This window comes from Oryzias latipes, chromosome 13, assembly GCF_053564925.1.
Source record: "Oryzias latipes strain Hd-rR chromosome 13, Olatipes_Hd-rR_3.1".
Taxonomy (NCBI): Eukaryota; Metazoa; Chordata; class Actinopteri; order Beloniformes; family Adrianichthyidae; genus Oryzias; species Oryzias latipes.
In genome coordinates this window covers 37,168,685-37,240,773 of record NC_136249.1, presented here as the reverse complement: position 1 = coordinate 37,240,773, position 72,089 = coordinate 37,168,685, and the positions used below count along the sequence as shown (strand labels likewise).

Here is a 72,089-nt window from a genome sequence, read left to right as displayed (position 1 = left end):
CACCAACTAGGAGTGGACCCATAAAAGTCTCAGCCTTTCTTCCATCATCCTCTTCAGCAACCTCCAGTACGTTGCTTCAGTCTCCTATTAAGGGACCAACCTTGATGTCTCTACCATCAGTAATCCCCTCCTTATTGCCGACTATCACCCCAAGACCACAAAGAACCTCAGAAACTACCAGGAAAGTCTCCTCAACCCAGGAGAACCACCCTGAACAAAACTCCATGGTTCTTCCCACCACTATACCCTCTCCCTCAATTAACCAGACACCTCGACCTGGCTCCAGGGTGGCGGTCCCGCTCCTAGCACAGGTACATCCACCTCCACGTTCGCCCATCCAACTCCATATTTCACAACCTATTCTTTCTAAACCACAGTCAAATGTCTCCGTTTTCATTACTGAGGAAATTTTTCCATCTTCCCAGCAGTCTGACGAGACCGGTTCTCCGGGCTATCCAACTAGGTGGCGCCCCCCCTCCCTAAAAAACACACCCCTGCAAGGGGAGGAGTCGGCAAAAATGATGAGAGGGAATGTGGAGGTCGAACCAGACCATCAAACAACCCACTCTGAGCCCTCCTCAACCAACCAGGATGGGACAACGCTACCTAGCCTCTTTCCAGCTCAGTCTATCCTAGCTCCTCTTTCTACTTTGGAACCAACCCCATCACTGGACCTTTATAACATTGATGACTCTTCTCATCACTTTCCTTCTCAGCATCCACAGACCCCTACACCTCCGCCTCTTCAAACTTCTTCCGGTGAACAAACTCTACTTTCTCACTCTGATTCTCCACATCCCCCTGGATCAGGCACTTCACCAATACTTGAAGTCTCCTCACAGGACAATCTTTTACAACAAGGCCCCATTTCTGTTCACCACAGGTCCCCTGGCCCCTTGACCACGGAACCCAGGCCTAACTCATCCGTTTTCATTTCCCCACCTAGAATAATCACTCCAAAGGTTTATACTCCCACTTACCATCAAGCGCTTCCAAACCGCAAAATCCAATCATGGTCCTTCAAGCCACGGAAACCAGTCTTAGTTCTTGGGGATTCAAACATCAATCGAATTCCCCCACACAACTACAGCCAGATTCAACTGGACAGTTACCCTGGGGCCACAACCTATCACTTTCTAAAGGTCTGCCAGAAGACTCCCCCACACCCACAAGTTAAAATAGTGATTTTCTCGGTAGGGATCAATAATAAAGATCAGGACCCCAAACAAACCTCCATTAAACAACTGAAGGGCCTCTTCCGACAGGCTAAGTCGACCTTCCCCAATGCAGATCTTTATTTCCCCATCATGAACTTTTCGCCCCACCTAAATCCAGTCCAACGCAATAACCTCAAACTCATTAATAACACCATGACCATAACAGTGCCCTTCCTCACAGAAATCCCCCATGACACATTTTGTACAGAAAAGGACAACATACATTGGACTCCGGAAACAGCCAACCGTATTTTCCATAACTGGATTCAACAACTAAATTTACAATAAGTCTACAGGCCCAACCGGTACCTAATACACCTACACACCCAGGGCGGGATCTGGGCTGGGACTCCCAGTCCGTAATTCTTAATCTCTCCACCCTCTTCACACCTACCACACCCCAGTGCCATCTTCTGGACAGGGGGCTCACTTTTATTCCTCGACCCAACCGCTTTGACCGGGAGGAACTTCAAAGGGACCTTCATCTATACCACAGAAGAATAAAACTAATTGACTACTTCTCCAACAGCCCCATTGATTACCGGCATAAACTATTCACACACCCATCCAATTGGGAACCGCATGACTCTGGTCTTCACCCCCATACCTTAAAACTACTGCGGACTGACAGAAGGGCCCTGGCACGCTATCATTTCCCACCAGATGTCACGGACAATCTATCTGGGGATGAGCGCGGGGCCCTGTCCCAACTCATTCACAACCCCAACATAATCATCAAACCAGCAGACAAAGGTTCAAAAATCGTAATCATGGACCGTCATCAATATCTGATTGAAGCCAACCGCCAACTTCAAAATGCAAAATATTATAAACCTATAGGCGACTCACTACAACCACAAACTCAGGTCACTCTCAGGAACATAATTCAAACACTTTATATAAAAAAATTTTTAACAGCTAAACAGAGAGATTTCCTCTTCGGACCCGATATTCCAAGATCCCGTTATTTTTACCTATTACCCAAAATACACAAAGAACCTGCCACCTGGACAGTTCCCTTTGAGGTTCCTCCCGGCAGACCAATAGTCTCCGACTGTAATAGTGCTACTTACCATATTTCACAATACATTGACCATTTCTTGGGCCCCCTCTCCATGCAACACCCCAGTTACATTAAAGACACCTACCACTTTCTGGACATCCTACGGCCCATGGTCGTCCCAAAATCATCCTACCTCTTCACCATAGATGTTGACAGTCTTTATACGAACATAGACACTCATCTTGGCCTCCGCACAATTAATAACACATTTATTAAATATCCAGATCCCAAACGCCCGGACAAAGAACTAATACAACTCATTGAACTCTGCTTAAACAACAACGATTTCACATTCAATAACCAACACTATCTTCAGCTTACTGGGACGGCCATGGGCCAGAGGTTTGCCCCTTCCTATGCTAATCTATATATGAGCGAGTGGGAGCGAGAAGCCATAGATAAATGCCCAATTAAACCCACTCTCTACCTCCGATATCTGGATGACATATTTGGTATTTGGTCCCATTCCCTCACCCAATTCACTGAATTCATGAGCATTTTGAATAGCCATCACCCCTCCATTAAACTTAAACATTCTAGGTAAAATTTATCAATGAAAGCCAATCTCTACCACCTAACATGAACTCTGCCAACATTATCCTTCTTCTAAAACCAGACAAAGACCCCACGAGTCCTTCAAGCTATCGCCCCATTTCTTTAATTAATGCAGATGTAAAAATTATCTGCAAAGCACTAGCACAGAGAATAGAAAAAGTCACTCCTCACATAATTCACCTTGATCAAACTGGATTCATCAAAGGCAGACACTCGGATGACAATGTCCGCAGACTCGTTAACATAATAGACTTTGCCACCATCAAAAACCAGGAAATGACTATACTATCACTGGATGCTGAAAAAGCCTTTGATAGAGTAAATTGGAAGTTCCTCATTGCTGCCCTCCATAAGTTTGGGTTTGGAGAATCATTCATCAATTGGATCAAAATATTATATCACAACCCCAATGCATCAGTTAGAACTAATAAACAGACTTCCAACAGGTTTTTTCTTGGAAGAGGAACTAGACAGGGTTGCCCACTCTCCCCCTCTCTTTTTGCAATATTTATCGAGCCTCTAGCTGCAGCAATAAGACAGAATGAGAGTATCAAAGGAATTAAAACCAAACACAGCCATCATAAAATTAGTCTCTATGCAGATGACATATTACTGTTTTTAAGTAATATACATTCTGTAAATGAAACGGCAACAATCATTAATGAATTCTCTTCTATATCAGACTATTCCATTAATTGGAATAAATCTGTTTTATTACCACTGAACAGTAATGCGGAGCAAGGACCCACAATACCAGTTAAATCAGGCAATATAAAATATCTAGGTATTTATTTTCCCCCCAAAATATCAGAACTGGTGCAGCTAAACTACACCCCATTACTGAAAAACATACAGGACGATCTAACACGCTGGACCAACCTGCCTCTGTCCCTTATGGGCAAGGTAGCCACGGTAAAAATGAAAATCTTACCCAAAGTTAATTATCTATTCTCAATGATTCCCACACAGCCGCCATTAAAATGGTTCAAAACATTAGACTCATCCATATCAAGCTTTCTATGGAACAATAAACCTGCAAGAATTAGTCTAAAAACTTTAAAATCTGCAAAAAGCTGTGGAGGATTAGAATTACCTAATTTCCACAATTACTTTCTTGCAAATAGACTACAATACATCTTAAAATGGTTAAAAAATAATCCAGAAACCAACTCATGGTTAGACTTGGAACAGGCGTTATGTGGAAAGATCAACCTGTCAGATCTTCCATTTATCAGCCAAATAGTTAAAAGACAGGATTGTTTCAAAAGTACCAATATAAATGCCACCTTAACAGCCTGGTGGGAATTTCTCAAAATATCAAAATCATCAATTCAACCGTGCAAAATGACACCCATCTGGAACAACCCAGACATCCTCATAAACAAAAAGATTATCCACTTCCCAGCTTGGCAAGCAGGGGGCATAAAACAACTAGAGCACATAATTATTGATAGAAGATTCATAACTCCCCAGGAACTTCAAGACAAACATGGAATATATAACTTCTTGGAATATCAGCAACTTAAATCAATTATTACTAAAAAGTTTAAATACAGAGACAACGATTTAAAGCTACCAGATGTAGTTACCACTCTGATCAATTTCACAATGAATAAAACTCTCTCCAAAATATACAAACTTTTATGTAATTTAGATAATAATATTTCACTTCCGACAACAAAATGGGATGCGGATTTGAGCATCAGCACAGATGAAAGCTTTTGGTCAGAACTTTGTCTAAACACCTTTAAACTGACAAAAAGTCCAAATCTGCAGCTAATCCATTTCAAAACTCTTCACAGAATTTACTACACTGGACAGAGGATGTTCAAGATGGGTCTCAGTAACTCAGACATTTGTCAGCACTGTGACAGTAATCTACCCGACAATTACATGCATGCACTGTGGTTCTGCACGCCTGTCCAGGCCCTCTGGCAGCAGGTATGTGCCGATCTATCAGTCTGGCTTAAGGTTTCAATCACAGCTTCACCGTCACTTTGTGTGCTTGGTGACATGAGTGCCATCGATGTAGAAGGAGGATTAGGCTCTATCATTTTCATAACTCTTTGCATTGCTAAAAAAACTATTTTAATAAATTGGAAAAGCAAGAAAAATATAAATATAAGTCAACACAGAAATCTGCTGCTTGATCATATCAGCTTGGAAAAAATGTCAGCCCAAGGTTCAAGTAACTTTGAAAGAGCTCAGTCTCTCTGGTCTCCCATAGCTAACTCCGTGACTTAGGGGGTGGGGGGGGGCCTGGTCGTCGCCGCTCCTTGCCCTTCTGCCGTGGGCTGGGGTGGGGGTCGGGGCCTCCGGTGCCTGGCGGGGGGTGGTGGGGGCTCCGTTGGTCGGGGGGTCGGGTCCGGCGCCTGGGTTGGGCGGGCTGGGGCGCTGCGTGGTCCTCTGGGCTTGGGTGTGAGGGTGCGTGGTGGGGGGGTGGGGTGGTGGTCTGGCTTGGCTTGGGGGGGTGGTCCCTTTGCCTGTGCTGGGGGGGGTTTGCGGGGGGCGCTGCTCGGGGGGGGGCCCAGCGGCGCTGGATGGGCTTCCCACCTACACCTGGGGCTGGGATCGGCCCTTCCCTGGCTCTGGGGCGGGACGGGACAGCCCTCTTGGGGCCCCCGGTCGCTCTGGGTGTCATCCGCTTTGGCTGCGGGGTCTGGGGGGTGGTGGGGTGGGGGGTCTTGTCGGCCCTGCCTTGTGGGGGGGCATTCTGGGGGAGGGGGGGGGGGCACCATTGGTACGGGGCAGGGGGGGTTGACGGGTCGGGGTCTCCGCTGAGGCCATCGGCGGTTTCCCCGGCCGGTCGGCTGCCTCGGTCCCGTCGAGGCCTGACCAGAGCTCTTCCAGGGCCGGCGTTTGGGGGTGGGGGCCTGGGCTTGCTCCTGGGGGGGGCCGACGCTTTCTGGCTCCTCTCTCTCTGTATGGGGGGGGGTGGTGCTGGGCCTGGGGTGTCGGCGCCTCCGGGGGTGGGGCCCCTGGGCTGGGTGGGCCTGGCCCCCTTGCTGGGGGGGGGGGGGGGGGGGGGGGGGCAGCTGTCTGACCACCGGGGGACAGTCTACCAGCTGTCCCCAACTTACCCCCTTCCTCATATAACCTCATAATAGGGTGAGGGGGTGGGGGGCTTAGCCTGCGATGAGCCTTGGGGGGGGGGGTTTACTAGGCAGTGGCCCCCCTCCCATGGTTGCCGTATGGAGTGGGCCCCCCCTCTTTCGGTTTTATTTGCACCTTAGACATGTAGGGCCCTTGGTAGGGGGGGTGCTTGGACATCACTGCCAGCAAGCAGCGGATGTCCTCCTGGCACCCTACCCGCCAATTTTAACCACACCTTAGACATTTAGGGTCCCTTGGTGGGGAGGGTGAGGGGACGTCACTGTGAGTAATCAGGAGATGTCCCCTCAGTGCCCTACCCGCCAATTTTAACTGCACCCCCCTTAGCACACACACCCCTCCCCCCTCAATATATACATTCCAACATAAACACACACACATGCACACACACACCCTCTCAAACACACATACACGCACACACATTTTGCAAGGAAGGTGGGACCTAGGACCATCTGTCCCCTGCCTCTTCCCTGGTGGGGGGTACGGGCCCCTTTGCAACGGCGGCCGTGTCCCCGGGGTGCCGGCTTCCTGGGCCCGGCGGTGCTCTCTCCGCGCGGCGGGGGGGTTCACATTACATCTGAGCCGGGAGTGTTCGTGTCCCTGGGGGGTGGGTTCTGGTCCTTGCTCCTGGGCGCTGGGCCCCGCCATATTTCCAACTGTGGCCGAGCCTGGTCGGGCCATATTTACAACACCCCTTGTGGGCCCTCTTTTTTTCCCCGGGGTTCCCCCCCTCTTGGGCGGGGGCGGCGGGCCCCTGCCCCGCTCCTCCCTGGACCAGCCGCGGGCCGGGCGGGTGGCTGCCTGGAGCGCGGAGCGGGTCTCCCTTGGGGGGTCCTGGCTCGTACCTGGGGTTGGGGCGGGGGGATGCCCGGAACTCCTGGGTGGTGGTGGGGTGCTCGTCTGGGGCTGTGGGCGTCCGTCTCCGGTGGGGCCCTGCGTTGGGTTCTCCCGGCGCGGCGGGGGGGCTGCTCTCCTGGTTGGGCTGGGGCGGCGCTCTCTCTCCCTCCGTGCTTCCCTGCTCTCTGGCTCTGGGGGCCTTGCGGCGGTCCTGCTGGCCCTGGCCTGGGTGGCGGGCTTGGTCGCCCGGGCGGCGGTTGTTCCCTGCCGGTTCCCGTGTGGCGTTGGGGGGATTCCGGCTGCCGCTGCTGCTGCGGTGGGGGTCTGGGGGTGGGGATGGCTGGGCACTCTCCCTCCTTCTTTCCACGTTCCACCATCCATTTTAGAAGAACATAAACACTCACCTGAGCACAGGTGTTAGCTCACCTTTGCACTTACAGTTTGCATGACTGAATGACTGAAATATTTCACACTAGTTGGTTTTAAGGCATAAGTATGCGTGTGAACACTATCTGTTTTGTATATATGTCGACAGGTGGACATTTTTTGCAGCTAGCAGGTGTGTTTATAACATTTGAGTGTGTGTGTGGACAGGCTCCGCCCTTATTGTACTACATTTGAACGTTACCATAATGATTAACAACCAGTAAACTTGTTGCTTTATGCTGCTTCATGGTCTTATCCCCCTTCCCCTCCTATTATCACCCCCTACCCCCCCTCTTTCTATCGTCCCTCTCTCTTCTTCCCCTCTTTCCTTTTCCGTCCGGTCCAACACCAAAGATTTTCAGACATGATTGAAATTAATAAAGTTTGGCCTCAATTACAAAAGGGGTTTATCCAGACATACCTTTGGTTTGTCTGAAGATTAATAACCCCTCTTGTTAAAGTAAAATCTGTCCAACACAAGAGGCCCTCAGCTCTCATCTGTCTGCCCAGCTGTTGGACAGGACAAGTTAAAAAAAAAAAAAAAAAAAAAAAAAAAAAAAAAAAACTTAAACATTCTATTGATGCTCACCAAATAAATTTTCTAGACACAACTGTTTTTTTCCAACCGACCAACAGTACACATTGTAATTTACAGACCAAAGTCTACTTCAAACCCACAGACACACACTCACTACTCCATAAAAGTAGTTATCATCCAAAACACACATTTAAAGGCATCATCAAATCCCAAATCATCCGCTTTTATCGTATTTGCTCCAACCTTACCGATTTCCATAACGCCACCAGCATTCTCTTCAAAAGCCTCCGCCCTCGTGGCTATTCTAAACGATTCCTCCGCGCCATTAAATACTCCACCCTGGCCTCCCTCGCTCCCACTCGTTCTCCCTCCCTCCTTTCAGCCCAGGCCCACCCACCCCAGCCATCCAGCCCTTCCCCCTACCGTAACCAGGGTCTGTATTCTTGCACCCCTATGCTGACTGACCAGGACCCTCCATATACACAACAGGCCATAGGAAATTCAACTTCCCCTCAATTAATTCCTTTGGTCTCCACTTTATCTCATAGAACCACTCCTCTCTACAGAATCATCAAAAATAACTTCTCCAATTCACAGAACCACCACCCAGGCCTCCAAAATCATAAAATCATACTAGCTTACAGGAAACATAAGAGTCTCCAATCCATTCTAACTAGATCCAAATACACAGATAATATAAATACTCCTCAACTCCCCCATCAGCACCACTACAAACCCAGGACATTTATCACTAACCATCACACTGGTACAGGCTTTCCAACCTTGGGCTCCCATTCCATCATAACCACAAATGTAGTTTACATTATTACCTGCACACTCTGCCAAATTCATTATATTGGTGAGACAAAACACTCCATCCATACCCGTCTGACACAACACTTATATAACATTGGGGCAGGTCGACTTGGCACCCATTTAATTCAACATTTTCAATCCCACTCACCTACTCACCTCATCATTTCTGGTCTGGAAAATAACGACCGCTGGACCACTGGGCAGAGGAAAAGGGCAGAAAAGATCTGGATCCATAAACTTGGGACAACCACACCAGGGGGACTTAATGATGAGTGACCACCCTAATATATGCCCCTCTGTTGTGGACCCCCCTCTCCCCTACCAAATCCTCCCACCCCATTAACCCAAATACTATTATATGTATCTGTAGTCTTGTATCTTTTTTGACTTATTAATTTATTTGCCCCCGCTTTTTTTATTTTTTTATTTTATCTATTTATCTATTGAGGGTATTTAATTCGTTTATCCCCCACCCCCCCTTTTTTTTTTTTTTTTTTTATTTCTCTCATTCATCCCTTTCCCAGAGAGATTCTTTACAGCTAATAGCTCAACTGGTAGAAGACCGGATCACAACATTGAACTTCTAAACGTTCAGAGTTCAAATCCCCTCTGCCCCTTAGCTTAAACATACAAAAGAAGAAAAAATAAAATTTTCTTGTCCCCTTCCCACTCTCAAAAGGTTTTCCAAGATTTTATGGTTGTGTGTTTTTATACTAACCCTTTATGTATTTATGGTTTCTAGCATGTTGTACATATAATTGTTTTTAGCACTTTTTATATTCTTATAGCACTTCTAATACTAACATTTTATAGCACTTCTCTTGGAACCCCCCCCCCCTTTTCTATCTACAAACAAAAACAATTATTTCTAAAGTAAAATATAATTGCCCCACTTTAATTCCCCCCCCCCTTTTTTTGCTTTTTCATTAATAATTTTTTTATTTTTTCTATTTTATTTTTATTTTATTTTATTTTATTTTATTTTTTTTTTTATTTATTTTTTTTTTTAATTATTATTCCCCTCTATGAAGTCATGTAGTTGTAATTCTGTCTCCATAAACTCCACGGGTTTCTTGTAGCTCACCCTGGAAAGAACTGCCCTTCCACCCAGGAAACCCAGGTTCAAACCCAGTGGAAGCTATGCTTTTCTTTGTGTTCCCTCCATTATACAAACCTCAATATCAGCCAGTTGGCCAGTGCAAATAAGTATATCCCTAACCCCAACTCTAACCCAAACCCCAACCCTAACCCTAACCCCTAACCCCTAACCCTAACCCTAACCCTAACCCCTAACCCTAACCCTAACCCTAACCCACAAACCGTTCAGTGGGGACAATGACGGACATGAGACCGGACGGGTCTCCAAATTCAGTTCCTGCAGCCGCTCCTAAGGAGCAGCGTGTACCGCGAGCTGCAGCCCGCCGCAACCCCTGTGTGGTGCAGGAGGACCTTCTCCCGCAGATCGTGGAGATGGCTTCACCCTCTGCTCCCAGACCGGCGGCACAGGGGCCGCCTTTCCGATCTTCAGCACCGGACAGCTCCCAGGAGGAGGAGAGTTCCGACGGAGAGGATCGCGACGTCGGAGATGAGGAGGAGGAGGAGTACGATGATGAGGGCGACAGCGACGACGATGAGGACGGAGTGGATACGGATTACGAGCCCCCAGTTTCCGGTTCGGGGCAGGATTATATTTCGGACAGCCCGGGGGAGGCAGAATACGAGGAGGACAGTGCATCTGCCCTGGCTCCAGCTTCAGAGGAGGAGCTTGTGTTAACAGGTCCGCCAGCGACCCGTGCGGATTCACCTGCCCCTATGCAGGAGGTCTTCAAGGTAAAGCGTCACCCTAATACGAACAGAAAACTGATTGACTGGACTCTGGAAGTTGAGAAAAGGTTTCTCATTGTTGGGGACTCGAATTTATCCAGAATTCCAGACCATCTCATTCCAGATCTGCAGATTGACAGTTATCCAGGTGCGAATTTTCGCCATATGCAGGCTTTACTTAAGAAAGCCCACGTTCCAGATGATTTGGTGGTTCAAAATGTGGTAATTTCAGCCGGTATTAACGCCAAGGAACAGAACATTAAAGAAACGGCTGTTAAACAGCTCCAGGGGGCTCTGAGGGGAGCTAAAAGCAGATTTCCATCTGCTGTGATTTGGGTCCCATTGGTTAATTTTTCCAGTGACCTATCTGTAATGGAGCAGAATAACATTAAACTGCTAAATCAGTATATTGAAAAAAATGTGTCACACATCCCCCTACTGGAGGACTCTCACTTTGCAACAGAGGACGATTCTATTCACTGGACCGAAGATACGGCCAGAGCAATGTTAGAACATTGGAGGTCCTTTTTAAACTTGAATGCCCCCTAAGTCCATTCAGGGTGGGGAATGTAAGGGGACAGCCCCTTATGTCCCAAAATATTATGGTTTTAACTAAAAATTTCACTCTGACAGAACAACAAAGTAATCTCCTCAATAAGGGTTTAACTTTTATTCCCACAATTAACACTCAAAAAAATCAAAAGACACAATTAGAATTGGATATTCAAAATTATCACAGAAAATTGAAATTAGCCTTATATTTTGAGAGTTCAAATAAAGAAGAACCCCCTCCATTTTTGCCGGCATCAAGGTGGACGCCTCCTGCTGGCAAACTGCCACCTGAAATCAATAGTTTGATCAAAAGGGATTTGGAGGACTTTACTAAAATATTTAAACCAATCAGAGAAAAACACAATATGTCAACACAAGAAGTACGCGCTTTGAGGTCTTTGATTCACAATAAACATATTGTAATCAAGCCAGCAGATAAGGGCAGCGCAGTGGTGATTTTGGGAAGGGATCAATACATTTTGGAAGTACAAAGACAATTAAATGACCCAGTGTATTATAAAAAATTAGATAAGCCTATTTATCTTGAAACTATTCCTTTGGTGAACCAAATTTTAGATGATTTACATAAACAAAACTTTATTACAACAAAACAAAAATCCTACTTGAGGGGAGACAGAGGACCCAGGCCCAGGAGATTCTATATTCTCCCAAAAATCCACAAAGATCCGGAAAAATGGACAATTCCTTTCCAGCTCCCATCCGGGAGACCTATTGTTTCTGATTGTGGTAGCGAGACTTACCACACGGCAGAGTTTATTGATTTTTATTTAAATCCCCTGTCTGTTAAACATCCAGCTTACATAAAGGACACATATCACTTTATAGAGATAGTTAAAGGTATTAAAATCCCAGCAGATGCTTTGCTTTTCACGATGGACATTGACAGCTTATACACTAACATAGATATCAAAGCAGGTCTACAAACAGTTAAAAATGCATTACAAAAATACCCAGACTCTAAAAGACCGGATCAGGCCATTCTACAACTATTGGAAATAAATTTAACTAGAAATGACTTTGAATTTAATGGGGAATTCTATCTTCAAATCAAAGGAACAGCAATGGGAAAGAGGTTTGCACCTGCATATGCAAACATATTCATGGCAGATTGGGAAGAAAAATCACTAAATAAATGCTCACAGAAACCATTATATTATTATCGTTATTTGGATGATATCTGGGGAATTTGGTCTTACTCAGAGACAGATTTTCAAAAATTTGTGGATGTTTTAAATAATCATGACCCTTCAATTAAAATTAAATATGATTTACAGAGTCAGGCAGTTAATTTTCTGGACACAACAGTGTACAAAGGCCCAAATTTTGCACAGACACAACAGTTAGGAATTAAGGTTTTCTTTAAAGAAACGGACACTCATGCTCTGCTTTACAAAACAAGTTTTCACCCTAAACATACATATAAAGGTGTAGTTAAATCCCAATTGTTGAGATTCCACAGGATCTGTACCAGAGCTGAGGATTTTTGGAGTTCTGTTCAAATTTTGTTCAAAGCTTTACGCAAGAGGGGTTAGTCCAGAACATTTTTGAGAAAATGCCTCAAAACATTTCAACAGAGAAAACAGGAGGACAATAAGAAAATCATTCCCTTTATTACAACATTTTCATCACCTAGTACAATAATTCAGAGAACCTTTAAGAACAATTTTCAGGATATTTTACAAGATAATGGCTTACTGGAGGATCATAAACTAATTGCAGCATTCAGGAGGAATAAAAACCTAAAAGATCTTCTTGTTAGAGCAAAATTAAAACCTTTGCAATCTAAAATTCAAAGATCACCTACATTTTTCTGGAGACCCAAGATGATTAGAAATAAGTCAAATCACACGCTATTTGAAATTGAACAGAACTTCACACACAAAACAAAAAACTGCATTTACCTTATTTCCTGTTCTTTGTGTAATAAACAATATGTGGGACAAACCAAAAACTCCATTAGCACAAGAATGTGGCAACATAAATATAATATTGTTCACAAGAGAGAGGTGCATACCCCATTGGTCAAACATTTTCTGGCACATGGTTTAAGATCATTAAAAATATGTGGTATTCAGAGCAACTCTGTATGGACAGATGATGAAAGGAGAAAAATGGAAAGAAGATGGATATATCTGCTCGGAACCAGGGTGCCAACAGGCTTAAATGTTGTATGACTCAGGGTTGTTGTGAACAGTGTGAGAGACATTATTATTATTTTTACTCTTGTTATGGTTTTGGTTGTTGTTGTTATTGTTATTATTCTAATCTTAACCCTACCCCTAATTCTGTTTCTAACCCTAACCGTTACCCTAATTTGAATCCTAACCCTAACCCTTAGTTAATGTTTATAAGTTCATTTGACCCTAAATATAAATAAAATAACTAATTTACAAGGAGAAGGTTGGATTCACGAGGTTGTTTCTACTCAATACAGCAGCATGCATGCAGGGGAGGGGCTTAGAACACGCAGGGCCCATGGCTTATTACGCGCAGGGCCCATGGTTTAGGACACGCGGGGCCCATGAGGCCGACGCGTGTAAGACAGTGAATAAAGCAACCACCTTTGTCTCTCTTTTCACTTTTGCGCCTTTTCAGCCAAGTGGTAGCTACGTTTTTGTGTGCATAGAGCCTGATGAAGGCAGATTTTTGCCGAAACGCGTAGCGAGCACACTTTATTCTAATTTTGTATTGTTTATTTTTTGATTTTTTGTGAATAAAAAACACTCTTTTAAGTGGTTGTCCCGCATTTTTCTTATTTTTTCTTTTTCAAATTTTTCAAGTTTTCCTTTTTACTGAAAATTTTCCTTGGTGGAAAAACTGACACCTACCATGTACTTCCACGACGGAGAAGAAGATGGAGGTGCTTGGACCACAGTGCGCTACGGTAGGAGACGTTACAACAATCCCCGTGCGCTCAACCTTAATTACCGGGGCCAACCGGACCAGAGGATGGACCGTGCCTTTCCCGTCTCCGGCTGGAAGAGGGCGCCAAGGTTCCCGAATTTTGGCTGGAGTAGGGCTTCACCTCCTAATCCTAACCCTAACCCTAACCCTACCCTAACCCTAACCCTAACCCTTCCTGTATGTCAGACACAGAGTGTCAGTCTTCCTGTATGTCAGACACACAGAGCGTCAGACTTCCTTTAACGCTGACACACAGAGCGTGAGACTTCCTGTACGTCAGACAAAGAGCGTCAGACTTCCTGTACGTCAGACACAGAGCATCAGTCTTCTTGTACGTCAGACACAGAGCGTCGGACTTCCTGTACGTCAGACACAGAGCGTCGGACTTCCTGTATGTCAGACACAGAGCGTCAGTCTTCCTGTATGTCAGACACACAGAGCGTCAGACTTCCTGCAAGTCAGACACACAGAGCGTCAGACTTCCTGCAAGTCAGACAAACAGAGCGTCAGACTTCCTTTAACTCTGATACATAGAGCGTCAGATTCCCTGTACGTCAGACTCACAGAGCGTCAGACTTCCTTTAACGCTGACACACAGAGCGTCAGACTTCCTGCAAGTCAGACACACAGAGCGTCAGACTTCCTGCAAGTCAGACAAACAGACCGTCAGTCTTCCTGTAAGTCAGACAAACAGAGCGTCAGACTTCCTTTAACGCTGACACACAGAGCGTGAGACTTCCTGTACGTCAGACAAAGAGCGTCAGACTTCCTGTACGTCAGACACAGAGCATCAGTCTTCTTGTACGTCAGACACACAGAGCGTCAGACGTCCTGTACGTCAGACACAGAGCGTCGGACTTCCTGTATGTCAGACACAGAGCGTCAGTCTTCCTGTATGTCAGACACACAGAGCGTCAGACTTCCTTTAACTCTGATGCACAGAGCGTCAGACTTCCTGTACGTGAGACACACAGAGCGTCAGACTTCCTGTATGTCAGACACAGAGCGTCAGTCTTCCTGTATGTCAGACACACAGAGCGTCAGACTTCCTTTAACTCTGATGCACAGAGCGTCAGACTTCCTGTACGTGAGACACACAGAGCGTCAGACTTCCTGTATGTCAGACACAGAGCGTCAGTCTTCCTGTATGTCAGACACACAGAGCGTCAGACTTCCTTTAACTCTGATACACAGAGCGTCAGACTTCCTGTACGTCAGACACACAGAGCGTCAGACTTCCTGTACGTCAGACACAGAGCGTCAGACTTCCTTTAACTCTGATACACAGAGCGTCAGACTTCCTGTACGTAAGACACAGAGCATCAGTCTTCTTGTACGTCAGACACACAGAGCGTCAGACTTCCTGTACGTCAGACACAGAGCGTCGGACTTCCTGTATGTCAGACACAGAGCGTCAGTCTTCCTGTATGTCAGACACACAGAGCGTCAGACTTCCTTTAACTCTGATGCACAGAGCGTCAGACTTCCTGTACGTGAGACACACAGAGCGTCAGACTTCCTGTATGTCAGACACAGAGTGTCAGTCTTCCTGTATGTCAGACACACAGAGCGTCAGACTTCCTTTAACGCTGACACACAGAGCGTGAGACTTCCTGTACGTCAGACAAAGAGCGTCAGACTTCCTGTACGTCAGACACAGAGCATCAGTCTTCTTGTACGTCAGACACACAGAGCGTCAGACTTCCTGTACGTCAGACACAGAGCGTCGGACTTCCTGTATGTCAGACACAGAGCGTCAGTCTTCCTGTATGTCAGACACACAGAGCGTCAGACTTCCTGCAAGTCAGACACACAGAGCGTCAGACTTCCTGCAAGTCAGACAAACAGAGCGTCAGACTTCCTTTAACTCTGATACATAGAGCGTCAGATTCCCTGTACGTCAGACTCACAGAGCGTCAGACTTCCTTTAACTCTGATACACAGAGCGTCAGACTTCCTGTACGTCAGACTCACAGAGCGTCAGACTTCCTGTATGTCAGACACAGAGTGTCAGTCTTCCTGTATGTCAGACACACAGAGCGTCAGACTTCCTTTAACGCTGACACACAGAGCGTGAGACTTCCTGTACGTCAGACAAAGAGCGTCAGACTTCCTGTACGTCAGACACAGAGCATCAGTCTTCTTGTACGTCAGACACACAGAGCGTCAGACTTCCTGTACGTCAGACACAGAGCGTCGGACTTCCTGTATGTCAGACACAGAGCGTCAGTCTTCCTGTATGTCAGACACACAGAGCGTCAGACTTCCTTTAACTCTGATGCACAGAGCGTCAGACTTCCTGTACGTGAGACACACAGAGCATCAGACTTCCTGTACGTCAGACACACAGAGCGTCAGACTTCCTGTACGTCAGACAAAGAGCGTCAGACTTCCTGTACGTCAGACACACAGAGCGTCAGACTTCCTGTACATCAGACTCACAGTGTCAGACTTCCTGTACGTCAGACTCACAGAGCGTCAGACTTCCTGTATGTCAGACACAGAGTGTCAGTCTTCCTGTATGTCAGACACACAGAGCGTCAGACTTCCTTTAACGCTGACACACAGAGCGTGAGACTTCCTGTACGTCAGACAAAGAGCGTCAGACTTCCTGTACGTCAGACACAGAGCATCAGTCTTCTTGTACGTCAGACACACAGAGCGTCAGACTTCCTGTACGTCAGACACAGAGCGTCGGACTTCCTGTATGTCAGACACAGACCGTCAGTCTTCCTGTATGTCAGACACACAGAGCGTCAGACTTCCTGCAAGTCAGACACACAGAGCGTCAGACTTCCTGCAAGTCAGACAAACAGAGCGTCAGACGTCCTTTAACTCTGATACATAGAGCGTCAGATTCCCTGTACGTCAGACTCACAGAGCGTCAGACTTCCTTTAACGCTGACACACAGAGCGTCAGACTTCCTGCAAGTCAGACACACAGAGCGTCAGACTTCCTGCAAGTCAGACACATAGAGCGTCAGTCTTCCTGTAAGTCAGACAAACAGAGCGTCAGACTTCCTTTAACTCTGATACACAGAGCGTCAGACTTCCTGTACGTCAGACTCACAGAGCGTCAGACTTCCTGTATGTCAGACACAGAGTGTCAGTCTTCCTGTATGTCAGACACACAGAGCGTCAGACTTCCTTTAACGCTGACACACAGAGCGTGAGACTTCCTGTACGTCAGACAAAGAGCGTCAGACTTCCTGTACGTCAGACACAGAGCATCAGTTTTCTTGTACGTCAGACACACAGAGCGTCAGACTTCCTGTACGTCAGACACAGAGCGTCGGACTTCCTGTATGTCAGACACAGAGCGTCAGTCTTCCTGTATGTCAGACACACAGAGCGTCAGACTTCCTTTAGCTCTGATGCACAGAGCGTCAGACTTCCTGTACGTGAGACACACAGAGCGTCAGACTTCCTGTATGTCAGACACAGAGCGTCAGTCTTCCTGTATGTCAGACACACAGAGCGTCAGACTTCCTTTAACTCTGATACACAGAGCGTCAGACTTCCTGTACGTCAGACACACAGAGCGTCAGACTTCCTGTACGTCAGACACACAGAGCGTCAGACTTCCTTTAACTGTGATACACAGAGCGTCAGACTTCCTGTACGTAAGACTCACAGGGTGTCAGACTTCCTGTACGTCAGACACAAATAGCGTCAGACTTCCTCTACGTCAGACACACAGAGCCTCAGACTTCCTGTAAATCAGACTCACAGAGCGTCAGTCTTCCTTTAACTCTGATACACAGAGCGTCAGACTTCCAGTACATCAGACACAGAGCGTCAGTCTTCCTGTATGTCAGACACACAGAGCGTCAGACTTCCTTTAACTCTGATGCACAGAGCGTCAGACTTCCTGTACGTGAGACACACAGAGCGTCAGACTTCCTGTATGTCAGACACAGAGTGTCAGTCTTCCTGTATGTCAGACACACAGAGCGTCAGACTTCCTTTAACTCTGATACATAGAGCGTCAGATTCCCTGTACGTCAGACTCACAGAGCGTCAGACTTCCTTTAACGCTGACACACAGAGCGTCAGACTTCCTGCAAGTCAGACACACAGAGCGTCAGACTTCCTGTACGTCAGACACAGAGCATCAGTCTTCCTGTACGTCAGACACAGAGCGTCGGACTTCCTGTATGTCAGACACAGAGCGTCAGTCTTCCTGTATGTCAGACACACAGAGCGTCAGTCTTCCTGTATGTCAGACACACAGAGCGTCAGACTTCCTGCAAGTCAGACACACAGAGCGTCAGACTTCCTGCAAGTCAGACAAACAGAGCGTCAGACTTCCTTTAACTCTGATACATAGAGCGTCAGATTCCCTGTACGTCAGACTCACAGAGCGTCAGACTTCCTTTAACTCTGATACACAGAGCGTCAGACTTCCTGTACGTCAGACTCACAGAGCGTCAGACTTCCTGTATGTCAGACACAGAGTGTCAGTCTTCCTGTATGTCAGACACACAGAGCGTCAGACTTCCTTTAACGCTGACACACAGAGCGTGAGACTTCCTGTACGTCAGACAAAGAGCGTCAGACTTCCTGTACGTCAGACACAGAGCATCAGTCTTCTTGTACGTCAGACACACAGAGCGTCAGACTTCCTGTACGTCAGACACAGAGCGTCGGACTTCCTGTATGTCAGACACAGAGCGTCAGTCTTCCTGTATGTCAGACACACAGAGCGTCAGACTTCCTTTAACTCTGATGCACAGAGCGTCAGACTTCCTGTACGTGAGACACACAGAGCATCAGACTTCCTGTACGTCAGACACACAGAGCGTCAGACTTCCTGTACGTCAGACAAAGAGCGTCAGACTTCCTGTACGTCAGACACACAGAGCGTCAGACTTCCTGTACATCAGACTCACAGTGTCAGACTTCCTGTACGTCAGACTCACAGAGCGTCAGACTTCCTGTATGTCAGACACAGAGTGTCAGTCTTCCTGTATGTCAGACACACAGAGCGTCAGACTTCCTTTAACGCTGACACACAGAGCGTGAGACTTCCTGTACGTCAGACAAAGAGCGTCAGACTTCCTGTACGTCAGACACAGAGCATCAGTCTTCTTGTACGTCAGACACACAGAGCGTCAGACTTCCTGTACGTCAGACACAGAGCGTCGGACTTCCTGTATGTCAGACACAGAGCGTCAGTCTTCCTGTATGTCAGACACACAGAGCGTCAGACTTCCTGCAAGTCAGACACACAGAGCGTCAGACTTCCTGCAAGTCAGACAAACAGAGCGTCAGACTTCCTTTAACTCTGATACATAGAGCGTCAGATTCCCTGTACGTCAGACTCACAGAGCGTCAGACTTCCTTTAACGCTGACACACAGAGCGTCAGACTTCCTGCAAGTCAGACACACAGAGCGTCAGACTTCCTGCAAGTCAGACACACAGAGCGTCAGTCTTCCTGTAAGTCAGACAAACAGAGCGTCAGACTTCCTTTAACTCTGATACACAGAGCGTCAGACTTCCTGTACGTCAGACTCACAGAGCGTCAGACTTCCTGTATGTCAGACACAGAGTGTCAGTCTTCCTGTATGTCAGACACACAGAGCGTCAGACTTCCTTTAACGCTGACACACAGAGCGTGAGACTTCCTGTACGTCAGACAAAGAGCGTCAGACTTCCTGTACGTCAGACACAGAGCATCAGTCTTCTTGTACGTCAGACACACAGAGCGTCAGACTTCCTGTACGTCAGACACAGAGCGTCGGACTTCCTGTATGTCAGACACAGAGCGTCAGTCTTCCTGTATGTCAGACACACAGAGCGTCAGACTTCCTTTAACTCTGATGCACAGAGCGTCAGACTTCCTGTACGTGAGACACACAGAGCGTCAGACTTCCTGTATGTCAGACACAGAGCGTCAGTCTTCCTGTATGTCAGACACACAGAGCGTCAGACTTCCTTTAACTCTGATGCACAGAGCGTCAGACTTCCTGTACGTCAGACACAGAGCGTCAGACTTACTGTACGTCAGACACAGAGCATCAGTCTTCCTGTACGTCAGACACACAGAGCGTCAGACTTCTTGTACGTCAGACACACAGAGCGTCAGACTTCCTGTACGTCAGACACACAGAGCGTCAGACTTCCTTTACGCCAGACACACAGAGCGTCAGACTTCCTGTACATCAGACTCACAGTGTCAGACTTCCTGTACGTCAGACACACAGAGCGTCAGACTTCCTGTACGTCAGACACACAGAGCCTCAGACTTCCTGTAAATCAGACTCACAGAGCGTCAGTCTTCCTGTAAGTCAGACACACAGAGCGTCAGACTTCCTTAAAGTCTGACACAGAGCGTCAGTCTTCCTGTACGTCAGACACACAGAGGGTCAGACTTCCTGTGTGTCAGACACAGAGCGTCAGTCTTCCTGTACGTCAGACACAGAGCGTCAGACTTCTTGTACGTCAGACACACAGAGCGTCAGACTTCCTGTACGTCAGACACACAGAGCGTCAGACTTCCTGTACGTCAGACACACAGAGCGTCAGACTTCCTGTACGTAAGACTCACAGAGTGTCAGACTTCCTGTACGTCAGACACAAATAGCGTCAGACTTCCTCTACGTCAGACACACAGAGCCTCAGACTTCCTGTAAATCAGACTCACAGAGCGTCAGTCTTCCTTTAACTCTGATACACAGAGCGTCAGACTTCCAGTACATCAGACACAGAGCGTCAGTCTTCCTGTACATCAGACACACAGAGGGTCAGACTTCCTGTGTGTCAGACACAGAGCGTCAGTCTTCCTGTACGTCAGACACAGAGCGTCAGACTTCCTGTACGTCAGACACACAGAGCGTCAGACTTCCAGTACGTCAGACTTCCTGTACGTCAGACACACAGAGCGTCAGACTTCCTGTACGTCAGACACACAGAGCGTCAGACTTCCTGTACGTCAGACACACAGAGCATCAGAGTTCCTGTACGTCAGACACACAGAGCATCAGACTTCCTGTACGTCAGACACACAGAGCGTCAGACTTCCTGTACGTCAGACTCACAGAGCGTCAGACTTCCTGTAGGTCAGACTCACAGAGCGTCAGACTTCCTGTAGGTCAGACTCCCAGAGCGTCAGACTTCCTGTACGTCCGACACACAGAGCGTAAGACTTTCTCTACGTCAGACAAACAGAGCGTCAGACTTCCTGTACGTCAGACACAGAGCGTCAGACTTCCTGCACGTCAGACACACAGAGCGTCAGACTTCCAGTACGTCAGACACAGAGCGTCAGACTTCCTGTACGTCAGACACACAGAGCGTCAGACTTCCAGTACGTCAGACTTCCTGTACGTCAGACACACAGAGCGTCAGACTTCCTGTACGTCAGACACACAAAGCGTCAGACTTCCTGTACGTCAGACACACAGAGCATCAGACTTCCTGTACGTCAGACACACAGAGCATCAGACTTCCTGTACGTCAGACACACAGAGCGACAGACTTCCTGTACGTCAGACACACAGAGCGACAGACTTCCTGTACGTCAGACACACAGAGCGACAGACTTTCTGTATGTCAAACACACAGAGCGTCAGACTTCCTGTAACTCGGGATCTCGTCAGCTTCCTACTTCTCAGAGGTATGCTCCTCCCCTTTCAGCGTGGGAGGTTCTAATGGGGAGTCTTCACCCAGGATGACAGGCTGCTGCTGTTCTCCACCAGTCCTCCTTCCTTTTTTTCAGTGAGGAGCATCCAGACCAGGAGGAAAGGCAGCATCACCAGGAGGAAAAAAAAAAAAAAAAAAAAGAAAACACAAAAAAGGAAAAAGAAGGAAAAAACAAAGAAAAGACCAGCAGCAGCATCGGGGGGAGGAAGAGCAGATGGATGCTGATGTTTGTCCAGTTCCATCTCTGTTTCTTTGTCCTTTTGTTTTTTAAAGGCTGAGGAGCCTCCAACCGGTGCTTCTCTGCTTATTTGTTTCACCACCTTCTGTTTTCTACTGCAGAAACGAAGCTGAGCACAGAAAAGGGTGCAGGGGGGCGGAGCCTGCCGACAGAACTGGTGAGCCCAAAATGTCAGATAAATGCAAACGTTGATGCTAGTTTCAGTTGTTCAGAAACAGAACCTAAAGTTATCTGGTTCCTCTGGTCATCTGAAGCAGGTCCTGCAGAACCTAAAGTTATCTGGTTCCTCTGAGTAATTACGCTTACTATGCTAGTTATGCTAATGTGGCTAAAAGTGCTAGCATAGCGATCAGCATCATCAACTGACTCAGAAAAACACATTGTTCCATTGGTGAGAGCTATATGTCATAAGTTAATAAAAAAAACACTTTTTTCAATATGGCCGCTTTTCTGTTGATTTTATTTCGACAGCAACCATTGTATGTTTTGGTCGTCTCAGATCGACGTGAGTTTCAGACAGATCATATAAAAGTAAACTTTTTGTTGTCCTTAGCAACAGTGGTTTCATGCTAACCACGCAGAAAAGTCAGTGGGACTTGAAGAAGATCCGTTTTCAACAATGACGGCTGACTAGGCTGGATGATTTTGTTAATACATACAAAATAACATTGAAAGTCAGAGTACTCCCGTACACTGACTCTTTGAGGAGAAAACAAAAGGTAAAACAATGAAATGTCATTATAGTGTATCATAAAAACTTTACATGTAAGGCTACAGTAGAAGAAAATACATAACTGTAATGTGGAACTCAACTTCTAATATTATTTTGTAATGAGGTTTAATTACATATCTGTGAAATGGGCTGACTTTTAAATAAGACCTTTTTTAGAAGACATATCAAAGGAACAAGACTTTTGTTGGTTTACATGACCTTCATGAAAAGTACCGTAATTTCCGGACTATAAGCCGCTACTTTTTTCCTGCGCTTACAGCCCTGCGGCTTATTCAGTGACGCGGCTAATTTATGGATTTCATTGACGGCCGCCATGTACGTACTATCGGACTCAGTGAATAGTTTGAATTCTTTATCTAACACCAAGCACAATTCATTTTGTTTTTCAACACACTAAACAACCAAACAGCATGGAACTCACTTCAGGTCTTAGACACTTCAGTCATGGTTCAACAAAACGAAACACGCATGCCCGGCCGCATCCCAGAATCCTTTGGTGCCATTAGACCCAACGTGCACGTGATCGCCGTTACAGTATGATGCAGCTTTCAAGTTAAAAGCGATCGTTAAAAGCAGCGTGAAAAAAATCCACCATCACCAACGGGTTTGGAAAAGCCGGTCAGCTGCGTGACGGAGATAACAGCGCATGCTCTTGGCTCCCTGTGCAATTCAGAATTGATTTTAAAGTTCTTTTATTGGATTACAAATGTTTTTATGGTCTCGGGCCTTCATATTTATCTGACATGTTTTTAAAGTATGAGCCCTCGCGGACCCTGAGGTCCTCTGATAAAGGCCTTTTGGTTATTCCAAAAGTAAGAACAAAAACATACGGCGAGGCCTCATTCAGTTTTTACGGACCTCGCCAGTGGAACAGCCTCCCAGAGAGCCTAAGGGCCGCAGAGACTGTTCATGTTTTTAAAGGAAGGCTTAAGACCTACCTTTTTAATTTAGCTTTTAGTTGAATTTTAGGATTTTTAATTTCCCTTTCCTCATCATCAGAGTCCGTCTCTTTGCTATGCAGCTCCAAAGAACAGTGAAAGCAGACACCTCAGGCCAAGTTTAAGTCCTGCAGTCCCAAAGTGTGGCGTAACTCGCCGGCGCTGCGTCCCGGTAAGGGGGGAGGAGGGACAGCTTTCCAGTGTCATCTGCTGGAAGTTGCAGCGCTGAGCCTCGAGTCGATCTTCCAACACAGGTCTTTCCTTTTCCGTGGAAACCCAGCTGCTGCTGCGTCTTCTTGTCTTGTCGGAGTTGGTTTTCCAGCGTCTTCACTTGCGAACCACGGATTCATTATTTTAAATTCTCTGGCAGCTGAGGTTCATTAAGTTAGAAAGATCTTCACAGATTCAGACTTCCTGCTTCAATAACTCCTCTGATCAACGTTCAAATGTGTCAGCAAGTATCTCAATCCTTTTGTATTAACACAGAGAGTGAACCACAAATGCATTTCTGAAGAAAAAAGATCGTTTTTTGCCTTTTAATCAGAATTGTTAGCTTTAAGCTGTGAATCAGACATGCAGCAGCCGACTGCCAAGGGAGCGTCAACAAAGTGCAACCTCTGTGAACTGTGAAACACCACTGTGTAAAAATCAATAATCTTACAAAAAAATCATAAAACTATTATAAAGCATATTCTTGTTACAATACATATTTTGTAGGAAAGTCCATCTTTATTTTATCTTGTTTCATATAGCCTAGTCTATCTTATCCCAACCTATAGGCAAAAGCTGAAATCAGCTAAGCCCATAGTGAAGACTGGGAAGAGATGGTCAGATGAGTCAAAGTTGCAACTGCAAGCCTGCTTTGACTGCACTGATTGGAGCGTCTTCGAGGCTGCTGCCTCAGACCTGGATGAACTCACTGACACTGTCACCTCCTACATCAGTTTCTGTGAGGACATGTGTGTGGAGACTAAAACCTTCTGCACATTCAACAACAACAAACCATGGTTCACTGCTAAACTGAGGCAACTACGTCAGGACAAAGAAGACCACCTACAGGAGTGGAGATCGGGACCGGTATAAACAGGCTAGAAACAAGCTAACAAAGGAGATCAAGGCTGCAAAGAGGTCCTTCACTGCAAAGCTGACGGACCAGTTTTCTGCCAACGACTCCTCTGCAGTTTGGAAAGGCCTGCAGACCATCACCAACTACCGGAGACCATCCCCCCGCCCCTCAGACAGTTACCACCTGGCTGAGGAGCTTAACGACTTCTACTCAAGGTTTGAAAGAACATCACCTTCCCCCTCAGCCACCATTTCCATCACACAGGATCTACCTGCAATCCCAACCTCCCCCACACCTGCCCCCTCATCCGCACTGACGATCTGTGAACGAGATGTGCGTCAACAGTTCCAGAAGCAGAAGATCAGGAAGGCTCCAGGACCCGATGGAGTCTCTCCCTCCTGCCTGAAAGTCTGTGCTGACCAGCTAGCTCCCATCTTCACCAGGATCTTCAACAGCTCCCTGGAGATGTGTGCGGTACCTGCATGCCTCAAACTCTCCACCATCATTCCAGTCCCCAAGAAGTCCCCAGTCACAGGACTAAATGACTACAGACCAGTCGCCCTGACCTCGGTAGTCATGAAATCCTTCGAACGACTGGTGCTGAACCACCTGAAGGTCATCACAGAGCCTCTGCTAGACCCCCTGCAGTTTGCCTACAGAGCAAACAGGTCAGGGGACGACGCAGTCAACATGGCTCTCCACTACATCCTGCACCACCTGGACTCTGCAGACACCTACGCACGGGTCCTATTCGTGGACTATAGCTCTGCATTTAATACCATCGTCCCAGAGCTCCTCCACCAGAAGTTGTCCCAGCTCGCCGTGCCTCCCCCCACCTGTCAGTGGATCATCAGTTTCCTCACCGACAGGAGGCAGCAGGTAAAACTGGGTCGCTTCACATCCAGCACCCGGATCCTGAACACTGGCGCCCCCCAGGGGTGTGTTCTCTCCCCTCTGCTCTTCTCCCTCTACACCAATGACTGCAGATCAGGAGCCCCCTCTGTGAAACTCTTGAAGTTTGCAGACGACACCACAGTCATTGGGCTCATCCGGGACGGTGATGAGACTGCATATAGAGGAGAAGTGGAGCGGCTAGTCCTCTGGAGCAGCCAGAACCACCTGGAGCTGAACCCACTTAAAACAGTGGAGATGACAGTGGACTTCAGGAGGAACCCCTCCACTCCCCCCCCACTGACAATTCTCAACAGCACTGTCCCCTCAACAGACTCACACAGGTTCCTGGGGTCCACCATCTCACGGGACCTTAAGTGGACCGCTCACATTGACTTTGTCCGGAAAAAGGCTCAGCAGAGGTTGTACTTCCTGCGACAACTCAAGAAGTTCAACCTGCCTCAGGAGCTGCTGACCATCTTCTACACTGCAATAATCCAGTCTGTCCTGACCACATCCATCACGGTCTGGCTTTGTTCAGCTACCAGACACGACAGAAACAGACTTCAGAGAATCATCAGATCTGCTGAGAGGATTATCGGTTCCAGCCTTCCCCCCATTCAGGACCTGTACCGATCCAGAGCCAGGAAGCGGGCTGGCAGGATCGTAAAAGACCCCTCTCATCCTGGACACTGCCTTTTTAACCTCCTCCCGTCAGGGCGACGCTTTAGGACACTGCGAACCAAAACCACTCGCCACAAAGACAGCTTCTTCCCCCGAGCTGTCACTCTTATGAACTCCTGACTCCAAACTACTCAAGGACACTGTACAATCACATAAACTGTCCAACTGGAATTACTGCTGCTGCATTTTTTATTTTTATTTTTTTTGTCCTGTTATTTCAATCTATTTCCTTATTCAGTTATGTTTATTTATTCATACAGCTACCTTACACTTACCTTCTTTTATATTATTTATCCTTTTATTATTTATCCTTCTACCTTGCTAGTTTGCACAAGAGCACAAGTAACCGAAGTCAAATTCCCTGTACATGCGCTGTACTTGGCAAATAAAGTGATTCTGATTCTGATTCTGATATACTTTGTCAAATTTTAATAGATATGAATCATGACTAAAGTTATCAGTAACTTGACATGACCTTATTGTCATACTAAAATAAAGAATGTCAATAGTTCACTTTGTTTATTTATAGGAATTTTTCATAATTACAAATGGATCAGATTTGGTCAAAAATCCTGACTAGCTCTGAAGGTGCCAAAAAAATTTTTTTTTGCATAATATTTATTTTAGTAGGAAAATAAGGTCATGATTAGTCAGTACAGGAGGTTTGGTGACAGAAGCTTTAGTATCTTCAGAGCTATTAGCATTTATGTTATGATTCATATCTCTATTAAATTTTAAGAACTATAAGAAATAAAATGGAGGTTGACTTTCTAACAAAATTTAGTATAATAAATAATAATGTAGCATGACTATGCTGACCAGTCTTCATTACCAGTTCATATAAATATAGACATTTATTCGCTTTTTAAAAGTTCACTGATTTTTACAGAATGCTGTTTCACAGAGGTTGCACTTTGTTGACGGTCCCTTGGCGGCCGGCTCGCTGCTCTGTTTGCATTCACAGCTTGAAACGAACAATTCTGATTAAAAGGCAATAAAAATAACTTTTTTCTTTAAAAATGCTTTTGTAGTTCACTCTCTGTGTTAATACAAAATGATTGAGATACTTGCTGACACATTTGAACGTTTATCAGAAGAGTTATTGAAGCAGGAAGTCCGAATCTGTGAAGATCTAATTTAACCGAACCACAGCTGCTCTATTCCCGTGTTCCTCCGCGTAGCTGATAGCTGCAGTTTAAACTGTGCCTCATAATCGTGTCTCTTTGCATTTCCGGGGTTTCCAAAACGAAGTAGTTCTGCATTATTCACATACATGCTCCTTTGTACTATGGGGGGGGGGTCTTCTTTCACGTCCTCTCCTCTCTCCGTATCGTCATCATGCTGTTCTCTCCTAGATCCTCTTTACCGAAGTAACGCAATAACACATTAGGGCCGCTCTGTACATTTTGGAGAAAATGTAAGACTTTCACCTTATGGCTGTGAAAGTAGTGAATATAGAAAATATGATAAAAGGCAGAGAGCTGCATGCAGCTCAAGAGCCGCCTGTTAACCCCCCCCCCCCCCCCCCCGCACTGAAAAATGAAGGTCCTGCCCCTCTGCCTCGCCGATAAGCCATGCAAATTTCAGCCAATCAGATCAACCAGAAAGGTTCCTGCCCCAAAAGTGACAAAAACGCCCCCTTAATACTGAGCGTAAATCCACATGAGCGCGCAAAAAGGAATGGACCGCGCAAGATCACTGCTCAGTTAAAATTGCGCCTGCGCGGTTTTAAGGTTCACTCACTCAGTTCCTAAATACGCCCGCTTAGTTGTCTTTACGCCCTTTCAGTTTATGGCAGAAACGTAATTCCATACATCAGTGTCCCTGCAGATGTCCACCTGAATCCCTTCTTCCTCCATTAAACTCCAGGGGCCTCATTTCTAAAACTTTGCATAGGATTTGCGTCAGAAGTGGCGTACGGATGAAACATAGGACGTGCGTACGCACAGAAATATTGGGATTTATAAAACCGTGCGCACGCACATCCTACGCATCTTTCCCTTAATAAATCACAACCAATTCTAAATGCAGCGCAGCTTTTGCGGCTTCATGACACGCCTATAGTTGCCCATAAATAGTCCGTGAAACGCCCACAAATTAATATTCATGTCTTGCGAAATCGTGGCAAACACAGAGAGGAAATCAAAAAAACGTAACTTCACTCAATGTGAAGTAGAAGTTATGGATGGCGAGGTGGAAAAGAGGAGAATAATGTTGTTTGGAGTAAATAAATAAATAAAGTTACATTTGAAGAGAACAACGATCCTGTCATTCCTTCCTACAAGCTACTACATATGGCGACGAGGATAAAAGTGAACAATCTGGGGGTCGACGTGTGCAAGGGGAGGTAGCTGCTACAGTTAACCAGGCGGCAGCGGAGAGGCTAGGAAACACGTGGCTATCAAGCTAGCGGAGAGGTCGGTGAGGACGCTGGGGGAGACGATGGCAGCCACGTTGGGTTTATTGGTCCAGTTTGACAGCAAGAAACAGTCCTGGGAAGAGTACTGCGAAATTCTGGGCCATTTCTTCATCGCAAATGGGATTGACGATGCGGATAAAAAGCGGGCGGTGTTGCTGAGCAGCGTGGGAGCGCAGACCTACGCGCTGATGAGGAACCTGCTTAGCCCGGTGAAGCCTGGAGAGCGATCCTACCAGGAGTTGGTGAGGCTGTTAAAGGACCATTTTCACCCCAAACCGAGCGAGATAACCCAGAGGTGGAAATTTAATACGAGGGACAGAAAGCACGTCGAAAGGGTGGGGGATTACGTGGCTGAACTGAGGAAGCTGGCGCAGGACTGTAACTTTGGAGACACCTTGACCGTGATGTTGAGGGATCGGCTGGTCTGCGGCATCAATGACGACAGGATTCAGCGGAAGCTACTGGCTGAAGAAGGATTGACCTTCAACAGGGCGTTCAAGATGGCTGTGGCCATGGAGGCTGCTAGCCGGGACATGGAGGATCTGCGGAGCAGTGGGGATCACAGCCGAGGAAGTCTGACAGCAGCTCCGGTGTTGGCGGTGAGCGGCAGTCAGCAGGGGCCGCCGGGGGGCTCTAAAAAGTGCTTCAGATGCAGAGGGACTAATCATCTAGCAAATGACTGCAGGTTTGCCTCAGAGAAATGTCACAACTGTGGTAAGATGGGACACATCAGAAGGGTCTGTAGGATGAGACTGGGGGACAGAGAAAAACACAAGCAACTCAAAGGTGGGAGTGGGAGACGAACGAAACAGACGCATTATATGCAGGAGGAGATCAGCCGGAGTGATAGTGAAGGGGATGACATGTTTCACCTGACAGAGAGTGTTAAAACAATGTACAACATGAGAGATGAGATTCGTATACCAAAGGAAGATCCTATAAGGACACAGTTGGTTGTAAACGGTAAAGTGGTGACCTATGAAGTAGACACCAGCTGTGGTTATACCATAATGTCAAAAAAATCTTTTGATGGGTTGTTTAAAGACAGTAAGAGACCAAAGTTGTTGACGTGTGGTTTGAAGTTAAAAACTTATGGGGGCCATGCAGTACCAGTGTTAGGGGCTGCCAAGGTGAAGGTGCAACATGGAGGCAGTGTGAAAAATCTGGCGGTGGTGGTGGTCAAAGGCTCAGGGACTAGTCTGTTGGGCAGGGGCTGGATTAAAGCTTTCAAGATAGATTGGGAAAAGGTGAACAGAGTTCAGGAGGGGGAGGAGGCACTTCAGGAAGTTTTGGTAAAACATGAAACAGTTTTCAAAGAGGAGCTTGGGAAGTTGAAAGGGTTTTCAGCAAAAATATGTGTGAAAAAGGAAGCAAATCCTCAGTTCTACAAACCACGCTCTGTTCCATTTGCTATGAGACACAAGGTGGAGCAAGAATTAGAGAGGCTCTTAAAGGAGAAGATAATTGAGCCAGTGAAATTTTCTGATTGGGCTGCACTAATCGTTCCCATTTTAAAGCCTGATGGTACTGTGAGGATTTGTGGGGACTATAAGTTAACAGTGAACAAAGTATCTGCATTAGAACAGTACCCTATTCCTAGGATGGAGGACTTGATTGCATGCCTGTCAGGAGGAGAAAAATACACCAAGTTAGACATGAGTCATGCATATCAGCAGATCGTGTTAGATGAGGAGGCCAGGAAGTATGTTACAGTGAACACACCTAAAGGTTTGTTCACTTATACAAGGCTTCCTTTTGGAGTGAGTTCTAGCCCTGCCATTTTTCAGAGGACCATGGAGAATGTGTTACAGGGCATTCCAAATGTAGCCGTATATCTGGATGATATTATTTTGACAGGTAGAAGTGAAAAAGAACATATTCAGATTTTGGATCAAGTGCTCCAAAGACTTGAGGGGTCAGGTCTGCGTTTAAAAAGGAGCAAGTGTCAGTTCTTGGAGAAGGAAGTCATTTTTCTGGGTCACAAAGTAGATCAAACTGGGCTTCACCCTCTCCCAGCTAAAGTGAAAGCAGTTCAAGAAGCTCCTTCACCCACGTCAGTGACAGAGCTAAAAGCTTATTTGGGTTTGCTACATTTTTACAACCGGTTTTTACCTAATCTGTCTACTCTGTTGGCACCTCTACATAAGCTGCTCAGGAAAGATGAAAAGTGGGTGTGGGGTCCTGACCAAGAACGAGTGTTCAAGCTATCCAAAGAACTGCTGCAGTCAGATTGTGTTTCTCCATATGGGGTGGGGGCAGTATTAGCTCACCGCATGCCTGATGGGCAGGAAAAACCTATTGGGTTTGCGTCTCGCACCCTTGGGGCAGCTGAACGAAATTCCTCTCAGCTGGATAAGGAAGGGTTGGCTGTGATTTTCGGAGTACAGTATTTTCCACAAGTATCTGTATTATTTGCACAGATCATGAGCCCTTGGTCAGTCTGTTAAATCAGATGAAAGCGGTCCCTCAGATGGCCTCACAGAGGATAATGAGATGGGCAGTTCTGCTGAGGGCATATGAGTATGTCATATTGTATAGAGAAGGTAAGAAAAATGCTAATGCAGATGGGTTGAGTCGCCTCCCCATATCAGAAGAGTCAGACAAAGAAACACCTGAAGAACATGTATTGATGATGGAGGAAATGCAAGGGCCGGCATTAAGGTCAGAGCAAATAAAAAAGTGGACAACCAAAGATCCAACCCTTGCTAAAGTACGAGAATACATTCAGAGGGGATGGCCCAACCACAAAAACAGTGAGTTGAAGCCTTTTGAAGTTCGAAAAGAGGAGTTGAGTGTGCAGGACGGTTGTGTTTTGTGGGGAGCAAGAACTGTAATGCCTGCCAGGGCCCAACCTTACATGTTAGAGCAGCTACATCCGGCTCATCCTGGGATGAGCCGGATGAAAGCATTGGCTAGGAGTTATGTATGGTGGCCTCATATGGACTTGGACATAGAAAATAAAGTTAAAACGTGCACAGTGTGTCAGGAACACAGGAAGGCACCTGAACACGCTCCACTCCATCCTTGGGAGTGGCCTGATAAACCCTGGAGGAGACTTCACATTGATTATGCGGGTCCATTCATGGGAAAAATGTTTTTGATCATTGTGGATGCACATTCCAAGTGGTTAGATGTGCATCCTGTGGCATCCGCTACCGCTGCAGCTACAGTGGAGAGTTTGAGAAGCAGTTTTAGTACCCATGGCATTCCGGAGATGATCGTATCGGACAATGCTCAATGTTTTGTGAGTGAACGGTTTCAAGAGTTTGTTAGTCGCAATGGCATCACTCATGTGACAGCAGCACCTTATCACCCTTCATCCAACGGGTTGGCTGAAAGAGCCGTACAGACATTTAAAGAACTCATGAAGAAAAGCAAAGGAGAGACGTTGGAGACCAAAGTAAACAGGGCTCTGTTTTCTTATCGCATCACACCTCAGACTACTACGGGGAGGTCTCCAGCAGAGCTGACGATGGGCAGAAAATTGAGGTGTCTGCTGGATTTTGTACATCCAGACTTGAAAGATAGAGTGGCCAGAAGGCAAGCAAAACAGAAAGAACACCATGATAAACATTGCAGACAGCGCACCTTTGAAGCTGGAGACCTGGTGTACACAAGAAACTACGCCAGTGGTCCACGGTGGATTCCTGGTTTGATTGAGGAGATGACAGGACCTGTGTCCTGCAGAGTTGTTCTGGGCAATAGACAGGTGGTCAGACGCCATGTGGATCAGTTGTTCCGGCGGATGGAGTCAGAAGGTCCTGGGGTGGTGACAGAAGCTGAGATAGAGGATGAGGAATTGCTTCCATCAAGTGAGGTTTGAGTGTGGAAAAAAGTTCAGAGGGTGAGGGGGAAGTCACTGAGAGTGGAGGACGCAGCGGGTCAGAACAGAACCACGACCTAGACGTGAGACGTTCACAGAGACCCAGGAAACCCCCAGCGTATATGAAAGATTATGTAACATGATTTTTTGGGGGTTATTTGTTTTGGAGTTTGTATTAAAATTTTTTTAAAAAATAGCAAGTTTTGTGAATGTAACGGCGTTCTTATTGATTTTATTGTATTTTTTTGGGCCTTCTGTAATTAAGTTGAAGTGGCCCCCTTATGTGGTGTATTTTTAGTCTAAGGGGGGAGAGATGTTGTATAGCCACAGGAGCTGTTGTCGTTCAGGCCGCGAGGGGGCAGTATTGAGCTACGCCGGGAGTTCAGGGGTGAAGCTGGACGGGGAGCTGCCAGCAGGTTGTACACGGCGCGAGCCGGACATTGTTGGAGAATAAAGTTACACTTGAAGAGAACAACGATCCTGTCATTCATTCCTACAAGCTACTACATTATTTCTGAGAGACAGTATTGTCATTTTCACTTTCACGTGTTTCTTCCATCTGCCGACGGTGTCGCCGTTTCTCATTTCACCCGTTTTTGTGCGTACGCCTGGGTCAGAGCTTGCGTGAAGGACCGCACATTTTCCCCTCAAGTTTGCTTTTTATAAATCTCAACTATTGCGTAGAGAGTGGCGTACGCCTTCTTTTGTGCGTACGCAACCTTTAGAAATGAAGCCCAAGGTCTCTACGTCCGTGTGACGTTTCCGTCTGAGGAGGAGCACTTTCTAGACTTTTCAACGTTCTAATGCTAATATAACAGACTATTGTCATTCCTCTTTATTGTTATATGTTATAACGGGATGTTTCATCAGGGGAGGGGGCGTATGGAACACTGTTTACTTTCTGCATTGGTGTTGAGATGACAGGTTCATGACGTAAGGTGACAGATGAACTTCAGGGTGAATGAAAAGGAGAATAAAGGCTGTAACGGTTGACTACCTCACCAACAGACCACAGTACGTGAGGCTCCAGGACTGTGTGTCTGCCCAGGTGGTCTGCAGCACGGGGGCTCCACAAGGGACCGTGCTCTCCATTTCTTTTCACCCTCTACACATCAGACTTCCACCATGACTCAAACAGCTGCCACATCCAGAAGTTCTCCATGACACATGGCCATCGTTGGACGCGTGTCAGAGGGAAACGATCTGGAATACAAGAAGGTGATCAAGGACTTTGTGGACTGGTGTGAACTCAATCATCTTCACATCAATGCCACCAAAACGAAGGAGATGGTGGTCGACTTCTGGAAAAGGCTTCTCAGTCTCCCCCCGTGGTCATTCAGGGACTGGACATGGAGAGGGTGGATGTGTACAAGTACCTGGTCGTTCAGATCAACAATAAACTGGACTGGTCAGACAACACAAAGGTCCTGCACAAGAAGGGCCAGAGTCGCCTCCACCTCCTGAGGAGACTGAGGTCCTTTGGTGTCTGTAGGCCACTACTCAGGACCTTCTATGAGACTGTCGTTGCATCAGCAACTTTCTATGCCGTATTTTGATTTGATTTGATTTGATTTGATTCTATGTGGAGTTTGCATGGTCTCCCCGTGCATGCGTGGGTTCTCTCTGGGGTCTCCGGCTTCCTCCCACCATCCAAAAACATGTTTAATGGGTTATTTGGCAACTCTACATTGTCTGTGAGTGTGAGAGTGAATGGGTGGGTGATTGTGGACATTCTACCCGGGGACAGACTGGAGACCTGTCCAGGGTGTCCCTGTGCCTTTTGCCCGCAAGTGACCAGGATAGGCTCCAGCAGCCCCTGTGACCCCGAAAGGGACAGACGGATAAGAAGATGAATGAATGTAACACTTTAGCCTAAACTGATTTAAGTTTGACGGCTATAAACCAATACCTCTTTTCTTCATTATGAAAACACCCAGGTGATTACAACAAAGGACTTAAATAATCTCTATTTAGCTTTGAAAGCTTTGGGCAATTACTAACATTTTCCCAAGAACACAATCGAAGCAGAAATCACTTGAAGTTTTCAGTTTTCAGTGCTCACACACCAGCACCAAAGAAGATCCTCCTAAAATCTATCTTTGGTGGTTCTGACAGCAGACTGACTTGAGCAGCAGATCGAGGACATGCTTCTTTGTCATCATACTTATTTTTGTTGCTGGAAGGTGACCCAACTGTCTTTTAAGCCTTCCGGTCAGGGAGATCTTTGAGTCTTTGCCCTTTAAAAGTTGATTGATTATTGTGTCTCACAGGGAGGACTTAACTGAAAGTACAAAACATATAAGGAAGCCTCATTTATGTGACGTCAACAATGTCCTTTTAAAATAATGAAAGTAAAATCACAAGTTTAAAATTTTATTTGAAACAGAGTGAACACCCCTGTTTCCTTTGAAGATGAAAAATTGGTGCTCATTTTTGATCCATTATCAATAGAAACAGGAAGCTAGATAGTTGTACAGTGGATACTTGGTAAAACGACACAAACAAAAACTATCACACAGAATCACAGAAAATAAAACTCTTCATGAAGTATCTGATAAACCTGAATACAAATTAATTTTTTTGTGTGTAGACAAACTGAATTTTTATCACAAAATGCGGTGGGGGGGGGGGGGCAGCACAGTGTCCTGAACCTTTTTTTTAGGTTCATTTTTTAATTAACTAAGAGAGGACAGAAGACAAGACTTTGTCTGTGCACACCGTTTTCTTATTGCAGTGCACCATGACAGCAATGCTTGTTTTTATTCAGGTATTTTGTTGTTGTGGTATATGCTGTGTGCTTTTAAAATACTTAAACTCTCTTTACTTTGAAAATATGCCATAAACCCTGCTGATCATCTTAAGTATTATATTCATCTGAACATGGAATCATCATGTTTTCACTCGCTCCTCTAGACGGTGAATTAACATACATGTAGGCCCCCATTGTTATTGCAGATGTAATGACATTTAAAGTCCTAACCCTCATGAGTTTGACAAAAACTTTAGGTGTGCTTCTAAGAAAAAAACGATCATTTTCAGTCTTGTGACCATTGAGGCTTTGAAGGACAGATGTCTGCAGGACTTTGTGCCATACATTAGTAAAATTATTTGGAGGCTTTTTCATCTATTTCTATTACCTTCTGAAAACATTCAAAACACCAAGAGAAACTTTATGATCTCTATTTCTTCAACACACTTTTGGCACTCAAAACTATTCCTGTTTTGTCAAAAGACAAAAGAGTAAGTTTATAGCGATTAAGGAAACTTTTCTCAGGAGACAAAAAATAACTGGATGGAACTGCTGACATTTAAATTCATCAACAGTTCTGTAATCTGGGAGATAAATGGAAAGAGAATGTTTAACCCTTGTGTTATCCTATGGGGTCCAGATGACCCCCCCCCCCCCTTCCATTGAGGTGTTCTCCCTACCACGACAAAGGTGAATAAAGGTGGAAAGATTTCATGTAATCCATGGACACCAGTGAAGATCACAAATCATTGAAGAAAAAAGGTTCAGAGCACTGTCTGGTGGGTCTAGATGACCCAGCTCCCAATGTTAAAGTGCCTAGGATAGAACAAGGGTTAATGTAAACCGTTAACTGCTGATGCTAATGATTGGCAAAAACAGGCAGATAACCACTACTTTGAGGAACGTTGTCGGCAGGGTTATAAATATGATTTTGTGTAAAAAAAAAAAAGGGGTTAAATGTGTCAAATTTTCTTTTTCAAAGTAAAGTAAGCCAATTACAGATTAAATGACAATGCATAATCTTGATGTAACTCAGCATTAGTATATTAGTACCTTTTCATTAGTGTTTGTCATTTCACTGTTTATAATTATTGTCAGGATTAAAACATACTTCTCTAAAGATGTTTTTATGGATATTGGGAAATGCATGTAGCATCAGACACCAATACCATGTGTGTGACACTAATGCACAATTACTGTTAAAACTATTTTTAGTATTAGACTGTTAAATACAAGAAATAATGGACTTAACTTTTCTGCTTCACTAGGATTGTGCAGGACTACTTGTGATGAATCCAAACCTCGTCATCCTTTAGATTTTGTTTCTCCAAATAAATTAAATACAATTTTCTGATATGTCTTCTCTGCATTTCAAGCAACCAAAAGCACAACTATCAATCATTTTAACACCTACTTAAGATGGCATGTCTACAACCTCATTTTCTGTCTGCCAGGGGGGCGTTTCACTTAGACTACATGAGAACAATCATCACATCAGCATAGCATCCTTGTGTAAAGAGGCTTCTTCTGGTTTGTGTTTCAGAAACCGGAATAAACTGGATCTACAATTTGGGGGTGGTCCTGTGCTGCCCCCAACACACAAATTGGGGAATCATATCACGACTTTATTACACCTAATATGTGGAATATCAATGTGTGCTTCTACTTTACATGTTTTCTGAGTAGTCCTGATCTGCTCAGACTGTCTGGACACCCTTGAAACGTTTTCTCTAGATTTGATCACTGAACAAAGCACCAGTTTCTGGTTTTATTATAGACCAGGTTTAGACGAGGATGAGGTCTGAAGGAGTATGGGATTTTGGCAGTGTCACAGTTCCAGACTTGTTAAAATTAGAAGAAACAGAATAGGTTCCAGTCAAAGGAGTCAAATCAGGTCCCACTCAAACTTCCTGAAAGTTTATTCCAGTGTTACCCAGCCTTAGCTGTCCATCAAATTACTGCAACACTTTGACCCGGAAAGTGACACGACCCATGTACTTGTCGCGTTCATCGTTGTTGCGGAGGTGAGAGCCTTCCACCTTACACTCCACCGTCTGTTCAATGTTGTAGTCATCTTTAGTTAGAAGTAGCTTCACCGCAACCAGAGGCTGGACGTAGTCAGGCTGCAAAAACAACTTCTGTTAACAGGGAGGAGCAGCAGGGGGGGCACTGTTCAGCTGCAGAGAGCAGAAAATACAAAAAAAGCTAACAGTACTAACCAGTACACAACAATTCAGTTCAAACAGACACATATGAGGAAAAGCAACAATGGAAATGGTGTATACTTACTTACATAGCACTTTTCTACCTTCCTCGAAGGCCCAAAGCGCTTTACAGTCCCATTCACCCAGTCACACACACATTCACACACACATTCACACACTGATGGCGGCTTCGCTGCCAAACACAGGCACCCGCCTCCCACCAGAGGCAAGGTGGGGTTCAGTGTCTTGCCCAAGGACCCTTTGACACACAGGCAAGACAGGTATCGAACCTGCAATATTCTGATCAGAGGTCGACCGCCCTACCACTGCACCTCCGTTAACTTTTGCTTACCACACTAAAACTAAACTTTAAAAAAATAACTTTTGAAAAATGAATAAGAAAATTATTCAGAAATAAATCAACTTAAACCTAAAATAACTTATATGTTTCTCTACATAAAAATATATCCTATAAAATTATAAAAGTTAGACATAAAGTCAACGTTAAAATAAAAAAATATAGACATTTCTTTACCCCTGTCATTTTATTTTAAAAAAAGGAAACATAAAATTTGAAATATACCAAAACGTTTTTTTGTCCATAAAAATATATTGTCAAAATGACACAAATTCAAAATAAAAATATGCTACATAAAAATAAAACAAACCTGGAAGTATGAGTAGAATTTGTGCAATAAATCAAATTCTGCTTTCTTTGCTGGTGTCATTTTATCAGAGCTGGATGCCTGGCATCATTTTCATGTCAACAATGTAAGGTCCTGAAGGCACGTGGACACCTGTCACTTCAGCACCTGTCCTTTATGCCTAGTATTAAAAAGTACCATAGTGCCCTCTGATTTTATTTTGTTTTTTATTTTGTTTTCATTAATACATTCCTGTTAGTGATGGAAGAAAAAAGTTCCTACAAAATCCCCACAAAATGTTTCCATCGTGCCAGTTTTGTTGTAACAAGGGCGTTCTGATCTGCTTCTTCTGTCTTAGCAGGCCAGAGAGACAGAGAGGCTGCTGCCCCACAGATATCTAAAGAGATGTGATTGTGAAGGGACTTGAACCTGTGAGTTCTGGTCTAACTAGTCGCTGTCCGCTGATTTAACAAGCTTCATAATGGTTGATATTTCAGAAAAACGCTTCATATTAGTTTGAGCACAACGCTGCAATTCAGCACACTGCAAATCCAGCTGGGACAGGACATGGGTAATAAGTACAAAATAAAACACCAGGAGAAGTTTCATAATAAAAGAATCGCATTTATAGAGTTAGCTTCCTCACTAAAGAGAGAAATGATAAATAGTATTGAATCCTGTTAGAACAGTTGAAGCATGGTCTTATTTGAAATGTTGCTAGAACCCTTTTAGGTTTAATATTATTGATTTTATATTTATCGTTTGTTTCACAAGTATTATAAATATTTTTGTTCTTTGATCTCCTGGCAAATTGAACATATTTTGTTGCTACCTCACTTGTTTTTTCTACTACCTTTTAAATGAATTTGCACATAGTATTGTCAGAAGTCAGACATCTGTTTCCCCCTCTGGTCACCAGCAGGAACTGCCACCTGAGTTCTGTCCACACTTCCTGGATGCTGCACACCTGACTCTCATTCACACAATTAACCACAGCAAACTTAAGCCAAGTATTGTTTTTGCCACTCTGCCTTCATTGCTGAGCGTTATATCAGGGGGCTATTCCAGAAAGCATGTTTAAACTTCCCTGACTTTAACCCTGAACTCTGGCTGAAATCCTCCTGAACTTGTTTATTCTGGGTATGTCGGTTCCAACAGACCAGATATGAGTTAGCGTAATTACGTTCCACTTGGTAACCCTGGGTTAACGCACGTGCACAGCAGGTACATAAAGACATTCTCAATGGATCGCCGATTTCTGGAGTCACCATGGAAACACATGGAGAAAAAAAGACAAAGCGCTATACTTTAGTGAGACGGAGTCTGAGATTTTAATGACGGTGTATAAAGATTATACGTCCATCAATAAAGTAACACGGCTGCATCATCAGCAAAAGACAGAGTTTCTGCTTGGAGAAAAAGAACAGACAAAGTAAACGCATGAGTTTCTGATCTTATTTCCATTTTCATTGTGACACATATATATATATAACCCAGTAGTTCCCAAACTGGGGGAGCACCCCTTAGGCGGGGTGCGGAGGTATTGCTGTGGAGTTTAGAAACAAAGGATTTGTATGTTTTTGTCAGTGTGGGGGGTGGGGGCTCGAAAATATTCTAATCTTCAGAAAGGGGGGCCCTGCAGAAACATTTTGGGAACCACTGATATAACCTATCCGACTTAAATGAATTACTTCTATTGGTAACAAGTAATTGAGTTAAATTTATTCAACCTAATTTCTTACGTCTATAAACTCAATAATTGTTTATACAACTCAAATTTACATATTTATCTAACTAAATGTCATATTACTCCAATTCAATTAATATTTCTTCCATCTTAATTTATTATAATTCTTGAACTCTCATATGTCTACGTCTGAGCTGGCAGATATGCTCATTTTTATAACAATGAAAAGGACAAAATAATATGCAAATAATATATTCACTCATTTGAGGAATTTCCCTACATTTTCTTTATAAAATTCAGCTGTCGGGGTGCTCTATAAACTCATAATCCCCTCCTTCACTCTCACTCATGGTGCAGAGACTTAAGCAAAGTAGGACAAAATAACTCGGTAAAACACGGTAAAACAGCTAAACAACTAAACACATTTGGTCACAAAGCCACACTTAAACCCAAATCCGTCCAGACGGGCAAAGGGAATGGTATCCCAGAATCCCTTGCGGTGCTGATCTAACAGCAGCACCAAAGTTACACCTACGTAATTGAATTAATTTGAATGAAAGGAAAATAACTTTCTGATAACTACGTGTTATTTTTAAGCTGACTTAACAAAACAAAAAATGTTTTTAATGATCTTAACTGAAGCAAATAATGAAGTTAGATCAAAGTAAAAAGTTTATCTTTCCAACATCCATATGTGGTCTTATCACCCTCTCATGGAGGAAAAGTATTATCTGAGCTTCTTCATCCACTAAATCAGGGGTCGGCAACCCATGGCTCCGGAGCCACATGTGGCTCTTTCATCCTTCTGTTGTGGCTCCCTGTGACATTTTGAAAAATGATGAGCATTTTATAAAAATTAAATTTTATTTTAGTTTGTTCATATTTCATGGCATTTCAAAGGCGCTGCTGGCTCTGTACGAAGCGCGTGCCACGTAAAAAACAGCTTCCTTAATGAATGAGCTCGTATTTATCGAGCGAGAACCACAGAGCTGGTAGCAGGTAGCTGAAATGGCCAAACACGCCAGGCTTCTCAGGAAGCAGAAGCAGATTGAGAACACTTGGGTTAAAGGCTGCAGGATTTACGTCAAACCACTCGGTCCACCGGACCGGTCCAAGGTTCTGGTTGTGAAGACCATGAAAGACTTTGAGAAGTGTTTAATCACGGTCCTCTGAAACAACATGGAGTAATAAATCAAAGAGCCAAATAATTTCAAGAAATATGTCGCCTGGATTCATCATTTTCCTCCAAAAGTCTGAAGTGACCCTGATTATCAGCAAAGTTCTGACCTGCAGACAAGTTGACCTCAACTCTTAGTCATCGCTGATATCAGCTGAAGAAGGATATGGACCTCTATTTAATGTCTGCAGACATAACATCGAAGAGAACTAGAAACTGTTTAAAACCAGAAGAACGGCTGTTAATCAGCAGAAGAAGAAATGCCAACCTTGGCCATTCGACAGGTTACGGACCCTTTTTTATTTTACTTCACAGCATTTCTTTATCATAAACAAAATAAAATAAATAATAATGAAACAAATGATTAATCAATTATTAAAAATGGTTAAATTGATTGACTTTTAATGATATTACTTCACTTGCTCCAAAAAAATTGATAAGTTGATTCATGATTTTTCCTAATGTAAAATAATTTTGCACATATTTTTAACTTTTGATACTTGATCAAATTTTGCTATGAAAATTCCTAAAACAGTGTTTTGTCTATTTTACTGATATAGTATTATTTTTTAATCATATCAATGACTTTTATAAGGAACATAATCTGCATATATTTTGGATACTTCATTGCCATGTTGATTTCTAAAAGTTATTTTTTACAAAATAATTTAAGTATTTCATCTTTGTCATGTGCTTTATTGATCTTGCAAGATTCTTAATTCTGTCTGATAAAAGCTAGGAACCAAATAATGCTAGTCATTCACTGAACATATCTGTATGTGTTTCAGACGAATCAGCAAAAGTAAACTTTTGGATTTTCTTAAGAACGGAACACTGTAAACCCTAACAGTTGTACTGGCTCAAAACTATTAAAGTTACACAACTTAAATGTCATTTTGTAGTTGATTCAACTATAAAGTATTAAGCTCTATCAACATTTTTTCAAATTTAACTTAACAGTGCTCAATATTTTAAAGCTTATTTGTATATAGCACTCAAAAATTTTAAGATCCCTGAAGTAGCGTCATGACGTCATCACGTACTGGTGGGAGGGTCTTTCGTTTTCTCAACGTTAGCTCAGGTGGCCATTTGATTTCGTCCCGCTTCAAGACGCCCCAACCTCGTTTTTTTTCCATCCGCCTCATCGCTGAGGTTTTCCTCATTGACGTCTTGTCTTCAGCTCTGATTTAATTTGGTAAGTTAAGTATCGGTCGGTTTATTTACTACCGTAAATGTGGTTCACTGTTGTTTAAACATAGGTGTGTTACGATCGTTTTAGAGCTTAATGTGACATGTACATTAGTTTGTCATAGCAGACGTGTCGTATGGCGAGCCAAACCCAAAAATGCATTTCTGCCCGTAAGTTACGACAGTGATGAGTTTTTTTCAGAGGTAGAAATGATCTGTTATGCTGCAATCACACTAAACATGATCCGCGTTTGAAATTCGCGTTGGAGGCCTCTGTCTGTGGCTAAAGTTTGCTGCTGGACACATGTCCAAAAATGTCACTCAAAGCCTCTAACGGTTGTGTGGGAGGAGCTACCGCCAAAAGTTTTAAGCCTGGTTGCTACATGGAAGCATTGGGTTTTGAATGCAGCTTTAAGCTTTTATAAATCACTGATCTCCATTATAAAAAAGGTTTTTGTAAAAATAAATTAATCAACGTGCTCGTGTTGTGTTCAGGTACCGAACTACAGAGTGTTCAGTGTTTCACCTCCAGGTAGACGCCAAGGCCAGCGAGGTAACTTGTCTCCTGATCAGGTATTTGTCTAGAGCTATTTAAAAAACAAAAAATGCAATAGTTTGTGTAGTGCAATAAATGTTTTGATCAGAATGTAATTGAAACATTTTTTTGAACATCTCTTTTGGACTTTTTCAGATACTGAACTTCAGAGAGTTCACCAGAAAGTCACCATTTCACCAAAAAAAAACCTGTCAGTGGGTGAGTTTTGTACTTATTTAATATATTCATCCTGAACTATTACCATTATTAGATTTATACGGCAGCATGGAAACACTTATGCACATTTTAACTAGCCAAAGGTCTAAATAGAGCTGAAATTATTTACAATTTAACTAAACATATTTTGATTGCAGGCTGAAGGTGGCACAATGGAATGGAGGTGCAAGTTGTGTTCTGTTACTTTGGCACTATGCAGTACTACATACAATACTGCAGTACTACATAGCCACTATTCCAGAGTGTTTCCACTGCCATGTATGTGGAGACACTTTGGAATATTGTCATGTCTTTATGACAGTATATTACAATAATAAAATGATGTTGCATTAGCACCATTCCATCATTTGAAACCATGAAAACTCATCTGTCAAGATCTGAAATGGATTTATGTAGAGTAGATGCAGTCAGAGGAAATTGTGTAGTTTTTACATGTTTGTGTAACTTAAAGTTGCCTTTTTCTGAGACTAAGTCCACCAAAACGGACAGGAACTGGCCAGTTTGGTTAGGATTATGACCTCCAGGTGAATTTCTAATGTGCATAATTCAAAAACGGATAACAGATCTGTGAAGAATATTTAGAAACTGCCTTTAACTTTTATTACACTAATGGTTTAAACTTAATTCACTGAGCATGTATTGTCATGTCAAAATTATATTACATTTGAAGAAAGCACAGCCAAACTATTGTTCTAACAGTTTATTCTCATCCTCCCTCTTTTCTGTGCATGTTTTCTGCTGAGCAGGCCTCAGACTTATCTTCACTTTAGCCTTGGAGGTTCTCTCCAGCAGTAACCTGTGGACGTGTTTTTCACACGAGGTCCATCGGACGATCTTCTGAATATGCAAATGCAGGGTATTTATACCAACCCCATCCCTGAACTCTTTGGTTCGGACTTTGAATGCACCATGTTCATCTGTCTGTCCCCTTCGTGTTTGGACGAAGTAAAACCTCCACAAAAGCTAAGTAACTGTCTCTGATTCATTATTCATTCATTTCTGTGTGTTGGAAACTGAAAAGGGAACGAACCATCCTAATAATATTTTTATTAATACAGTCCTTTCTAGAAAATCCAGTTTCCTCACAAGATCCTTTGTAAACAGCTATAAGAAGCCATGGTGTAACTTGCCTTAAAAATGACTTTGGGTCTTTGACCTGAAGTGGATCATGCCATAAACACTGTATTGTCCTCTTACTAGAAATAGACATCTAGAAAAGGTATCATTTTATTATTTCTTAAAGTTCCTCAAATAAATATTGGAAGTGTTTGCTCTGCATTTGCTTCAATGTTAATGGATATTTCTTTTTATTCTTTTAGGACCACTGTGATGTGAACATGAGACGGGCACTTGTCCTCCTTGCACTTCCTGTTTATCTGTTCTAATTTTTCTAGTTACTGTGCTGCTTTTTCCTATGTGTATGTCAACCAGTGCTGTATGCGATGGAGATGTCAATTTCCATGCGGGAACCCCCAAAATGGATAAATAAATAAATATGTCTGTCTGTCTGTCTGTCATAATAAGGAATTGTTTGTAGTTTGTAAACTGAGTGATATTTTTAAATGGTTTTAAAAATGAGACAGAAGATGAAAGGCGAACATCAGGGACTCCTGATTGGAAGGAGCGGGAACCTTTCCGTTTACCTTTTCTGCTCCTGATCCATCATTATTTGAATAAAGAAAAATTGAGATTTAGTCTTAAATTATTTTATAAATGTCCTGCATTTTCAGAAAAATGCTAAAGAACTTTTTAAAAACACAATTTTAATTGGAGTTGGTCCTTAAAGCATCACAGCCAGTAGATTAAAAGCTAACAGAATATTAGCATGAAAAGATTCCTATTGACAGGTGGCAGGAATGTCAGTTTTGGGCATTAGTGTGATGAATATCTTTGAGGGTCTGAACTCATCTGTGTTTTTTTTTTTTTTTTTCCAGAATACCAGACCTCACAGACACTGCTGTGGTTGTCGTGGTGACGCTCCTGATGCTGCCGTCAGTGGTCCCACAGATCTGGCTGACTAATCTCTTCTACTCTTCGGGGACAAAACTTGAACTTGCCTTCACATTTATTCATAACGCTGTCATGAGCCTTGAGGACAGCAAACCACTAAAAGGACATTTATTGATGCTGAAGAATGTTTCGTTGAGTGAGTCTTCCAGAATGGACTATTTGTTGGTTTAAGTGTTATGTAACTAATGTGTTTTGTTGTGATCATTTGCTTTTTCTGCCGTACAATACAAAACCAACACTTTCTGTCAATATGTTGTGTGGCACTCTTATAATGCAGTTTTATTTCACTGATTGTTTCTTCATCCTCTTGATATTTGTGCTTTTTTTAAAGAGCAATTAAAAAAAGTGTATTAAGCAATCACTATTGTGTGGCCTTCACGTTTCTTTGGTTTTTATCAACGTTAGCTTTTAAAATGTTGTAGTGGGGCAGTATCAATATCTCTGTTTAGAATAGATTTCAAGTCCAAACATTTTAAGCTGAAAAATTTTCAATGCTACACATTTAATGAGTTAGAGAACTTATAAAACATTTGAGTGAATTTTACACATTTTATGAGTTGAGTAATATTATAAAAATATAGTTAGTGTTTTTTTTTTGTTGGAAAATATTAAAAACTTTGAGTAAATAATCTCTCTTTTATAAGTTAAGGAATCGTAATATTTTTAATATGAAATAATACAAATTTAAGCCAACTGACAATATAAATTTTAATAAATGTTAACTTAAAAGTTTTGATAATATAACTTAAAAACTATTGCATAATCTGTTACACAATAATTTTTAAGTTCAGTCAACTCGTTAGGGTTTACAGTGAAGTTATCTGCTGGCTTTTCATTCAACATGAGACTTCTGTTATTGTACTGTTTTGATTATTTCTATTTTCCTATATTTGATCTTGTGTTTTAATATGCTTTCGTGTATATTTTTCTTTTATTACTTGTGTTCTGCACTTTGTTTCAACTGCTGTTGTATGAAAGTGCTATATAAATACAGCTGAGTTGAGTTGCTAACCACGCCCACGTTCCTACTATACCCTATATATATATATATATATATATATATACTCTAGTATATCATTCAGCCTGGTATCCATGCATTACATTTCTACAATATTCCGTGAAAAAATGTGTTAATAACAGGAGAATGGATGAATGAATTTGCCATGTGTGCGCCGTTCAAATCTATCAACTTCTAATTTCAACATTATTTTCCTAGTTGCTTCCCAATGTTGACCAAGAAGTTAGGAGACATCAATGAAAAAGGACTGAAGGTGTTTTTTTTATTTTATTTTATTTAATATGGTGGCCTCTTCCTAAGGTCAAATTTGCACAAAACTCTAGGGGTGGTTGTAGATTTAAGTTAGCTGCATGTGTGTGAAATTTCGTGGAAATTGCTCAAACAAAAGTTTGATTGTCTCATATTGTGGGAAAACGTAAAAATCGCCAAAACTCACATTTTGCCACAAAATGCCCATCCAGGTGAAGGTTTTATGGCCATCCCATTATAATTTTGAGCGACCTTTGGTCCAATCGTGTCCCGACACGTGGGTCTTAGTTTTGCTGCTGGATTTTGACCTTTTTTTCAGCTCATCAAGCAATTTTTGCCCCATTCATTTTGTTAATGATTTTGCCCGCCATGATGTCATCATTTTTCGGAGGGGGGTTGTTCACTCTGCCCAACATTGATTTTTGCTGGGTACTAGGTGCGTCTACATTTTTGTGAGTTTTGAGCATGTGGTGGGGGGCAGATTTTGGCTCAAAGGTGCTGAATTATTTCTACACAAACTACCAAAACATTCTGGTCCCTTCCAGTCATAATTCTGGCAGAGTTGATGTGACAGATGGGAAGGAAATACTAACACAAGTTGAGAAGCACAATCATTTCTGACAATAATGTCAGAGTATTATGCTCTCCTCTAAAAATAACCAAATATAATCAGACACATGAACACGACAGTTTTTACTTACTTGCAGTTTCTTGCCGTAGTACGGAAAGAACATTTTATCCAGACGACCCTCAGGAGGAAAGTACTGCATCTGAAGCGGAGAGTCCCTCTGATAGAAGAAAGACTGACATCAATCTGCATTTTCAACCATTTCTCAGTGGTCCAGCTGCACAGCTGCATTGTGGGATGTGCACTGCGAGTTACCTTGGCAGTGCAGTTGATGTAAGGATCTCCTTCGGGCTTCAATCCAATCACCTGCAGACAGATTACTTTAACTCTCACTCTTACACTTGTGCCGACTCATAAAAGAAACGAAATCTGTCCGAACAAAACGGAACAGAAAGACGCCAACGTCCCATTTCACTGAGGATGTTGTCATTTTCATGAAACGGTAAGCCGCCCCGCCCTTGCAGCATCTGCCTGTCAGTGCTGATTCCCTCCACCTGTTCACATCTGTATAAATCTGCCACTCTGCTTCGTAACTTCAAGCTTTCTGCTCGACTACTAGCCTGGTCTCAGTGTTTCCTGGTCTTCAGCTCGACTGGCTGTCTGCAACATCACTTCACATTCGCAAGTCTTCAGCCAATTGCCCATGTATTCCTGCCATTTCTCACCTATAATGGTCTCAAGTTTTCTCCTGAGCAACAGCCCATTTACCAACCTCTGTTCTCTCTCTGTGTTCTCCATTCCACGCCGCCAAGTCCTCCTCCCAGGAATCAAGTTTTAAGAATCTACTCTCAACATTAATGGATTTCTACATCCAAGCCGAGGCCCCACCCCTTTACTTTGGACTCTGTCTCGTCTCCTTCCCCCTTATTGCCAGTCACCTTCAAGTCTGCCTGTTCAGTTCAGTCGTCATCCTAATTCCTTGGTTCCTTCAATAAAACCTGAGTGCTGGTTCTCCTGGGTCTGTCATCTTTTTTTTTTTTTTTTTTTTAACTTGTCCTGTCCAACAGCTGGGCAGACAGATGACAACTGAGGGACTCTTGTGTTGGACATGTTTTACTTTAACAACAGGGGTTATTAATCTTATGACAAACCAAAGGTATGTCTGAATAAACCCCTTTTGGAATTGAGGCAAAACTTTATTAATTTCAATCATATTTGAAAATCTTTGGTGTTGGACCGGACGGAAAAGGAAAGAGGGGAAGAAGAGAGAGGGACGTTAGAGAGAGGGGGGGGTAGGAGGGTGATAATAGGAGGGGAAGGGGGGTAAGACCATGAAGCAGCATAGAGCAACAAGTTTACTGGATGTAAAGGTTCAAATGTAGATCAAATCTCAAAGGGCGGGGCCTGTCCACACACACACTCAAATGTTATAAACACACCTGCTAGCTCCAAAAATGTCCACATGTCAACATGTACACAAAACAGATAGTGTTCACACATGCATACCTATGCTTTTAAACCAACTAGTGTGAAATATTTCATTCATTCAATCACGCAAACTATTAGTGCAAAGGTGAGCTAACACCTGTGCCGCGAGGCCCCCAGAGCCAGAGAGCAGGGAGGCATGGGGGAAAGAGAGTGTCGCCCCAGCCAAACCAGGAGAGCAGCCCCCCCGCCGCGCCGGGAGGGCCCCACGCAGGGGCCCCACCCGAGAAAGGTGCCCACAGCCCCAGACGAGCACCTCATCACCACCCAGGAGTCCCGGGCATCCCCCCGCCCCAACCCCAGGTACGAGCCAGGACCCCGCAAAGGAGACCCGCTCTGCACTCCAGGCAGCCACCCACCCGGCCAACGGTTGGTCCAGGAAGGAGTAAGGCAGGGGCCAGCTGTCCCCACCCAGGAGGGGGGCCCCACCCTAACCCCCGGCTCAGGTGTAATGTGAACCCCCCCCTGCGCGGAGAGAGCACCGCCGGGACGAGGAAACCGGCACCCAGGGGACACGGCCGCCGTTGTCATGGGCCCAGCACCCCCCACCAGGGATGGGGTAGGGGACAGATGGACCTAAGTCCCACCTTCCTTGCAAAATGTGTGTGCTTGTGTGTGTGTTTGGGATTGTGTGTGGGTGCGCATGTGTGTGTTTTTATGTTTGAATGTATATTTTGAGGGGGGAAGGGTGTGTGTACTAAGAGGGTGCAGTTAAAATTGGCGAGTAGGGCACTGAGGGGACATCTCCTGATTACTCACAGTAATGTCCCCTCACCCTCCCCACCAAGGGTCCCTAAATGTCTAAAGTGCGGTTAAAATTGGCGGGTAGGGTGCTAGGAGGACATCTGATGCTTGCTGGTAGTGATGTCCAAGCACCCCCCCTACCAAGGGCCCTACATGTCTAAGGTGCAAATAAAACCGAGAGAGGGGGGGCCCATTTAAAGTTGTTTCAGAATGATATGCATTACAAAACGGTTTGCTTTTGAAATAGAAATCCTAAGGGATTTGGTGAAGTTATGATAACATCACTGAAACTGTTTCTGTTTACTGAAAGACAGATTTCTGACCCGGTTCATTTTGACGATGATGCAGGGCTTCCCTTCTGCATAACCGAAGCTGGTGTCAGGCAGACCTGAGCACTGGCGCAAGATGCTGCGCTTGAACTGGCAGACCTTCTTGATGGAACCCTGGTCCTGGTCCGTATATTCACCCACCAGACATAGGTCATTTCTCTCCTGTATGCTGTCGTTGTATTCTGAAACACATTTTAGAGAATTTCTGTTGACCAGAAGTTTTACTTTTCAGTGTATAGAAAACATTCCAAAATGATAGTTTGAAACTTAAAATCAGTGAAACCTACAATCGTCACAAAATTGATCAAAGTAACGACAAACAGTAATTTAGTTACAATCTAACAGTAACATATAACATTGATTCTGATTGCAGAAAAGTTCAAAAAACAAATAATGTAACAGATCTAGACATTATCATGATGAAGATGCAGTTTATAAATTCCTCAATCATTGGAGTTGCCAGAGTCTTTTTTACCGATCTGTACATATTTTGATCTTTATGTAGGGATGCAGTACTGCAACCAATATTGTTTGGTACCGTTTGATATCATTTTGTACCGAACTGATACGTTTTTAGCCTTAAAGGTATTGTTGACAGTACCGGCGTAGTGGCGTGGTATCAGCGTGCTCTACTGTTTCAATAGCTGTGTTTACATTGGCAAAATTAATCAGAAAGAATGCCTGATCGGAAGAAAAATGCGTCATGTAAACACGCCGTTCGGAATAGTCTGCCCCAATCAGACTCGTTCGGATCAAAATTTCTTTCCGATGGAGATAGGTGGGTTATACCGATTGTTTATCTGATCGAAGGCATGTAAACGGTTCATTCCGATCGTGTGCCACTACTGCTCTGGTTAACGTCACGCATAGATGGTGTTTCACTGAGAGAAAGCTTTGGAGCGCATACGGGACCGACCAGCTGCTCTGCAGACGCTCCGTGCAAAGTGCCGCCCCGCTCTCGCCCCGCTGGCTCTTCACCTCTCCCCTCTCCTACACCCCTCACAAGGGAGAAGCGGGGGAGGAACGCTTGTGCCCCCTGACTGGACGGTTCAGGTGCAGGGAGGCCGAGCGAACAGCAGCCGGATTTATTAATGTCTATTTGAGGGGAGGGGAGGATGCTTAGTTATGTGTGCGTTTTGCTGTTTTGTTATGTGTGGGAGAATTCAGACTGCCATCCATCCGGCTGCTCTGGGTTAGCGACTGCAGGACTCAGGAGAACCGTGTGTCCGGGCAGACGCAGACCGCCAGCTCACACAGCAACTTTGGGGCGGTGTGTGAGCTTCAAAGCAGAAATGTCACTCAGTCCTCAGAAACCGTTCAAACAATCACGTGGATTTGTGTTTCCAATCGTGTCCCGACAAAATTAAGGCTGATGTTATTCCACATATTTACGCGCAGCCAGGATGCAGATTGCAGCGTTTCCCGCATGGATTTATGTTCATCAAACAAATTTTGACAAAAGCTAATGTTGTTAGCGCGTGTTAGCCTCTCCTAATCCTGGCTTCTTCCAGCTCCGTTCTTCCACAGAAAAAGCACTGACCACACGGATTAAAAATAAAATGATGAGCGAACAGGCACTTCATAATATTCATAACATTGATAAAAGCACCTTTGGAAAGTCGTCTCGTAAATTACCGAGCTGCTGCATAAACGTATATGACAGCTCTGTTTGTTTACAACGGGACTCATTTCCTCTTCTGGTATTTTCAACACTACTGCACATGCCCAAATGATTCATTCCGACCGTAAGTGTGACCATGTGAACGTTTGTTTTAATCGGAAAAAGTTTTTTTGGGCCCGGTTGAATTTTAACCCGACCAATGATCCGATCAAGATATTTTGCACATGTAACCGCGGCTACTGTGGGAGCTGGTTTAGCTCGTGCTGGTTTGCAGCGCCTTTAGTCCGTGAAGCCAGGGTTCGAATCCGGGCTGCTCCCTATTCCCTTCTCTACTTCAGTGCCTGTTCCTAGCCCAGTTAATTTGAGAGGGTTGCGTCAGGAAGGGCATCCGGCGAAAAACGTTGCCAAGATTCCCATGCGAATCTTCCGCAGTGAAGTGGCTGATTCGCTGTGGCGACCCCTGATGGGACAAGCCAAAAGTGAAACAACAACCGCGGCTACTGTAGCTTACAAAGTCGGGTCATCTCTCTCTTCCATTTTTTCCTTGGCTGCTCCTTTCTCCTCTAAGGGGAGGAGCTTCACACGCTCCCTTACTCAGCCACAGATATTCCTCCACTGACAAGTGATGACAAACACGAGGCTGGCAGAACGGCCGCAAGCAAAAAGGTCCAAAGTGTGGCTGTATTTTTTCCATAGCAGATGCGCATTCGCTGTCTCTGATGTGCCAAAAATGTGGCCGGTAAGAGCGGTAACCTGTCCAACCGTGCTAAAATACACCAGATTCTAGGAAGAGGTGCACAGCGTTTGACTGTCCAAGTGTGACGTCCAGCGCTGCTATTGTTTTAACAGGTGTATATGCCAGCAATACACATGTGAACTTCGTGACTAAAGTGTTGTTTATCAAAGATACGGGCAGGACATTTAAATAAAAAGGAGGTGAAGATGAATTGAGACACCAGCAGGGTAAAAATAATGATCATTTAATGTCAACTGGAAGTTCATATTGTGCCTCAGTAATAATAAATTATCTTTTTAACATAAAGTTTAAGATAGGCTGCATGGTGGTGCAGTGGATAGCCCGCTTGCCTCACGGCAAAATGGCCCCTGGTTCAAGTCTCGCCACGAAGACCTGATCCAGAACATCAATAGTTCACATGTTCTCCCTGTTCATGCGTGGGTTTTCTCCAGCTTCCTCCCACCGTCCAAAAACATGCTTCATAGGTCAATTGCCAACTCTAAATTGTCACTAGGTGTGAGTATCCATGGGTGTGTTATTGTGGCCCTGAGACAGACTGGCGACCTGTCCAGGGCTTCCCCTGCCTTCACCCACAGGTGGCCGGGATAGGCTCCAGCAGCCCCGTGACCCCGAAAGGGACAAAAACGGGTTTAGATGATGAATAAATGAATGAAAAAATAAATTTAATCAAAATTCAACCTGAGTTACTTCTATTTTTTAACCTTTTTAAAGACAGAGAAAGCCAACCCCCACCCCCCTGACTGCTGACAGAAAAATATCCAATATGCTTATATCCCTGCAGGAAAACTGTGAGAGGATCATTCAATATTTCATTCATCTTGTAATCCGTGTTTTCCCTTAAGGGGTCACAAGGCTGATCATTGTAAATTTTTATTGCTCTTTAAAGTGAGGAGGTCATTTGATAAACTCTGTATTTTGGTTAATTGCACTGTTTACTACAAAGACACGTCAGCATTTATTGATCATTTTACTTTACTGTTGCAGAGGACGTTAAATCAATATATTGGTGGGTTATATTGTCTTCCCAAATGTTTTCATTTGTGCTAAAATAAAAGGATTTCATTTTTGTCTTTTGATGCAGAAAAGTACAGATAAAAGTACAGACAAGATGCTGGATCGAAAAGCAGTATCGAGAGGATTAGTATTGGTAAAAGCTTAATGATACCATCCCTACTCATTCAGCACATACAGGTGCACAATAGGAAATGAGACCAGTGCAAAGTCAAAACTTGTTATTTTCAATAGAAAAAAGATGCTTTTTTATGTTATCAACCAGATCATAGAAGAACTAAAGGAATATAGACCGTGTCCCTGCCGTACTTACGCTGCAGAAGGTCATGCAGCTGTTGGATATACTGCTGGTAATTGATTGGGTCAGTCCGGTTGTAGATTATTTCAGTGGCATGCGGACGAATCACCAGACCTGAAACAAAAAGAAAAAAATTCATGCCATGTTCCCTCTTTTGTCACGAGGGTTACGTTCTAAAACTACAAAGCAATAGGTGAAATCCACAAAGTAGAATCACAAACGTTAAAGGCAGGAAAACTCCTCACTACATGCTTGCTATACGTTTCTCAGACACACATCAACATTCTGACGTTTTTCTGTCATGTTTAAACTCTCCAAAGTTCAAACCTATTGGTCCAGGTCAGGGGTCGGCAACCCATGGCTCCGGAGCCACATGTGGCTCTTTCATCCATCTGTTGTGGCTCCCTGTGACTTTTGAAAATAATGAGTATTTTATAATAATTAAATTTTATTTTAGTTTGTTCATTTTTCATGGCATTTCAAAGGCGCTGCTGGCTCCCTACGAAGCGCGTGGCACGTAAAAAACAGCTTCCTTAATGAGCTCGTATTTATCGGGCGAGAACTGCAGAGCTGATAGCAGGAGGAGACACGCGGGGCGGCTTCAATAAATTTACGTCAGTGTTGCCAGATAGAGTCACAGTTTTCCAGCCCAAAAGTCATCTTTTGACCCAGACCCAGCCAAAAACCGCCCAACATAACTTTTGTTGATGTTTTTTTTCGTACTGGACTGATTTATCAAAATAAAAGATTTTTCTAAATAAAAGATAGTTCAGACTAATAATAAAATGTGAACAATATTGAATATTTCTTCGGCGGGCCGCCTTCTTCCATTCATTTGCTTAACCCGCTCTATCCCCGCTATAACCTGCGTCCAACTCTTCAATTCAATTCAATTCAATTTTATTTGTATAGCCCAAAATCACAACAACAGTCGTCTCGATGGGCTTCGAAGTAAAACATGAACTCAAAAGGATCACGAATACAAAGAGTTCAATAGGAAAATACTCTTTCATCCGTGTGCTGCGCTGGAGCGCCCCGACTATCGTGTCAACCTATGATGACTGTATTTTGCGCCCTCTGTGTATAATACACTGAGGAGCGCGGGGGAAACAACTCTCAGCTGCAGAGGATATGAACAGGTGAACAGGTAGAGAGGAAAAGCAGGTAAAGAGGCGGGGGAGGGGCTTTGGCTTCAAACTCTGTCAGAGAGATGAAAACTATGGAGTTAATTCAGTCTCAATAATCAGAAATGCACACAACCTGTTTTACAAATACACACGCTCCGATTCACAAATGTCATTTTATGCAAACGTGAAAAATAAATACGGAAATACACACCCTGTGTTTCACAAACACACACATTGTGTTTCACACATGCACACTAAATGTTTTACAAATGCACAATAAGTGTTTCTCACAAATGTGCACACTGTGTTTCACAAAAAACATTTTAGAAATTCACAATAAATGTATCAGAAATGCACAGTAGGTGCTTCACAAACGTGATTTTTAGGTACACATGTGATGTGAACTCACAGATCATTCGAACTGCAGAGTGTGCATTCAAAATCCCGTTCTCGTTTGTGAATCTCCCCACATGTGTGAGAGATTTTTCTACGGTGAATATTGAGACTCATCTGACGGAGCGGGTCAACTAATGTCACCATTGGCTAGTGAATCTGTCAATCAAACTCATCTGCATTCACCTGGATCTGCGCAGACAGGGCTGCATTCACCTGGATCTGCGCAGACAGTCTGTCTCTGAACACCTCAGAATACATTGGGCTGCTTCTGTCCTGTGTCACGTCATCAATAAACTCTAGTGTCCCAGTGCCACTAGCAGCCATGCACGCCCAGACCATCACACTGCCTCCACCGTGTTTCACTGATGATGGAGTGTGCTTTGGATCAGGAGCTTCTCCACGCCTTCTCTAAACTTTTCTCTTACCATCATTCTGGTAGAGGTTGATTTTGGTTTCATCTGTCCAAAAAAATGTTTTCCAGAACTTTTTTAGAAGTTTTTTAGCAAAGTCCAGTCTAGCCTTCCTATTCTTGAGGCTTCTGCTTGCATCTTGCAGTGTTCCCTCTGGATCTACTTTCATGCAGTCTTCTTTTGATGGTAGACTTGGATATTGATCCGCCTACCTCCTGGAGAGTGTTGTTCACTTGGTTGGCTGTTTTGAACGGGTTCCTCTTCACCGTGGAAATGATTCTGCCATCATCCACCACTGTGGTCTTCTGTGGACGTCCAGGTCTTTTTGCGTTGCTGAGTTCACCAGAGCTTTCTTTCTTTCTCAGGATGGACCACACTGTTGATGTTGCCACTCCTAATACTGTAGCAGTTTCTGGTTTCATGGTTTTTTTCTGTTTTCTCAGCTTAATGATGGCTCCTTCCACCTGCATGGAGAGCTCCTTTGACCGCATGTTGTCTGTTTACGGGAGAATCTTCCAAATGCAGCACGAGTCCTCTAATCAACTCCAGGCCTTTTATCTGCTTCACTCATAATGACATAACAAGGGAATTGCCCACACCTGCCGATGTCATTGTCCAATGACTTACCATGAAATGAAGGGATTGTGTTTAAAACATGCTTTAGTTTTTCACATTTTTATGCAATCTTTTTGTTCAAACCATGGAATAAAAGTTGAAAGTCTGCACTTCAATGGCATCTGAGTTGTTGGATTTCAAATTCACTGTGGTAATGTCCAGAAACTACATTAGAATGAACGTGTCTCTGTCCAAATATTTATGTTCCTGACTGTATTAACAGGATAAAATTGTTAACTAGTAAAAACAGGAGATAACTATTCATGTGGTAAAGTTTGGTGACTGTAGTTTTAAGATCTTCAAAACATTTTTGATCAGATGTGATTCACATCTTATAAAACTTAAAAACTAGGACTTTCTTCCAAAATCGTTGTAGCATGAATGTGCTCATGTGTTTTCATGACTAGATCATATCAATGACTATGACCATTTATTAGCTTTGGTTGTTTTTTCCCCCGTTTTTTTAATCCCCTTCTCCCGGAGCTTGTAGGACTGCAGCATCTCTGTCGGCAGCAGGACAGCAAATTCCTCTTTACACAGAAGTAAAAATCAGATCTTTTTTCTCTTGAAATGCCTTTGTAGGTCGTTGTTTGTGTTAAGACAAAAAGCAAGACACACTAGTTGTCAGTTTGAACGTTTATTAATAGAGCTTTTGAGTCAGAGTCTGTGTACATCTTGCTCACTTTACTGAGATGTTTTTGTTAGCCGTTGACATCCTGCTCAGGCTGCTGCCGTATTCCGCGGCGCCATATGGCAGTAAAATGTGGTGACATGTTCATGAGATGCAGACTACTGGGACATTTATCTAGAGTGGTGTAGATTGTCTGCTTTGGTTTTTCTTGACATCCAGAAGATAAGTACATCTAACTTTGTAGTTCAAATTAAATCAAATTCTGCTAAAACTTGCAAACCACATTGAAATTCCTCACGGTTGATGATGCCATCAAACTGATTGGTCATAATTTACTCATCTTAAAAGTTGTTCTTCACACCGTACTTCCATGAAGCTGTAAAGCAATCTGCACTTTGCCATTTGAACATCTTCTTGTGAACGATGGGATGGTTACCTGGGTCAGCCACTCGGTCCTGATGTCGAGGAACATTTTCATCCAGCGTCTGTAACATCACCCATATGGTCAGACAGAACATTCCCGCCAGAAAGCCATAGAAGATGAGGTAGAAGAGCAGAATGAGACCTGAAAGAAAGACTCTGCATTAGTTTGACGAATCAAACATTTAAAGAACTTTTCTCAGGAGATGACCAAACATAATCATGTATTCAGAGATCTAGTCCAGGCATGAACATTACAGGTGAGCAGAAGCTTGACTAGCTGAGGAGAACTCAACAGGAACACTGGAACCAAAAACAGTCTTCTGGAAAGACCAGATCTGATGAGTTTCAAAATGGCCATTTAAACCTCAGTTTTGTGTGCTTGGTGACATGAGTGCCATCGATGTAGAAGGAGGATTAGGCTCTATCATTTTCATAACTCTTTGCATTGCTAAAAAAACTATTTTAATAAATTGGAAAAGCAAAAAAAATATAAATATAACTCAACACAGAAATCTGCTGCTTGATCATATCAGCTTGGAAAAAATGTCAGCCCAAAGTTCAAGTAACTTTGAAAGAATTCGGTCTCTCTGGTCTCCCATAGCTAACTCCATGACTTAGGGGGTGGGGGGGGCCTGGTCGTCGCTGCTCCTTGCCCTTCTGCCGTGGGCCGGGGTGGGGGTCGGGGCCTCCGGTGCCTGGCGGGGGGTGGTGGGGGCTCCGTTGGTCGGTTCCGGCGCCTGGGTGGGGCGGGCTGGGGCGCTGCGTGGTCCTCTGGGCTTGGGTTTGGGGGTGCGTGGTGGGGGGGTGGGGGGTGGTCCGGCTTGGCTTGGGGGGGTGGTCCCTTTGCCTGTGCTGGGGGGGGTTGGCGGGGGGCGCTGCTCGGGGGGGGGGGGGGGGCCCAGCGGCGCTGGATGGGCTTCCCATCTACACCTGGGGCTGGGATCGGCCCTTCCTTGGCTCTGGGGCGGGACGGGACAACCCTCTTGGGGCCCCCGGTCGCTCTGGGTGTCATCCGCTTCGGCTGCGGGGTCTGGGGTGGGGTGGGGGGTCTTGTCGGCCCTGTCCTGTGGGGGGGCATTCTGGGGGGGGGGGGGGCACTATTGGTACGGGGCAGGGGGGGTTGACGGGTCGGGGTCTCCGCTGAGGCCATCAGCGGTTTCCCCGGCCGGTTGGCTGCCTCGGTCCCGTCGAGGCCTGACCAGAGCTCTTCTAGGGCCGGCGTTTGGGGGTGGGGGCCTGGGCTTGCTCCGGGGGGGGGCGGTGCTTTCTGGCTCCTCTCTCTCTGTGTGGGGGGGTGGTGCTGGGCCTGGGGTGTCGGCGCCTCCGAGGGTGGGGCCCCTGGGCTGGGTGGGCCTGGCCCCCTTGCTGGGGGGGGGGGGGGGGGGGACAGCTGTTTGACCACCGGGGGACAGTCTATCAGCTGTCCCCAACTTACCCCCTTCCTCATATAACCTCATAATAGGGTGAGGGGGTGGGGGGCTTAGCCTGCGATGAGCCTTGGGGGGGGTTTACTAGGCAGTGGCCCCCCTCCTATGGTTGCCGTATGGAGTGGGCCCCCCTTCTTTCGGTTTTATTTGCACCTTAGACATGTAGGGCCCTTGGTAGGGGGGGTGCTTGGACATCACTGCCAGCAAGCAGCGGATGTCCTCCTAGCACCCTACCCGCCAATTTTAACCGCACCTTAGACATTTAGGGCCCCTTGGTGGGGAGGGTGAGGGGACGTCACTGTGAGTAATCAGGAGATGTCCCCTTAGTGCCCTACCCGCCAATTTTAACTGCACCCCCCTTAGTACACACACCCCTCCCCCCTTAATATATACATCCCAACATAAACACACACACATGCACACACACACCTTCTCAAACACACATACACGCACACACATGTTGCAAGGAAGGTGGGACCTGGGTCCATCTGTCCCCTGCCTCTTCCCTGGTGGGGGGTACGGGCCCCTTTGCAACGGCGGCCGTGTCCCCGGGGTGCCGGCTTCCTGGGCCCGGCGGTGCTCTCTCCGCGCGGTGGGGGGGTTCGCATTACATCTGAGCCGGGGGTGTCTGGTCCCTGGGGGGTGGGTTCTGGTCCTTGCTCCTGAGTGCTGGGCTCCGCCAAATTTCCAACTGTGGCCGAGCCTGGTCGGGCCATATTTACAACACCCCTTGTGGGCCTCTTTTTTTCCCCGGGGTTCCCTCCTCCTGGGCGGGGGCGGCTGGCCCCTGCCTCGCTCCTCCCTGGACCAACCGTGGGCCGGGCGGATGGCTGCCTGGAGTGCGGAGCGGGTCTCCCTTGGGGGGTCCTGGCTCGTACCTGGGGTTGGGGCGGGGGGATGCCCAGAACTCCTGGGTGGTGGTGGGGCGCTAGTTTGGGGCTGTGGGCGTCCTTCTCCGGTTGGGCCCTGCGTTGGGTTCTCCCGGCCTGGCGGGGGGGCTGCTCTCCTGGTTGGGCTGGGGCGGCGCTCTCTTTCCCTCCGTGCCTCCCTGGCCTCTGGCTCTGGGGGCCTTGTGGCGGTCATGCTGTCCCTGGCCTGGGTGGCGGGCTTGGTCGCCCGGGGGGCGGTTGTTCCCTGCCGGTTCCTGTGTGGCGTTGGGGGGATTCCGGCTGCCGCTGCTGCTGCGGCGGGGGTCTGGGTGTGGGGGTGGCTGGGCGCTCCTCCTCCTTCTTTTCACGTTCCACCATCCATTTTAGAAGAACATAAACACTCACCTGAGCACAGGTGTTAGCTCAACAGACTGAATGACTGAAATATTTCACACTAGTTGGTTTTAAGGCATAAGTATGCGTGTGTGAACACTATCTGTTTTGTGTACATGTCGACAGGTGGACATTTTTGCAGCTAGCAGGTGTGTTCATAACATTTGAGTGTGTGTGTGGATAGGCTCCGCCCTTTTTTTTTTTTTTTTTTTTTACTACATTTGAACCTTACCATAATGATTAACAACCAGTAAACTTGTTGCTTTATGCTGCTTCATGGTCTTATCCCCCTTCCCCTCCTATTATCACCCCCTACCCCCCCTCTCTCTAACGTCCCTCTCTCTTCTTCCCTTCTTTCCTTTTCCGTCCGGTCCAACACCAAAGATTTTCAAACATGATTGAAATTAATAAAGTTTGGCCTCAATTACAAAAGGGGTCTATTCAGACATACCTTTGGTTTGTCTGAAGATTAATAACCCCTCTTGTTAAAGTAAAATATGTCCAACACAAGAGGCCCTCAGCTGTTGGACAGGACAAGTTAAAAAAAAAATAATAATAAAATAAACCTCAGTTTTGCTGTTCCTGCAAAAATCTTTTCTACAGTTTTAAATAGAATTCTGATTTTTGTTAGGTCTTTGAGTCCTGAGTAGAGGAGCCTTCAACCATGACTTGGTTTGTACTTTTACAGAGATGAAGCCTCAGACCTGCAGCAGATTCTCAACCAAAGACTGAGTTTTGGACTCTCTGCATAAATTAATCCAAGTCAGTATCTTGAAGGAGTTGTGGATGCAGGTTAGAACGTTTTGAGGGCAACCATTAGGGAGTTATGATGGTGTTTGAGATGGATCCCAGAAATGACAGATAATGTCAAAAATGCTGAAAGTATATCTCCATTTGCTGGGTAAAAGGTCAATCTTTGGCTGTAAATCATTCCCTGATCAGGTGGTGGTGCTGTTCCTCAAGTTTCTGTCAAGTCCTTAAAGACCCGTTCCGATTAAATTAATGTTTTTGGTGCTTCTAAAATGTTCCTGTGGCATTTTTCTGATGATGGAGGACATTTAAAAACTAAATTAAGCTCAGAACTGCCTTTCTGAGGATTATTTATTCAAAAAATTGTGAATCGGGAGCAGACGAAAACTGCCTCCATGCCCCGCCCCTTTCTGATCATCCACCTGCAGACCAATAGAGCCATGACGGTCTTTGTTTTCCTGGTCTGAGCTGGAATCTGGATCAGAACCGTACGGCTGGATGGATCTGATACTGCTGCCGTTTTTGTTTTCACCGCTAATGTCAGGTTTGGGTTATGAGGAGCTGTAAGTCATAGAGATCATGGGAAATGAGGGCAGGCCTACTCCACACCTATGGTCCCGCCCACAACTCAGAAGTGAATTTCTGATGAACTCCTGCCGCTCTGCAGAAACTATGTCCCAGAAAACGACACAGGATTTTAGATTTTGGCTAAAAACTGCGTCATCATCATGAAAAGAGCAGCAGGACGCTTTGGCAACAGATGAACGGATCAGAACTTCATGACCCATTCATCCAAAGCAACGTGGAGAATCCTATGTCCCAATGGAGTAACGTGCCTCACAAAGCTGGGATTTGAACCCACAGCCACCTGGTTATTAGTTGGCAGCTCAGCCTAGGTCCATCCTCTTCATCAGGATGAAGAGGCCTACATCAGTCCTTCATGTTCTTCATCTTCATGCTACTGAAACATGTTGGATTCCTTCTTAGACATGTATTCTTGTTTTTCTGGTTTTTATTTTTTTAATGACTTTTAGTTTAGAAAACCATGACAGTGTTGGAGATATTGGGGTCCATCAGCTAAAACCAACACGACCCGATCCGAACTTCTGCTATCTATGATGATGATCATGACCACATATTCATTCATCACCAATAAGATCTCAAATTGAACTTCCTCCTAATGACCCAGCTCGGCTCGGTTGAATTCAGATTAAAGCCGGACCAGTCCGAACGGAACCGAGAGACTGACATCTTACCCCAGCTGCTGGCGGTTCGGCCCAAAAGCTCTCCGGTCCTGGAATTATAGAAGAAATCCTTCCAGGATCCCTGCAGATCTTCCTCCTTCATGATCTTCTCTTTTTTCTTCTCCTTTTTTCCTTGGTCGTTCTTTTCCTCTTTCTGCTCCTTCTGCTCGCTCCTCTCCTCCGTGGGCTCCTCGCTTTTCGCCTCCTTCTCCTCCTCCTTCATCACCTCCTCCCGTTTGGTCTCCTCCGCCGGTTCGTGGTTTTGGACCGGAGAGCTGGTCGACATGCTGATGCTGCTGATTAACGGAACCGAGCAAATGAGCACGAGCGCAGCTGCAGGGTCTGGTCGATCTCACGCACGCACGCACGCACATGTGTGCGCAAAGCGAGTGCTGCAGAGAGGGGCGCATGCGCAGTTTTGATAAAGCAGATCTCTGAAGCTTGTCGGATGAGAGGCGAAGATTTTGGAGACATTCGGTCCAAACGAATCCACGTCAGCTGGAGAAAGGAGAACCTTCATCTGCGATGGAGAACATTCTGAGAAGAACGTGGACCCGCAGAAACACGCAAATATTGATGACGCATCAGCAGGAATCGGGAATTCAACCATCAGTCAGATGATTTATGCTGCTTTTTCATGTCTGAAGCACCTTTGCTTCCTTTAAAGTCAGATTACACAATCATGTCAGACACCGCTGATCACGTGGTGGAAACCACACCACCTTCTGCCCAAAATAATAATTACATTGTGCTGACGTCACCCTCCTCAGGGGTCAGGAAGACAGGAGGAGACAAAGGAAGAGAATGAGGGATGATGAAGGTGCAGGATCCTACACCTTCATGACAGTCAGATGTTCTTCTGTCCTTTCCTTCATAAAAAGGACAGTGCTGCATTCACTGACCTCTTTCTCTTTATTCAAAGTTCTAGTGCACGTGTGTCAAACTCATGGCCGGGGGGCCAAATGTGGCCCTCCATATCATTTTATATGGCCCTCATGAGCATAAAGGTCTTTAATTTCTTAAAATAAAAATTGGTGAGTATTTATTCCTATCAGTCAGACTTCAAATAATAGATTGGTCAGCTATACATTAGGACGTAAACACTGACAGAATCACATGTTAAAGGATTTATGATAGAGAAACAAGCAAACATATGTTTCTATGCAACTGGGATTGACACTTTAAAAAGTTCTAATGAATAAATAATCAGTTATTTAACATGAAGGAGTAGTTACATCTATTTTTCATTACATTTAGTTACATGTGTTTGTTACATCTGGCCCTTTGAGGACAACTTTATGCTGATGTGGCCCTCAGGGAAAAGGAGTTTGACCCCCCTGAACTAGAGTGTCAGTGCTGCATTCAATGACTTTATTTTCAGGATCAGAAATACTTTATTGATCCCACATGTGGGAAATTTGTTTGTCACCATAGCAACTGACAGCAGAGGGAAAAAAGACTTAGAATGAAATAAAAAAAGCAAGAACAAGAAAATGTAGCATAAATGCAAACATCAAGGTTTTATAATTTAAAAAGCTATTTACAGAACAGTGCAAGTAAAAAGATGTGCAAAAGAAATGTGCAAAATAGAAAAAAACTAAATAAATAGATAATTAAAATGTGCAAAGGTCATCTTTTGCATAGTGAGTTGTTGTACAGGGTCATTGTGTTGGGTATGAAGGATTTCTACCGGGCAGTTTTGGAGCGGAGCTGTCTGAGCCTCCTGGAGAAGGAGCTCCGCTGTTTGGAGAAGATGCTCTGGGTTGTCCATGATTGAAAGGAGTCTGTTCAGGGACCTCCTCTCCATCACTGCTTCAAATGTGTCCTGTTTGCAGCCAATGACAGAACCCGCCTTCCTGATCAGCTTGTTCAGTCTGTTGGCGTCACTGACTGCAATACTGCCCCCCCCAGCAGACCACGGAGGAGAACAGGGTGCTGGCCCCCACAGACTGGTAGAAGATCCCCAGCATCTTACTGCACACATTGAAGGACCTCAGCTTTCTCAGGAAGTAGAGTCTGCTGCAGGCCCTCTTGGACACAGCAGGACTGTGGCTCCTCCAGCTCAATCTGCTGTCGATAGTCACACCCAGATATTTATACTCCTCCACCACTTCCTCATCCTTGCCCAGGATGCAGAGGGGTTGTAAGACTGTCCCTTTCCTCCGGAAGTCGATCACCATCTCCCTGGTCTTGTCCACATTGAGCAGCAGGTGATTCTCTCCAGCCCACTCCACAAATCCGTCCACCAGCCTCCTGTACTCCTCCTCCTGTCCACCGCTTATACACCCCACAACCACAGAGTCATCAGAGAGTTTCTGTAGGTGACATGACTCTGAGTTGTGCTGAAAATCTGAGGTGTATAAGGTGAACAGAAATGGGGAGAGCACAGCGCCCTGTGGGGCTCCCACACCACTCAACACCACGTCAGACAGGACGCCGCCCAGTCGGACAAACTGTGGCCTGTCTGTCAGGTCGTCAGTGATCCAGGAGACGGTGGACACACCATTTTCGCACCATTTTGCACAATTTTTCTATGTTCTAGAGCGTCCATCTCCTCCTGGATCTGGTTGACCTTTGGAGACTTTTTCCTCTGTGCAGATCCCACAATATGTATGAGTCCATATTGATGATTTTACAAAGCTGTGTGTAATGTATTTATTTTTTTCAACTTGTCCTGTCCAACAGATGGGCAGACAGATGAGAGCTGAGGGCCTCTTGTGTTGGACATATTTTACTTTAACAAGAGGGGTTATTAATCTTCAGACAAACCAAAGGTATGTCTGAATAAACCCCTTTTGTAATTGAGGCCAAACTTTATTATTTTCAATCATGTCTGAAAATCTTTGGTGTTGGACCGGACACAAAAGGAAAGAAGGGAAGAAGAGAGAGGGATGTTAGAGAGGGGGGGGGGGGGGGTAATTGGGGGGGGGGGGTAGGACCATGAAGCAACATAGAGCAGACAGGGGTTTACTGGTTGTTTATCATTACGGTAAGATTCAAATGTAGTACAAAAAGGGCGGGGCCTGTCCACACACACTCAAATGTTATAAACACACCAGCTAGCTGCAAAAAATGTCCACATGTTAACATGTACACCAAACAGTGTTCACGCGCATACTTTACAATGAGTCAGATGTAAACACAACTTACAACTCCTTTATAGAAATTTTCATTTCATGTTTTGACAAAAATTATCCTATTAGAAAATGTAAAAAGGACAAAAATGTAAATACTCCATGGTTAACAAATGGATTGATAAATGCATGCAAAGAGAAAAATCACCTATACAAACAATTTTTGAAATACAGGACCACTGAGTCAGAACTGAAGTGTAAAAAATACAAAAATAAATTAACTCATATTTTGAGGGAAAGGAAAAAAGAGTACTACTCTAAATTCCTAAACAGTAACAAAGTCAACATTCAGGGTATCTGGAAGACATTGAATAATATAATTGGGTGTAGTAAAAACACTTCATCTTATCTGGAGTATTTTGTAGATGTGTAACGCTGAAAAACCATTTACTAGGTCTTCTGATTGATACATTTCCAAGGGGGTTTCCTCACCATGAAATTCAAGCCTAACAAACCCAGATACACCCAAACAAAATAAACCAGCCACTATATCTGCTAGTCACAAAACGGCCTTTTATAATGAACAGAAACTGAAATTGTCTTTGACAGATCTTTGACCAGCAAACCCAGAAGAAATACAAAGCACCCCAAAAGAAAAACGCCCTAATAAATAAATGCCCTTTTCCCCGCAACAAACGAACCTGCTGAAAAAGAAGAAACAAAAAGAAAGACAGTCCCGCAGTCAGTAGTTCTCTGTCCACTCCTGATATGATGATATGTATGTACGAGCCAGGACCCCCCAAGGGAGACCCGCTCCACACTCCAGGCAGCCACCCACCCGGCCCAAGGTTGGTCCAGGAAGGAGCAAGGCAGGGGCCAGCTGCCCCCACCCAGGAGGGGGGCACCCCGGGGAAAAGGGTCGGATTATTGGTTATTTAATAGGCTCTAATGGAAAATATAATGAACACAGTGTGACTTTACTGAAATGATTTGGACTAAAATGGATTCAAAATGTAAGGATCACATTTTTATTGCGTACATTTCAAATGATTATCCCTTCTAACATTTACCTTTATTCAAACAGTGACTTCACATCTGTCATGGTGACTCTGGCAGCTCTCCTTTCCCACCCTTCTCTGCTCTGCTGCTGAGGATTCCCATCTGTGATCACTCAACTCATCAACCCTTCAGCCTTCTTACGTAGATCCAGCCCCACCATTCATCGCCAGTTCGTTGCTCCTCCATGGTGCTTAGTTTGGGCGCTCATGTTCTCGCTCATGAATTGTTGCCTCTCGCCAATATTTCCTTATGTCTTGCTTACAGGAAATATCCACCACTAGTGTTTCCCTTGGGATTCGCCTCCAGAGTATTCTGTTCTCTTCGATCACGCCATGACGTCTGTTAACACCTACCCTCCAGCCCAGCCACTACACCTCCAGCTAAGCCACGACTTCAAGTCAAGATTCCCGTTCCACCTCTTATTACTCACCTGCTGCTCCAGCCGCCATCTTCGTCATTGGATCTGCATCCTGGAAAATAAATAATCTTATGCAATTTTCAATCTTTTGTGTTTCCTTCCGGGTTCCAGCGCCTGGGTCTGTCTCAGTTCTTTCAAATCATGACAATATCACCTTTAAAGGTCGTGACCTCTAAACGCAGCCCAAAAGCATTTCTGATTACGACAACAGAGTAAACGCCAATTAAAAAATAGAACTTATTAAAAAAACTCAAATGAAAGAGAAACTAGAAATGTTGAATCTTTATCTAAATTTCTTCTATTTACAACCTACTTTTGGAAATATTAAGATCTTTTTAAGACACAAGTGTCTTGTGTGTAATAGAAACTTGTGGAGATCAAAAAACATCTGCCTTGAATCAACACTTGTGTTGTAATAAACCAAGACTTTCAGTTACATTATGCCGATCTTTACGGATTGTAAAATGCTGCTGATATCTGTGTTTAAAAGTTAAAAATATGAAATTATGTCCATACTTTTCACCTTAGCCCAGAAGTAGAAGAATAATTTTTAAAAATCAAAACTATTTTGGATTAATACAATAATCTCAATAATGAATAGGATTCTGTGTTTTAGAACATCATGACTTATAAGTTTGACCTGAAAAAGATGTCAGTGCACTTCCAAGTATCTTCCTCTGTTTTTTTGTTGCTTTTTTTTAACTTATTTTGTCTTTTGTTTTTTATTTCAAAATTGTCAGCAAGAGCTTTGGTATTTGGCCACTGTGTCTTTACTGGCAGTCACCTGTTCTCAGGTAGAGATAGAGCTCCTCCCCAGCATGCATTGTGCCTCACAGTGTAGCTTAAAGAAAAGGCTGTGATTTAATTGATAATGACATCAGACTATCCTTGTTTGAAAGTCTGAATTTTTTTGCTGATCTTATCATCTGGGTTCATTTACCTGAAAATGTTCAGAGGTCAAAAACAAAAACATCACAGATGAATTTAGAAGTTTTATAGGTAAACGTTTTGATTATAACATATATAAATATAAAAAAGGTATTAAAGTTCTGCTTTGGCATCAGATCTGCCACATTGAAAAGCCTTTGAATGTCAGTTGATCAGATTTTGTGCCGCTTAAAAGAACTTTCATCTTTTCAGGTAAACTTATATATTTGTTATATATATTTGTTATGAAGTTTTTTTCTTCGTTACTAGATATTTATTCCAATTGTTTTTATTTCGTTTTGTACAGTGGCCGACAGGGCTCACACTACATTCAAAAGAAAAAACGCAACGGCATTACCCGCAGCACGACGACATAACCGCAGCATTAGCATTAAGCTAAGCACAACGGAAATGAGGACTTTTTTTTCCTACTGAAAAAAAAATAAATCAGTTTCAAACTATTCAGCGCTCCTGGGAGCTACGTGATATTTGGACAAGATTAGGGTCTTTTCTTACTAGATAACGTAACTTCTTGCAAATATACGTTTGTCTAAAAATATACCCAGCTCTCCACAGGGACATTTGTATCTAACGCTCTTTGTCTTTGTTCTAATTACGACTTTTAAGTCATAAATTTACTAGAAAAAAACTCGTAAATTTACACTTTTTTATGTCATGAATTTACGATTTAAAATCTCGTACATTTACGGGGAAAAAAGTAATCGATTATGTGAGGCCTTTTCTGAAGCTTCATTTCCGGATAGGTTTAAAAAACAAACAAAGAGATTCTGAACCTTTTGGCGACTTAAAATCAGATTCCTGCAAGATGGCGCTGCAGGAGCAGCAGCTAGTTACAGTAGCTCTCTCTTTCCTTTTCTTTTCTATTGTTTTTTGGCCCGCTCTACGGCTTTTCTTTTACGTGGTCAATACCTTTTGCAAGTCTGCACATAAGGAGACCAATTTTATTATTTTTGCGTTCTGTTTTTCATTGTTTTTTAATTTGCTTGGGAGTGTGTCGGCGGGCCCCATCAGCTTCGCACATGGCTCCATTGTTTACTCCAGGGATCAACTGTTATCTCTGCGCGGCCCTGAACCTCTCTACACCGAAAGACCTGAGGTTCCACCTGAAATACGGAGGAAACGGAGAGCCTGCAGAGCAGGACGTAGGCTTCAGGAGAGGAGATGGAGGTACTAACCATACGTTCCATCCATCATGGGAAACGTCCGTTCCCTCTCCAACAAGATGGACGAGCTGACGGCGCTGACCCGGTTACAGCAGGAATACAGGGAGTGTAGCCTCATGTGTTTCACTGAGACGTGGCTGAATGAATCGACACGAGACTCCGTGGTCGCACTGGATGGATTCAAACTGATTCAGGCGGACAGGAGTTTGAGAGACAGTGGTAAGAAGAAGGGAGGAGGACTGTCGGTGTTTATTAACGAGAGATGGTGCAACCCGGCGCACGTCTCTGTGAAGTGTAGGAAATTAAATCTGTCGCTTTGAGATTTCTTCCATGCGTGTTCTTAAAGTCGGGAGAATGACCAGAAAATGCGAACGGAATAAAATTAAGAGTTTTTATTGTTCCTAACACAGAGCTCTAAAACAAGATAAAACAGATCATCTGGGTTCCAAAATCCAAAGCCTTGAAAACGTAAGAACTTACAATCCGAATAACATGCAACTGGCTGGGAACAAAGGAACTTCCTTGAGTGCAGACTTTTAAACATGTGGTCAGGATCTCCTCCCCCGGAAGCATGATGGCGGCCAAATCTCTGCCTCTGGCCGCTCGGATTGGCTGAAAGAGGAGCCCGCCTACTTCCTTCAGTCCATACTTGGAATCACAGCATCTGGTCTCTGCTCCACATGTGGTCCACCATACTTCCCAGCAGGCAGTAGATCATAAAGCTTTTGTTCTCCACACGTGAGCGGACGCCTGGAGAGGTTCCCATAGCTTGAATCAGTCCCAGAGATGGTCAATTTATGGTCCTTGACACGACCACAGCTCATTCTTCCAAAAGGCCTTAGAAGATCAAAGTGTTCCTGCAGGGGGATGAGCTTGGAGCTGCAGTCAAAACCTTCTCACATATGCAACGTAACCCTTGTGCTATCCTAGGCACTTTAACATTAGGAGTTGGGTCATCTAGACCCACTAAACAGTGCGCTGAACCTTTTTTCTTCAATGATTTGTGAACCTCACTGATGTCCATGGATTACATGAAATCTTTCCACCTTTATCCACCTTTGTCATGGTAGGGGGAACACGTCAATGTGAGGGTGGAGTCATCTAGGATAGCACAAGGGTTAAGGAAGCTTCTTCAAAGTTCAAAGGACGGAAACAACACACACACACTAATAAAACTAAACTTCAGTGAGACAGAAAAACATAAAATAAAGACAACAAATATGTATTCCTTCAGAAGGAACAGCTTTGCTCCCGTGACATTGAGCTTCTCGCTGTGGCCGTATTACATCCCGAGGGAGTTTTCTCATGTTATAATTTTTTTTTTTTTTTTTTTTTTTCTTTTTAACTTGTCCTGTCCAACAGCTAGGCAAACAGATGAGAGCTGAGGGCCTCTTGTGTTGGACATATTTTATTTTAACAAGAGGGGTTATTCATCTTCAGACAAACCAAAGGTATGTCTGAATAAACCCCTTTTGTAATTGAGGCCAAACTTTATTAATTTCAATCATGTTTGAAAATCTTTGGTGTTGGACCGGACGGAAAAGGAAAGAGGGGAAGAAGAGAGAGGGACGTTAGAGAGAGGGGGGGTAGGAGGGTGATAATAGGAGGGGAAGGGGGTAAGACCATGAAGCAGCATAGAGCAGACAGGTTTACTGGTTGTTAATCATTACGGTACGGTTCAACTGTAGTACAAAAAGGGCGGGGCCTGTTCACACACACTCAAATATTATCAACACACCTGCTAGCCGCAAAAATGTCCACATGTCAACATGCACACAAAACAGATAGTGTTCACGAACGCATACTTATGCCTTTAAACCAACTAGTGTGAAATCTTTCATTCATTCAATCATGCAAACTATTAGTGCAAAGGTGAGCTAACACCAGTGCTCAGGTGAGTGTTTATGTTCTTCTAAAATGGATGGTGGAATGTGAAAAGAAGGAGGAGGAGTGCCCAGCCCCCCCCACACCCAGACCCCCGCCGCAGCAGCAGCGGCAGCCGGAATTCCCCCAACGCCATACGGGAACAGGCAGGGAACAACCGCCCCCCGGGCGACCAAGACCGCCACCCAGGCCAGGGCCAGCAGGACCGCCGCGAGGCCCCCAGAGCCAGAGAGCAGGGAGGCGCGGAGGGAAAGAGAGCGCCGCCCCAGCCCAGCCAGGAAAGCAGCCCCCCCGCCGCGCCGGAAGAGCCCAACGCAGGGCCCCACCGGAGAGGGACGCCCACAGCCCCAGACGAGCACCCCACCACCACCCAGGAGTTCCGGGCATCCCCCCGCCCCAACCCCAGGTACGAGCCAGGACCCCCCAAGGGAGACCCGCTCCGCACTCCAGGCAGCCAACCACCCGGCCCACGGTTGGTCCAGGTAGGAGCAAGGCAGGGGGACCCTGGGGAAAAAAGGGCGGCCCACAAAGGGTGTTATAAATATGGCCCGAACAGGCTCGGCCATGTTGGAAGTTTGGCGGGGCCCAGCGCCCAGGGGCAAGGACCAGGACCCACCCCCCAGGGACACGGACACCCCCGGCTCAGGTGTAATATGAACCCCCCCGCCGTGCGGAGAGAGCACCGCGGGGCCCAGGGAGCCGGCACCCAAGGGACACGGCCGCCATCGCCAAGGGGCCCGCACCCCCCACCAGGGAAGGGGTAGGGGACAGATGGACCCAGGTCCCACCCTCCTTGTAAAATGTGTGTGCGTGTATGGGTGTTTGAGAGGGTGTTTGTGTGCATGTGTGTGTTTATGTTTGAATGTATATATTGAAGGGGGAGGGGTGTGTGTACTAAGGGGGGTGCAGTTAAAATTGGCGAGTAGGGCACTAAGGGGACATCTCCTGATTACTCACAGTGATGTCCCCTCACCCTCCACACCAAGGGGCCCTAAATGTCTAAGGTGCGGTTAAAATTGGCGGGTAGGGTGCCAGGAGGACATCTGCTGCTTGCTTGCAGTGATGTCCAAGCACCCCACCTACCAAGGACCCTACATGTCTAAGGTGCAAATAAAACCGAAAGAGGGGGGGCCCACTCCATACGGCAACCATAGGAGGGGGCCCACTCCCAAGTAGCCCCCCCCAAGGCGCATCGCAGGCTAGACCCCCCACCCCCTCACCCTAATATGAGGTTATATGAGGAAGGGGGTAAGTTGGGGACAGCTGGTAGACTGTCCCCCGGTGGTCAAACAGCCGTCCCCCAGCCCACCCCCAGCAAAGGGGCCAGGGCCACCCAGCCCAGGGACCCCAACCCCAGAGGCGCCGACACCCCAGGCCCGGCACCACCCACCCCACACAGAGAGAGAGGAACCAGAAAGCGTCGACCCCCCGGAGCAAGCCCAGGCCCCCACCCCCAGACGCCGGCCCTAGAGGAGCTCTGGTCAGGCCTCGACGGGACCGAGGAGGCCAACCGGCCGAGGCAACCACTGATTGCCTCAGCGGAGACCCCGACCCGCTAGCCCCCCCGACCCGTACCAATAATGGGCCCCCCCTCCCCCCCAGAACGCCCCCCACAGGACAGGGCCGACAAGCCCCCCACCCCACCCTACCCCAGACCCCGCAGCCGAAGCGGGTGACACCAAGAACGACCGGGGGCCCCGAGAGGGTTTCCCGTCCCGTCCCAGAGCCAGGGAAGGGCCGATCCCAGCCCCAGGTGCAGATGGGCAGCCCATCCGGCGCCGATGGGCCCCCCCCCCGAGCAGGGCCCCCCGCCAACCCCCCCCAGCACAGGCAAAGGGACCACCCCCCCAAGCCAAGCCAGACCACCCCCCCACCCCCCCACCACGCACCCCCACACCCAAGCCCAGAGGACCACGCAGCGCCCCAGCCCGCCCCACCCAGGCACCGGACCCGACCCCCCAACCAACGGAGCCCCCCACCGCCCCCGCCAGGCACCGGAAGCCCCGAACCCCACCCCAAACCACGGCAGAAGGGCAAGGGGCAGCGACGACCAAGCCCCCCACCCCCTAAGTCATGGAGTCAACCACAGGAGACCAGAGAGACTGAATTCTTTCAAAGTTACTTGAGCTTTGGGCTGACATTTTTTCCAAGCTGATATGATCAAACAGCAGATTTCGGTGTTGACTTATGTTTATATTTTTCTTGTTTTTCGAATTTATTAAAATAGTTTTTTTGGCAATACAGTCAGGCAATACAGAGTGAGGTGGAAAAGGATGATTCGCTGTGGCGACCCCTGATGGGAAAAGCCGAAAGAGAAAGAAGAAGAAGTTTTTTTGGCAATACAAAGAGTTATGAAAATGATAGATGCTAATCCTTCTTCTATATCGATGGCACTCATGTCACCAAGCACACTAAGTGTCGGTGAGGCAGTGATTGAAACCTTAA

At 45.0% G+C, this 72,089-nt stretch overlaps 1 protein-coding gene across 1 annotated transcript; it reads right to left on the bottom strand.

Annotated features, from left to right (window-relative positions):
* Positions 1-34,661: 34,661 nt before the first annotated feature.
* LOC144981761 (sodium/potassium-transporting ATPase subunit beta-3-like) lies at positions 34,662-61,786 on the bottom strand. The gene is made up of 7 exons (XM_078930108.1): positions 61,111-61,786; positions 56,429-56,557; positions 52,829-52,927; positions 49,121-49,308; positions 46,884-46,934; positions 46,702-46,788; positions 34,662-37,174 (listed from the first exon to the last, which is right to left on the bottom strand). Exons 1-7 carry the CDS (start codon positions 61,382-61,384, stop codon positions 37,007-37,009), a joined length of 996 nt encoding a protein of 331 aa, XP_078786234.1. The 5' UTR covers positions 61,385-61,786; the 3' UTR covers positions 34,662-37,006.
* Between the last annotated feature and the right edge of the window lie 10,303 nt (positions 61,787-72,089).

What these genes read in the sequence shown, in the direction of transcription:
- LOC144981761 (XM_078930108.1), bottom strand. Translation starts at nt 61,384, where the DNA reads ATGTCGACCAGCTCTCCGGTCCAAAACCACGAACCGGCGGAGGAGACC. An exon ending in TCATCGTCAAAATGAACCGG is followed by an intron (nt 46,935 to 49,120) that starts GTCAGAAATCTG and finishes ATCTGTCTGCAG; the next exon opens with GTGATTGGATTGAAGCCCGA. An exon ending in ACATCAACTGCACTGCCAAG is followed by an intron (nt 46,789 to 46,883) that starts GTAACTCGCAGT and finishes TTCTTCTATCAG; the next exon opens with AGGGACTCTCCGCTTCAGAT.